Raw genomic sequence first — 72,089 nt, 5'->3', positions numbered from 1 at the left:
TAACCTGATATAAAACAAATAAATAAGAAAAACCTTTCTGAACCCCTCCACAGTAGGCTTTTGCATGTAACTCCATAAGAGAAGTCTTCAAAGGGGGCTGTTAACAGTATTTTTGTATTTCTCTAGCAAACAGGTTACCCGGTTTCCTAGCACATAACACATTTATGACAACAGTATGACGAAGCAACCGATAGCTCAGACTTTGGAGTCAGATGTACCTTTCATGTGGTTCAGTCACAGGTTTCTTCCCTCTCTGTGCTTCAGTTTTCTCACTGTAGTGGGCAGCCCCTGAGTTGGTCTCCAATGATTCCTGCTTCATTGGCATTCATGCCCTGTGGAGTCCCCATCCCTTGAATGTGGACTAGGTATAGATACTCACTTTTTTTTGTTTTGTTTTGTTTTTCCTCCCTCCTCCACCTCCTCTGATACTCACTTTTAACAAACACGATACATCAGAAGCAGCGAGATGCCATCTCTGAGATTAGGTTATAATCTCCACTTTGTAGGCTCTCTATCACCTTTTTTCTATATCAGAATCCTTATTCAGGGGCAGGTGAGCTGCACACATTGTAAGCAGCCTCATGGAAAAGCCAATATGGCAAGGAACCAATGTCTCCAGCCAGTAGACAGCAAGGATGTGAGGCCTGTCAACAACCAAGTGAGGGAGTTTGGAAGTGAATCTTCTGAGTCCTACCAAGAACTGTGTGAGTGAGCTCAAAAGTGGATCCTCCCCAATGGAGCCTTGAGATGACTGCATTCTGGCCAGCTCCTTCATTGCAGTCTTGTGAGAGAAGCTAAGCCAGAGTCTCACAACAAAGGTGCTCCTGGATTCCTGATGATCAGAAACTGTGAGATAAATGTGTGTTGTTTTTGAACCACTAAGTCATGGGATAATTTGTTACATGGTAATAGATAACACAGATGTTAGCAATGAAAGTGTGGTGTCGTTTTAACAGATACCTAAAATGTGGAAGTGGCTTTGGAACCAGACAGTGAGTGGGCTTTGAGTAAAGTGTTAGTTAACACTTAATGTGCCTTGAGCACACTGCAGAATTTTGGACTTGGAGGACGCAGTGGGTGTGGGCTTGTAGGAAAGTAAGAAAAATCTAAATGAGTTAATGCATGAAAACATTTAGCATAGTGCCTAGTACATAGTAATCCACTGAACAAATAATATAAAAAACAAATTCATTGATGGAAGCCAGCAAAAAAAGCAATAACTGAGAATATTGAATGGTTGCACTAAAATTATAAAACTAGATAAGAAAGCAAAAAAACAGGCACATTTGGTTAGAAGAAAACATCTCAGCCACCCATAGATGAAGACATTCGTCTCTTGGTATCCGCAGGGGATTGGTTCCAGGAATCCCACAGATACCAAAATTCGTGAATGCTCAAGTCTTGCAGTCAGCCATGCAGAATTTATGGATGTGAAAAGTTGACTCTCTGTATCCACAGGTTTTGCACCCTACAAATAATGTATTTTCAATCTGCAGTTCGTTGAATTTGTGGACGTAGACTCCAGGGATACGGAGGACCAACTGTAATTGTATTTCTGCCCTGTACTTTTTGCAAATAGTCTTGTCATCTAACATACATAAAACAGAATTCATCAACATTTTCTCAAAATCAGTAACTTATAATTTTTCTGTTTCTGTTGACATACCCCAACTTCTCTAGTTATGCCATCTGGAATCTACAGTCTTCTCACTTCCTTGCTTTCCAACCCCTCATTAAAAATATGATCACATATTTTTCCCTTGTTGCTCTAATGCATGACTTTTATAGACTTCTTAATGTACAACCACCTTTGCATTTGTTGAATAAATCCTAATTTTTCATGCTATTTTTAAAAACAAATACTTATTCTTTCACTGATACATTCAATAAATATTTGAATGACTACAAAAATAAGCAAACAGGACACTTCTATAATGCCTTGTTAACTCATTGTCTGTTTCCTAAATGTTAGTGTTCTCATAAAGTTTATTTTTGACTTTGCTCTTTTTTTCACCCCAACTTGCTGTCCTGAGCAGAACTATATTACCAGATAAATGTGGGAAGTGAAGACGAGAAATCAAGTATGGTTCCCAAGTTCAGTCCTGGTACCTGGAGATACAGAGGCCAATGCTGGTAGTCACAGACAGAAAGGATTTTAGTCATATTAATTAATTAATTACCGAATCCTGTTGGTTCTTCTAAATGCCTTCTCTACCCATCACTTCCTTTATTTAATATTTTAAGTACCTCTGCCCAGGCCCTGTTCATACTACCCCTAGCCTTCTTGAATAGTTGCACAGCTTATGCCCTGCATATGACTAAAATTCTTTAAAGACACTACTATAGACTGTTGTAATGAAGTATTTAAGCTCCGGCATCAGACAGATCTGATTTGAATTCCAGCTCTGATTTGAATCCTAGTTATTTCACTGTGCATCCCTGAATTAGTTGCCTAACCTCCTCAGGTCTTAATTTCCTCATCAGTAGAATGGAGATCATATCAATAGTACCTATTTTATGGAGTTGTTGTGAGGATATAAAACATGTAAAATGCTACTCCTGTCATATAGTATACAGAATGTTAGCTTATGAGAACTTTCACGGAATAAAATAATAACCAAGACTTTGCAAGTAAGAGCTTTCATTCTAAAAAGGAGTGTTAGGCATGCAAAAATATTAATAGAACTATATATATAATAAGGTAGCATGAAATAAAAGTATATGCAAAATGCTTTAGGAGAACAGAGAAAGGTGCAATAAATTCTGTTATAGGTAAACTTATTTCTGTGATTATATGATTTTGGCAAGACATATTTTGTATTTTAGTTGTTTTGTTAAAACAATGGGTAGCTTTAGAAAACTTATTTTAGAAGCAGTGACAGTCATGGGACTACTTTTATTAAAAAAAAAAAAATCCCAGGAAGATGCCTGGTAGAAGAATTTTCAAAAAGAACAATCAAAAGCTGTTCCTTCCTCAATTCTTCTCCAGTGCTTTCTACCGTCAATAAAACTCATGCCTAATGGGTGCAGTGCACACTGTCTGGGGGATGGCTACGCTCATAGCTCTGACTCAAGAGTGTTAAGGCAATATAAGTATTGTATCCCCATAATATTCTGAAATTTAAAAAAAAAATAAAAAGAGGTGAGAATTACCATTGTCCCCAAACAAATGTACCAGCAGCTTTCTGGAAGAAGGCACCATGTGTCTCAGTGAAGTAAGGCTCAGGTGCCTATATGGAATTTTCAATTTTACTGGCCCTGCCTTCAAAGGAGGCTACCCTGCTTACATGTTCTGATTGGGTCTTGAAAATATGAAGATGCATGAAGGAGGATGAGATTCCATTATATAACCTCGAAGCGGTTTTAGGATTTCCATTATTGGTGTCCTAAGGTAAAAAGATGATAAATAAATGATGCTAAATAAAGTTATCTGCAATGCTCATATGTTCTACCTGCTATTAATAGTATAAAATGTGCCTGTTGCTTTGTCTTGATGTTATGGAACTGAAAAAGAATAGCTACTTAATTTTGAAGGGACAAAACATGTTTTTAAAAACACAAAACAAGTATTCTTACAATGAAAGAAAAAAATATGTATTCTTGCCTGGATAAGAACTGAATCAATATATGAATAGTCAAATCTACTATAAATGCTTTTGTTTAATTAAATGTAGTTTTTTTCTTTTTATTTTGAAATATATATTGATTTAAAATGTTTATCTTTGTTAGTAATTAAAGAAGTGTAAGGTTTTTAAAAAGCTTACAGCATTTTTTTTCCTTAGGTGAGAATAATGATGGATAATGCCCAATGTTCAGTGATGACGAGGTGAAGCTGAATTTGGAATTCTCATTTTCTGTTGGTGCCATGGTGTCACTCTCTCAGAAAAGAAAATAGCCAAAGATAGCAAGTGATATAAAGATCTTCATCTCCCTTGGCCCTGTAAACCCTCTCTGGGGAATTTATACTCAAGAAATGTTTCAATATAACCAAAATATTTCAAGAGAGATCATAGTAGAATATTTCTAATAGCAAAAAATAAGAAGGAAAAAATGTAAAAGTTCACAATAGGAAAATGATACTACAAATTTGGAACTATTGTGATATCACACAGGCATTAAAAAGATATTCAAACTATGTGAACACATGAAAAATCATTAAGTGAAAAACTAGACAATAAAATGATATGCATACATTAGTTGCAATTACATAAAATACACATATATAGAGTCAAGGGCTAATAAGTTAAATGCAAAAATGAAAATGAATTTTATGGTTATGAGATCATAGATATTTTTCTTTTTCAAATTTTGTTTTAGTTGTACATCATTTTTTTCAAAAGTAAGTAAAACAAGAAACAAATCTAAAATTTTTCCTTTAAATATCTTCTAACATATCCTCATGTGAACTTCATTCTAATCCATTTATCAATTTCTTATTTTTATTACATTTATTTTATTTTTCATTCTCCACATTTTAGATGTTGGGGAAAATGAATAGTTGTGCTTTCATATCTGTGAGTCTGGGTCCTTTGAGAAGCACACACCAAAATGGGATTAAATGTGTGAGAATTGTATTAAGGGAAATGCCTGTGTGAAAGGAAATAGGGAGGGAGTCGACAAAGGTATGGGAAGCTGTCAGACCATGAGGGAGGGAGAGTGCCAGAGATCTCTGGATGGAAGCTACTTAAACTGCTCCATAGTCTCAGAAAGGTCAACAAAATCCTGGGCAAGTACTTCAGGCAAAGTCCTGGGACAAAGAGGTTCCAGTGTCTTCCTGAAACCTAAGTGTAGCACTCAGTCTATGGCAGAGACAGACCTCTGGAGGTGTGGCCTTGGAGCAAACATGGTGCTGGAACTTAAAATTCAGCTCCCATAACCACTGGTCAATTACCCCCTCCTAGTAGAAGGTCTGGTAGGCATATTCTCCAAGATGCTGTGGTGCACAAGCATGATATAAAGTCATATGTACGATAGATAATACATATGACTTATCAGTCTGTCTGTCCTGAACATTTCATAATGGCTAAAAAGTAATAATGAGTGCTAAAGGAAAAATTTCAAAAGTATTTAAAGTCAAGAGATGAGAGTCGAAGTGAAATATTATTTGGAACCATTTAAATAGCCATGCTTCTGTTTCTTGACCTTAATCATACATAGCTAAGAAAAAAACTGGCAAGCAGGTGCTAAGTGGCCCGTCCTAGGTTATGTGTTCAATCAAATATCTGTCCCTGTGTTCTAACTAGTATGTTGTACAAGCTAGTGAGCTGCAATATTTAAACAATGAGTCACACATTCTCTTCATAAGATCTCCCCCAAGACCTTGGACACTGGTGCCAAGTAGTCTAAGACTCAACTTCCAGTTCTATAACTTACTTGCTGAATGGCTTTAGAGAAGAAATGAATTTTCTTTCAGCCTTAGCATTCATAAAAATAACTAGAAATAACTGGAAAAATTATACCCACTTCAAATAATTATACCTACTTCATCCTCATCATCATTAGAATATATTTAAAACACCTACTTAACCGTACTTACATGTTGGCAATCAGCAAATATTAATTCCCTTCCCCCCATGCATGCACACACGCTCGCACGAGCTTTGATCCGGGCAAGAGGCTCTTTTGTTCACTATGGTTCCAGAATAAATCCAGCCTCCTCAGAGTCTCCTCTACAGTCATATATCCTCAAACCCCATTTATCTCTCATTTTGGCCAGCCCAAGCTTCCTGTCCAGTCAAGCTGGTCCCCTCAGGGTCTTCCAAACATACCATATTTATTTTCAACATCAAATATTGCATCTGTTGTCCCCTTTTTTCCTTCCTTTCTACTTTTCTAAATTTTACGCACATCTTATCTTTTTATGGACCCATTCATCTCTCACTGTGCTGAGCTTCTACCATACTTATTGACATACTGTTCAATTTGGAAGTAAATATTAACAGTATATGCTTGCCTCACCACCATCCACCATCTTTTATACTCCTTGGAACCCAGGAAAATATATTAAACCCATGGTAGATTCTGAATTAATTTTAATTTAATAAATAGATGTTCCCTACATGACAGCTGACCCTATTTGCATTCCATAAAGCTTTGTGCTATGGTGTATTTGTAAATCTATACACATGCCAATAATTTAAATGCATAAAAAGATTTAATTTGTTGTTATAATCAGTTTACCTGGTTCAGAGGCATGTTTGTGAAAAAGAGCAATCAGAAGTAATCTCTGAAATAATACTCTACTGCAGCATTATTGCAGTATTACTGTAATGTTATTGTAAATTTAGAAGAAATTATTAATAATAGAACACTTGTAAGTGTGCAAATGAATTAATGTGTTCTCACATGTGCTCAATGGAATGTAAGAAATGCAGACCTTAAAACCCCTGATCTAGAGTTTTATCCTATAACCAAATAACAAAATCCATTCAATCTTTAGAAACTTTAAAAACAAACTAATATCTGAAAATCATCAAATATTATTTTAGTATACACTCACATCCAATTAAGACCCATCAAGATCTCACACAAAACAAATCTCTAGACCCAGCATGATATGCTTTTAAGTTTAAATGGCCACTATCTATAGGTCCCATACATTTCAAAGAACATAGTTCCTAAGAAAAACCATACTAACGTACAGAGAAGAAATAATATAGCAGGAGAAAAAGTCCACTGGCAAATTTCTATCAATAATATGGGATATGATGAGATATGATATGTCAGCATGCCATGACATAATGTTTTGTTTTTAGGTGTCCCTTGCAAGGGTCCCATGGTCCATGGAATATGCAGAACAAGAGGCAAACGCTAGAAAGAAGAGACTTTATTTTTTTAACTTAGGATTTACTCTATGTGCCTTACATAACTGGGTATAATAAAGACAAATTTGAAGCTATGAAGTCAGGAATGAAATACATTTACTTGCCTAAGACAAGTACCTTTGGGGGAAGGGAGGATAGCATATCTGAGGGAAGAGCTGGACAAGAGAGCCTGGAGCTACATTTTGGGAAATCTTCAAACTGCTGGTAAAAAGAATATTACATTTACCGATGGGGCTTTTATAAAGTGAAAAGTAGTGTTTGTATAATGCTTTAAATTCCTTAGGGGAAGGTGTAATGTAGATACAAATAGGCAAACTATGAAATCCAAATCCAACATTTCCGGAGGGGTTGACTTTGTCTAAGCAGCCATCCTTTCCCTGCCCTACCAGTTTTCCTTCAGAATCATTTTCACTTGCCCTAAAATTTCAAAAAGAGAACAGCCCACGATATTGAACACCCCTGCAGGTCAGCTGTCTTTTCTCCAACAGTTATATCTGGCAAAGCGAAGGAAAAGCCGAAAATACAGGAGCTGTTTTATAAGAATGGGTGCTTAGGAGGAGAGCAGGGAGGATCGGTGAAGAAAAGTCTTTCCTTTGGCTATTCTGTTTCACTTTCCACAGGGGGACTATTTTCTTCATCGTTTATACCAACTGACAAGTACAAGCACTTTGGGCCCTAACTGAATGTGAACATTGTCAAAAGGAATTGGGCTAACGGAAGGCATCTGCAGCTCCACTCCCTCTGCATTCTGGCGGGGGCCACTTCTGCCGGTGTGGCAGGGAGGCTGGTGGGCAGACGCCCCCCCAGATGGATCCTCACATACTGTGTGCATCATGACCAACCATAAAAACAGTCACGATGAATCAGCTGTGCTGCAGCGAGGCTCCTTGGATCCTTCACATTCGATTTCCATCCGGCTGACATCTGCAGGTTGTAGTCAGTGGCTCGATTAAGCAGACGTTCAGAACCAACCCACAAGTCACTGACTGCCCGTGACTCACTCCCCGGCTGAACGACTGATTTGAAAGGTTTTACAGGTTTGAGAGAGCTCATGGTAGACCAGACAGTGTTTGCAAACGGGTAAGGGTTTCATTTTTAAAGAATATCGGTGTATCAGTAAACGCTTCCTGACCTCTTGAACAAACTGTTGCTAGAAGGGGTCTGAGGGCTTCAAGAGGAGAAAAATCCAACCAGTCAGGAATTCCAATACAAATACCAATTTAGAAAATGAGCTAATCCACCTTGACAACATGTTGTCACTGCAGAGTTGCAAAAAGGAATTATGCATAAATACGACTTTAAATATTAGAGGCCCCGCAATTTAACAGCTTAAGTTTGCTTCAAAGGACTGCAGGGAAGAGCAGTAGGTTTCAGGTGACAGCTTGGAATTCACTGGTTCTCCACTCTGCTCGGGTACAGGTCTGACAGGAACACGAGCTTTCCAACTTGTTTCAAACTGAAGTATTATGAAAAGGTAAATTATGTTTTGTATTCATGACTGAAAGCATTTTACTTTAAAGCCAGTGCGGCTGACGCTGTCAAGGTAGAGATTCAAGTTTTATGTACAATGCCTCCAGCCCAGCCGATGTGAGTGAGGCAACATGACAGCTTGTAATAAGTAATTTTTATACAGTTACATTTATCACTCAAGTAGGCTTGGCAATATTAAACACAGACCTTAAAATACTACTGAAGAGGAGGACAGGGGCTGGAGGCCATGGAGGCGTTTCCCTGCTCTCAGTGCAAGTGCGGGTTTGTGCAGATTTTTTTTTTTTCTGCCGTGTATTCCTGTTAATAAGGCACTTTTTAAGATATGCATCCAAATGCTTTCCTACTGTTAATATATCACTAAGAGGTTAAGAATGGAATGACCCCATTTGGCCCAAAGGATGTTATTTCAGGCTTTAATGAATTAGAGATTGCTACCATTTTCAGGTGAAAATCAATTGCCTCAATTAACAAATTTCTACCAATCCAAATATTTACAAAATGGAAGGCCCCGAGTCTGCAATTTCTGCTGCATTATACCTTTGTTTCCCCTAAAGCTGTTCCCTTTGCGTTCTCATTAGCATCTCATTTTTGCTAAAGCCACAAGGCCGGCTATGTCTCTGTAATGGCATGAGGCTTTCCTGCCTTCAGAAGCTGATGATTTGGATATTCTTTCTCTAAGAGTTTCTATACAGTGCAGTTTTGCTTTTTATTATTTATTCAAATATGTTTAAAGTTGGGAAAGTATAGGAATTAATCTAATTTTATCTGAAATGAGTATACAAACAAATATATATATATATAACCTGATATGAAAAAAATGTACTAACACAATATACCCTTTAAGAGTTTTAAGAAACTTTATTCATTTTTACCTATTTAATCCTCCTACTATCTTTATGAAGTGGATACCATTTTTAAGCTTCTGTATCTATTACATAAGAAAATTCAAGTACAACAAGGTTAAGCAATTTTTGAAAGGTCACACATCTAATAAATAGTGCAGCACAGGATATGAACTCAGGCAGTCTGATTATAGAATCTGTACTCTTAACCACTATATTAAACTGCCTTTAAAAGCAAAATTTAGGGGGAAAGAGGCTCTAATAAAATAAAATGTTCATTCCTTTTAGCTGAATTAAATATAGGAAACTTGGTTCATCAGAAGAACGCTATGGTCACACCAATTTGCACTTATCCATTAGAAGACATCGGGTACTTCTGTGAGCGTTTAAATGGGCTTCCCACGTCTTTCTTTTGGGTTGCCTATAAATAAAGCAAATAAAAAAAGCAGACGAAGTACTTTTCCCCCAAACCCTAGCTGAAACAAGCTCAATTGAGTTACTTTGGATTCATTTGAACTATGAAGTCAAAATGCATTTAACCTATGTACCCAGAACTTAACCACAAATTTCCACCGTGGCTCCCAATCATTTATTCCACAGACATTTATTGAATGCCTATTATGTGCCAGGCACATGCTAGGTTCTATGGAAATGAAGATGAACAAAACTAAATATAGTTCTTTTTCATGGAATATATAGTCTAGTGATGTTGGCCCAGTATGTTTCAACAGCTGTACTAGATAATGAAGACACAGATAAAATAGACATGATTCCTGCCATTAAGAAACCGACATCTACAAGTGGGAGGTAGATATATAAATAAATGAGCAGCATTAGTGTTCAAATTGCTGTTTTAGATGTCTGTATGGTAGACTAAGTTATTAAAGAAATTTACAGATATGATATTGGGATCAATTGTTCCTTATTCCCCAACTATAAAAGAATCTATCATTCAAAATAGCAAACCCATGTTTAAGAGATATAAACAATTATATTTTTCTTTGAGCTCATTCAAACATGATGATGGAAACTGCTATAGTCTGAATGTTTGTGTCCCCCCCAAAATTTATAAGTTGAAATCCTAACCCCCCGGGTGATAGTATTAGGAGGTGGGGCTTTTGGGGGAAGTGATTAGATCATGAGAGTAGTAACCTCATGAATGGGATTAATGCCCTTATTTAGAAAAGAGGCTCCAGAGGAGCTTGCTTTCTTCTTCTACCATGTGAGAACACAGTGAGAAGGTGCATTCTGCGAACCAGGAAGTCAGCCCTCATCAGACACCAAACCTGCTGGTGCCTTGATCTTGGACTTCCCAGCCTCCAGAACTATAAGAAATAAATTTCTGTTGTTTATAAGTTACTCAATCTATGCTATTTCATTATAGCAATTCAAATGGACTAAGACAGAAGCTAAAGAATACATTAATTCTAGTTCTTACCAACACCAAATATAAATTTCACTGCCATCCCTGAAAATTACATCTACTGTTTTTAAGTCACCAACTTCATGTGTTGGAAAGAAAACCAGATCTGAACTCTGGAAACTTCTGAATGAAAGCAAGAACTACCATCGCTCTTCTACAAGCAGGAAAACTGGAACAGAGAAGTCAAGCTTCTGTTCTGATTCCACCCAACCAAGAGAGAAAATTTGGAAAAAAAAAGCTAATGTGTGAACCAGTCTTTTTTCTGGCATTTGGGTAGGGACAGGGAAAATATTTATCCAAATGATTGCATTTTAACATTGCCAGTGAACTCACCCCCATTTGGATACTTAATATAATTCTAATTTCTCTACATCAATGGTTCTCAAACAGGGGTGATTTTGTCCCCCAGAGGACCTTCAGTAATGTCTGGAGACATGTGTGCTTGTCAAAACACTACTGGCATCTAGTGGGTAGAGGGCAAGGCAACTGCTGAACATCCTACACCACACAGGACAGCTCCCACAACAAAGAATTTTCTGATCCAAAATATCAATAGTGCCAAGGTTGAGAAATCGTGCTCTACAGACAGCACAAATCTGGAAATAATTTGGATTCTTACTATCTCCAAACACAGCACATAGACAAGTCCTACTGACTACTAAGAGCTTCAGCTCAAATGCAATCACGTGGCACCTCTCAGACCTCTGGGGAGTGCTGCTAGAGAGTGGTCAGAGAGCAGGAAATGGCTTCTAATTAGTAGTGTCCTCACAGGATACAACTGCAGAAGACAATTTCCTGTCCCCTTATTTGATGGGAAGATTAATCTGTTACTAAATTCCAGATGAGGAAGATTTTCAAAAGTTTCAAATAGCAAGAGTATAGCCGTAGAGAAGGCAATTATGTGCAATTTGTACAGTGTTCGACAATCAAAATGTAAATATGATGAGTTTATTGCAGTAAATGCATACGGCATGTTTACCTTAAAGAACATCAGGCCGCAGAAATTCTAATGGGGTCTGACAGTTGAGAAGAATTATCTTTTCATATTGCAATTTTTATCTGTGAGATGAAAAGGAAAAATAAGACAAGATATTCACTCCTAGGGAACTATTATCTGTGGGGTTTTTTTTTTCCTGATAAGGAGCAATATAGGTATGGGGCTTTAAAGAGATAGAGATTTGATAACTTCAGTGTTCTAGGAAGATTTATCTGCACAGAGACAATTAATTTTGTTGCATCCACAGTGTTCTATACAACATCTAAAACACGATCAGCTCCTCAATAAACGTTGTCTCCCTGTCATATAATAATGTATATACCTAGTGTAGCATTCAATTTTCGTCTTCATTTCCTGGGTCTGAAAGGCTACTCAGAACTTTGATAGCAAAAAGAGTTTGCTAATTTCTGCTGGGAAGTAAAAACCTAGCTTCCATCTTTGCTTACATGTAAAACAGCCAGCTCAGTTTGGCAGAAAGTAGGCATTCAACAAATAGTATTTTCCTTCCATCTTGTTCCTTGTCTCCTGTGCCACGGAAGGTTTTCCTTCTCTAGTGCTAAAACTTACAGAGCCAGAATAAAAAGGCTGGGATCGTTACATAATGGGATAACCCACAATAAATATATTTTGATTCAAATGCCACCTCCTGGGAGTACATTAGGGGGGTGTGGTTTTGCAATAAGATGGCAAAATAGAAAACTCAGAATACAATAAATACTGGCCTTGTTGCTGCCTTCTCGCTAAAACCAAAATGCATACCTACCCAGGCTTCAAACCAGAACACACAAGATGCAGCCTACTCCTAATATGATCAACCCTCCTCCTGCATTTGTCAACTGCATGCCTTTTAACATTCTGATTGGAGAGCCCCCACAGTGCATGTGAGACAGACGGGCTCTTCATGGCTGGCTGACAGTGCCTGCCCATCAAAACAGTATGCCGGGAGCACCTGACATGGATCACGTCACTGTCACGTAGCTATTTACCTGATGAAGTAGTTCACCAGCTAACCATGCCATAAAGCTTCCAGTTCACACTGCAGCTGCAGTGAAATGTGATGCTTGTAAGCTGTTCAAACCACCCGGAAGCCAAATTCTACTCTAGGTAGCACCTAAGTTTCACTTCATTTCAGTAAAGTGACAAAAAGTAGTTATGATTCTTAGGAAACTTGTTCTGAGTGAAGCAGCTGTTGAGAGATTGTGCTTTGCATTTGGATATTGGAAAAGATCACAGAAATGGGGTAATGTTAAACATGAAGTACACGGTGTTGCCAATTGTAGGAAATATAAAATCTTATTATTTTACAAAACTTTTGGAGGAGGAAGCCTTATAAATTATGACATCTCATTTTCCTAATTATGGATTAGGAAAATGAGAGCCAGAGTGGTACAGTAACTTAGCACAATTCCCTACTTTGAAATCCTTTGAGCTTGCCAACATTCCACCTCCTCTCATAAAAATTGGTCAGCATTCATAAATAGAAAACCAAGGTTTAACCATAGAATTTATTATATTGATACAATTGCTGTGGAGGACAATTTGGCAATATCTATCAAAATTACAAATATAAATACCCTTTATTGCAGCAACCTCATTTTTAGTCATGTATCTTACAGCAACACTTGCTCATGTACAAAATTAAATTTGTACAAGGTTATTTGTTTGCAAAGTTGGAAACAACCCAGGTGCCCAACAATAGGGAACTGATAGACTATAGTATGCCACACAATGTAATGAAATACTATGCAGCTGTATAAAAGAAAAAGAAAGCTCTCCGTGTTGATATGGAAAGAGCTCCAGAAATATATATTTTATGTTACCTTTGTGTAAAAAGGGAGTTCATAAGAATGTATATTTGTATTTGCTTTTATATATTAGAAGTATATACAAGAATCTAACAGGTGATTATCTAGAAGAAGCAGTAGAGATAACAACAGTTCCTTGAGTAAACCTTCTCTAGGTACACTTGATTATAACACTCTTTCTTCTTAGATCATACGAGTATACTACTCAGTTAAAAATAAATGTAATATTTTGAAGAATAAAAAATATATAGATAAATTCCATGAAGAAAATAGATTTGCCATTAGCTTTTGAAAAGCTTTTTGCTACTCTTATAAAAATCATTCACACTAATGTTCAGGGATTGCTTAACTGCATACTATTCCCTGTTTGTATTCACAATTTAAAAGGAAACTTCTGCCTTATTCTTCTCCTCTGCTTCCCAGTTCCCCAGCCCTGCATATACACACATACTTACTATTACCCCTAATAATACAATTTCAGCCATGCTGGTAAATTGGTTCTGGGTTTATCAGATGGCTAATCCACTCTATCTCACCACAAGCTTAGCTCTCATACACAGCCTTGAAAAATAATGGAGAAATCCCTTGGAAAACATTGAACAGAGAGTCAGCTTATCTACAAATCTTGGATCTGGGTCTGTAATCCCTAAATTCACTTTTCATACTCCTCTGTTGTATCCTCTTTCTTCGCTTTACTTTGACATACATGGAAGCTATTAAGCAAAAAATATAACTAGGTTTGAAATCCATTGTGTAACTTTGATGTTGGATATGAACCTGATTCTAACTATGGTTTCAGAACAGTTTACTAATCTATAAAAGGGGACTAGTAACTTCAAATGACAGTTATAAGGACTAAATGTGATAATGCAGGTAAATGTTAGTGCAGTACCTAGCACATAATAAGCACTAGATCAATGTTAAATTGACCTGCTGTCTGTTCCTTTTCATTTCTTCTCTTGTGAATGCTTAACTAGTAATAAGATATTCAGAATTAGGACCTATTAAAATATACTGCTGTTTCTTCTATTTCTAAGCAAACAATCATTGCATATGAAGTCCCACATAGCCAGTGCTATACTTGGTGCACTTCAAATCAGATCACATTTGTTTTCAATGCTTTCACTGCCCAGAACTTTTAGGTATAGCTGTGCATCTCACCTCCCTTGAAGCTCTGGACTTTGAGGACAGCCCCAGGAAATCCACTTGGGATTAAACTCAAAAGAAAGCTTGGGGTTGCCTAAGGGAGGTCTGCTTTAATGAAAAAAAAATTACAGGTGATGTGTCTGTTATATGCTTCCATAGAGCTAGGGACAAAGTCTGAGATGGTCCTAGTTAAGTCCAGAGGCTCTAAAACTCTACCGTCATCGCTCATAATCATCTATAGAAAGGAAGACTAAAGGTGAGTTGCACCATGTTTACATGGAGGAGGCATAATTATGCCATCTTTCAGGTTTTCTATGTCACCTCAAGCCAATTTTGAACCCTCTAAGCCAAAAGATTTTCAGGACTACCTCACTCTCCCACATTCCTATCACCTACCCCAGCTCTTCTGAATGTTCTGGGATCTTTCAAAGTCACTCTGGCCAAGAAGTAAGCAAGGTTATGTAATTACAAAATGGTCGCTAAGTGCTCTAGTCAGTAAAAAATAATAATAATTTGAGGACATTTTCTGTTGTCAGACCAAGCAGTCACCAGGCAACCAAGTTTCTCCTCGACTATGACAATTCAGTCAGAACACAAAGTAACTGCATCTCCCATGTTAAACCAGTTAACTTCAATCAAACAATCAAATTAGCTCAACTGTGGTTAAATCTAATTGATGTTATGACAATTAAGCCTTAAACACCCTTCCCATTCGGTCATAGAAACCGGGACCCGGTATTCCCCTCAGCGGTTAAACTTTTAAAACCCAATTTTTTTGCTTTAAATCACACCAGAAGAAGAGACCAGTGATACATTGTATCTTATTTCTGGTTCAGCACCAACTACATGCCTAACCAGGTAAATTGCTTGGCACCAATCTTCCTAACTTAAAAAAAAAATGTTGTTAAAACATTAAGGACAGAGTAATTATGATAATTGAGATAATAACAAAGAACCTGATTCCCCTTCTGCTTTGAGGAACAACTATACCTCAACCTTGCTTTCCCACCCCTGGAGGCAATGGCTAACTTGTTAACTTGGGCACACCAGTTTCAGTTATCAGTCCTCAATTTCTGCTTTAAGAATAGACAAAAATCAGGTCGAATAATAAGTACAAGTGTTATGGAAGAAATCAATGTTTGCTAATGCTTTCAGATCTTGATTGAAAACTGCCTGGGGGAGAACATTTTTTAATAATTATGTTTGCATTCTGTTCACATAAATTCACTCAATTTTCAATGTGGTTGAGGCACAGCTCACCCTCGAATTTTTCCCATTAAGTTCTACCTTGAGAAAAATCTTGTGGAAGCATGTATAGAGTGTTGTTTTGTTATTATTACTTTTTTTTTTTTGAAAAGTAGGTTTTGAGAAATTTATTTTCTTAGAAGATAAAAACGTGTAATTGAACAGTAGTTGAAAACATCCTGTTGAAAATACATTCCTTGTCTCTAGATAAGGTAGATTTAGGCAAATGTAGTTGACATCCCTGAAAACAGAGGTAGAATACATAATGAAAGCACAGATAGATATGGGCAGGGACTGTTATAATAAGCTTAGCTAACTTTCCAATTAATAATTTTTTAAAGAACCAAGTCTTACTAAACACCCATAAAGCTTTCATTTCAAATCATTTGTTTAATTTCCTGTGCAAGTGAAGGAAACACACCAATTTCCAAACTATTGAAATATTTTGGAGCCATGTTGTTTGAAGTGACTATAGTTCACAAACATCTCTTTTCAATTAGCTCTGAAACCTCTTTCAACAGCCTTTCATAAATAGGCCAACATCAATGGCATGCTCAGATCCAGTGTGGATCTCTAATGGAAATGCACAATGGGCCCCGCGCCATGCCTGCAGGGGCAAACATCTTCCATTTCAGACAGATCCAATGAGAAGTTTTGCCAGCTATTCTGGGTCTCTCACTTTTTGGTCTCAGGTTTAGCTCATCGCTAATCAATGCTTGTGTTTTTTTAATTACATCGTACAGTCAGTAATGATTTGTCACTCGTTGAACCTGGGCAGTCTTCTGAGCTATCATTGATGTAAACAACTACAAAGGCAAGTTAACCTTAACTGCCAGGTCTCTGCAATGAAAAAGAGACAAATTTTCCTTATAAGAGGAAATGCCAAGTTTGGAAGACAGGAAAGAAAGATAGTATTCTTATATTTAAGTTGTACCAAATATTAGAGGCCTGTCCTTTCACCAGCCAGAATTCTGGACTGGAAACTCCTGTCCACCAAAGGATTTATATAACTCATGTCTCCTATAGTACATATCAACAACCTGAGTGACATAGGACACTCAGTAGATACTGATTGATATATTGACTAATAACAAGTTTTAGCTTTTATATATATATGAAAGAGAAAGAGGAAGATCTCCCCCTGGTAGATATTAACAGAAGAGAAATTCTGTATTGACTTCATGTTCCAATAACTAGGAATGTGATGCTGCATGGCGCTTGAGAATGACAATCTTGTTTTTCAATAAAGGAATAACTATATTATAATAGTTGAAATATTTATGGTGCTATAAATACATTTATTACCAGGATACTACAGGCAACAATCAATAAGAACAAATGTTTAACCCATCAGAATGTACACGGACTATCTGTGCCATTATATTAACCTAACCAGAAAGCAGGTCATTGATGCTACACAAAACCAAATAAACATACAAACAAAACAAGAAAATTTTTTGAGAATACAAAGAAATAAAAAGCCAAGTTCTAAAACCGCTGACTGCTATTCTCATTTTCTTCTCTTTAAAGTCTTTCTGAATCAAAGGTCAGTGAACTTCTTCTGTAATAGGCCAAACAGTAAATATGTTAGGCTTTGAGGGCACATGGTCGATGTTGCAACTGTGCTGCTCTGTCGCTGTAGCACAAAAGCAGTGAAAGACAACATGTAAATAATGGATGTGGCAATAGTCCGCTAAAACTTTACCTACAAAATAAGGAAGTGGACCACAGTTTGCTCAAAATCTGAATTATCTGAAGATGGCCAAATAGAAACTTCCAGCGCTTGTCCCTTCACAGGAACACCTAATTCAACAACTATGCACCCAAGCAAATACCTTCAAAACCAAAGATCAGATGAGTTATCCTATCATACTACCTGGTTTTAACATTATTATCAAGGAAGGAGGCACTAAAGCGGACAGAAAAGACAATCTTGCATTGCCTACACCACCCATCCCCCGCCTCCTGGCAGTGCTGCACCAGTGCCCCAAATGGAAAGAGAATCTGTGTGCCCGCGGGGAGGGAGAGTGAAGTGATTATGGGGCTTTGCATTGAAACTCAGGGCTGCCCTGCCACGGGGGAACACAGCACAGGGCCGAATTCTGCCCGTGCCCATGGAGGGAGCATTTTGACTAGCCTGGCCAGAGGGAAATCCCCTGCCCCCAAACCCAAGTTTCAGCTAGCCCTACCACCAGCTGACAAAAAGCAGCCTGGGGCCTGGACTAAATTTGTTTAAGGCAGTCAGGCCACAAAGGCTGCAGTCCATGGGCACGTCTTGCAGCTGTGCTGGCTCAAAGCCAGTGGACCTGGGTGCGTTTGACCCAGTGAGACATCAGCAGCAGTGGCCAAGCTGGTGCCTGTGACACCCTTCCCCCAACTAGAGGCAGCACAGCACTGGGACAGTCTTCTTCCACTTGAGCAAAGGAAAGGGAAGAGCTCAGAGGACTCTATTTTGCGACTTGGGTACCATCCCAGCCACAATAAAATAAAGCACCAAGGAGACTCCTGAAGTCCCTGAGTCCAGACCTTAGTTCCTGGATGACATTTCTGGACCCACCCTGGGCCAGAAGGAAACATGCTTCCTTGAAGGGAAAGACCTGGTCCTGGCAGGATTCACTACCTGCTGACTAAAAAGCCCTTGGGCTTTGAATAAACATCGTAGGTAGCCAGGCAACAGTCACCACTGGCTTTGGTGAGACTAGGTTGGCTTCAGGTGTGACTAGGCAATGGTAGCCATGAGGATGTGCCCACGTCACTCCTCCCCCAACTCTAGCAGCCCAGCACAGAGAGTGAGGAAAGAGAGTGAGAGACTTGGCCTGATAATCCAGGGAATTCTCTTGCATCTTACCCAAGTTGACCAACGCAGTACTACCAGAAATCTGCAACAGTCACAGAATTACTGGGCCTGGGGCAGCCCCAGGGCTGATACAGCTGCAGCGACCAGAGACTTAGATCACAACGCTCAATTCCCTTTGAATATCTGGAAAATCTTCTCAAGAAGGATGGGTTCAAACAAGCCCAGACTGTGCAGATTAAAATAAATACCTGATTCTTCAATGCCCAACCATTGACAAACATCCACAAATCTCAAGCATATGCAGGGAGACATGACCTCACCAAACAAACTAAATAAGGTACCAGTGACCAATCCTGGAGTGATGGAGATAGGTGACTTTTCAGACAAAGAATTCAAAGTAGCTGTCCTGAAGAAGATCAATGTACTTCAAAACAACATAGAGAGGGAATTCAGAAACCTATCAGAGAAATTATAACAAAATGATTGAAATAATAATAAAATCAAGCAGAAATTCTAGAGCTTAAGAATTCAGTTGACAAACTAAGAAAGGTGCCAGAGTCTCTCAAGAGCAGAAGAAAAAATTAGTAAGCTTGAAGACAGGTTATTTGAAAATATACAGTCAAAAGAGAAAAAAGAAAAAATAATGACAATGCATGCCTACAAGATCTAGAAAATAACCTCAAAAGAGCAAATCTAAGAATTATTGGCATTAAAGAGGAGGGAGGGAGAGGGAGAGAGAGATTGGGATAGAGAGTTTATTAAAAGAAATAATAAAAGGGAACTTTCCAAACCTAGAGAAGATATCAATATTCAGGTATAAGAAGGTCATAGAACACCAGGCAGACTTAACCCAAACAAGACTACCTCAAGGGATTCAATAATCAAGCTCCTAAAGGTTGTAGATAAAGAAAAGGTCCTAAGGGAAGCAAGAAGAAAGAAAAAAATAACGTCTTAAGGAACTCCAATATGTCTAGCAGCAGAATTTTCAGGGAAAGTGTGGCATGACATATTTAAAGTTCTGAATGGAAAAAAACCTTAACCCTAGAATATTTATATTCTACAAAACTACCCTTCATTTCCCTGATAATTAGAGATGTTGAACATTTTTTCATATGTTTGTTAGCCATTTTTATATCTTCTTTTGAAAAATTTCTATTCATGTCCTTTGCCCACTTTTTGATAGGGTTGTTCGATATTTTCTTACTGATTTTCCTGAGTTCTACATAGATTCTTGTTATCAGTCCTTTATCTGATGTGTAGTACGCAAAAATTTTTTCCCATTCTGTAGGTTGTCTGTTTACTCTTGTGACTATTTCTTTGGCTGTGCAGAAGCTTATCACTTAACTCCAGTGAGAATGGCCTTTATCAAAAAGTCCCAAAACAATACATGTTGGCGTGGATGCGGAGAGACAGGAACACTCATACACTGCTGGTGGGACTGTAAACTAGTGCAACCCCTGTGGAAAGCAATGTGGAGATACCTTAAACAGATTCAAGTAGACCTACCATTCGATTCAGCAATCCCATTATTGGGCATCTACCCAGAAGAACAAAAGTCATTTTATAAAAAAGACACCTGCACCCGAATGTTTATAGCAGCACAATTCACAATTGCAAAGATGTGGAAACGACCCAAATGCCCATCAATTCATAAATGGATTAGCAAAATGTGGTATATATATACCATGGAATATTATTCAGCTATTAGAAATAATGGCGATATGGCATCTCTTTGGTTCTCCTGGAGAGAGCTGGAACCCATTCTATTAAGTGAAGTATCCCAAGAATGGAAAAATAAGCTCCACATGTACTCACCAGCAAACTGGTTTCCCTGAGTGCACATTTGGGAATAACACCAATTGGGTATCGGACAGAGGTGGGGGCTGGGGGGAAGGGATGGATGTATACCTACTTGATGAGTGCGATGCACACTGCCTGGGGAATGGACACGCTTGAAGTTCTGACTGGAGGGGATGGGGGTGGGGGGAGCGGATGGGTGCATACCTACATGATGAGTGCGATGTGCACTGTCTAGGGAATGAACACACTTGAAGCTCAGACTTGGGGGGATGGGGAGGCATGGGCAATATATATAACCTGAACTTTTGTAGCCCCATAATGAGCTTAAATTAAAAAATAAATAAAATAAATAAAATAAAATAAAGAAACGACAACAACAACAACAACAAACTACCCTTCAAACATGAAGGAGAAATAAAGACTTTCCCAGACAAACAAAAGCTGAGGGATTGAATCAACACCAGATCTGTCCTACAAGAAATGCTAAAAGGAGTTCTATTTGAAAGAAAAGGATGTTAATGAACAATAGAAATCATCTCAAGGTACACAACTCACTGGTAACAGTAAAGACACAAATACAGAATACTCTATTGCTATAATTGCAGTGTATAAACCACTGACATCTTGAGTAAAAAGACTAAAAGACAAACCTATCAAAAAATAACAACACAACTTTTTGAGAGATAGATAGTATAAAAAGATATGGATGGAAACAATAAAAAGTTAAAAAGCAGTAGGGGAATGCAGCTAAAGGACAGAATCTCTGTTAGATTGCTCTTTGCTTGTTTGTTTGTTTGTTTTTTTGTCTGTAAGCACACTTGTCATATGTTTAAAATAATTGGTTATAAAATGTTTTCTGCAAGCCTCATGGTAACCTCAAATCAAAAAACCTACAACAGATAAACAAAAATATAAAAAGCAAGAAATTAAAACACACTACCAGAGAATATCACTTTTAAAAAGGAACACAGGAAGGCAGAAGAAAGAAAGAGAGGACCACAAAACAACCAGAAATCAAATAACAACATGGCAGTAGTAAATACTTACCTATCAACAATAACATTGAATGTGAATGGACTAAACTCTCCAATCAGAAGACATAGAGGGGCGGAATGGATAAAAACACAAGGACCAACTATAAGTTGTCTGCAAGAAATGCACTTTACCTAAAAACACACAAATATACTGAAAATAAAAAAGATGAAAAAATATATCCCATGCAAATGGAAACAAAAAAAAAATAGAGGAAGCTATAGTTCTATCAGATAAAATAGATTTCAAAATAAAAATTTTAAAAAGAAACAAAGAAAAAAGGGGTCAATTCAGCAAGAGGATATGATAATTCTAAATATATATGCACTCAACACTAGAGTACCCAGATATATAAAACAAATATTGTTGGATCTAAAGAGAGTGAGAGAGAGAGAGAGAGAGAGAGAGATCCCCATACAATAATCAGTGGAGACCTCAACACTCCACTTTCAGCATTGGAAAGATCATCCAGACAGAAAATCAAAAATGAAACATTGGACTTAATCTGCACTATGGATCAAAAGGATCTAATAGATATTTACAAAATGTTTCATCCAACAGATGCAGAATTCACATTCTTCTCCTCAGCCTGTAGATTATTCTCAAGAACAGACCATATATTAGGCCACAAAACCAGTCTCAAAAAATTCAAAAATATTAAAATCACACCAAGTATTTTCTCTGATCACAGTGGAATAAAACTAGAAATCAATAACATGAGCAATATTGGAAAATATACAAATGCATGAAAATGAAACAGTATGCTCCTGAATGATCAGTGGGTCAATGAAGAGATTAAGAATGAAATTAAAAAATTTCTTGAAACAAATGAAAATGAAAAAACATGTCAAAACCTATGGGATACAGCAAAAGCAGTAAAAAGAGGAAAGTTTACAGCACTAAGTGCCTATATCAAAAATGTAGAAAACCTTCAAACAAACAAGCTAACAATGCATCTCAAAGAACTAGAAAAACAAGAGAAAACCAAACCCAAAATTAGTAGAAGAAAAGAAATAATAAACATCAGGGCAGAAATAAATAAAATTGAAACAAAAAAAGTAAAAGATCAATGAAATGAAAAGTTGCTTTTTTGAAAAGGTAAACAAAATAAACACACCTTTAGCCAGACTAAGAAAGAGAGGGAAGACACAAATAAATAAGATCAGAGACAAAAAAGGAGACATTACAAATGATACTGCAGACATTCAAAGGATCATTAGAGACTAGTATGAACAACTATATGCCAATAAATAGGAAAACCTAGAAGAAATGGATAAATTCCCAGACATATATAACCCACAAAGATTAAAACAGGAAGAAATCCAAAACCTGAATAAATTAATATCAAGTAATGAGATAGAAGCTATAATAAAAAGTCTCCCATTAAAGAAAAGCCCAGAGGACTTAATGATTTCACTGCTGAATTCTACCGAGCATTCAAAGAAGGATGAATACCAATCCTACTTAAACTATTCCAAAAAATCAAGGAAGAGAGGATACTCTCATTCTATAAGGTCTGTATCACCTTGATACCAAAAACAAAGACACAACAACAACAAAAAAGAAAACTATAGACCAATATCTCTTATGAACATGGATGCAAAAATTCTCAACAAAATACTAGCAAACCAAATTCATCAGCACATTAAAAAAATATTCATCATAATCAAGTAGGATTTATCTTAGGGATGCAAGGATGTACAATATATGCAAATCAATGAATGTGATACATTATATCAATAGAACAAATGACAAAAATCATATGATCATTTCAATTGATGCTGGAAAAGCATTCAACAAAACTCAACATCCCTTCATGATAAAAACTCTCAAAAAAAAAACTGGGTATAGAAGGAACTTACCTCAACACAATAAAAGCCACACATGGCAGACCCACAGCTAGTATCATACATACTGAATGGGGAAAACTGAAGCCTTTCCTCTGAGATCTGGAACAAGACAAGGATGCCCACATTCACCACTGTTATCCAACATTATACTGGAACTTCTAGCTAGAGCAATCAGACAAGAGAAAGAAATAAAGGACATCCAAATTGGAAAGAAAGAAGTCATATTATTCTTGTGTGCTGATGATATGATCTTATATCTAGAGAAACCTAAAGACTCCACCCAAAAACTATTAGAAATGATAAACAAATTCAGGAAAGTTGCAGGATACAAAATCAAAAATCAGTAGCATTTCTATATGCCAACAGTAAACAATATGAAAAAGAAACCAAGAAAGTAATCCCATTTACTATAGCTACAAATAAAATAAAGTACCCAGGAGTAAACTTAACCAAAGAAGTGAAAGATCTATATAATAAAAACTCTAAAACAGTGATGAAAGAATTTAAAGAGGACACACACACAAAAAAAAAAAAATGGATTGGAAGAATCAATATTATTCCAATGTCCATACTACCCAAAGCAATCTACAGATTCAATGTAATCCCCCTCAAAATACCAATGACACAGAAATAGAAAAATTAATCCTAAAATTTATAAGGGACCAGAAAAGACCCAGAATGGCCAAAGCCATCCTGAGAAAAAAGAACAAAACTGGAGGAATCACATTACCTGACCTCAAATTATACTACAGAGCAAGAGTAAACAAAACAGCATGGTACTGGCACAAAAACATACACACAGACCAATGGAACAGAAAGAGAGCCCAAATATAAATCCACACATCTATAGTGAACTTATCTTCAGCAAAGGTACCAAGAACATACAGTGGGGAAAGAATAGTCTCTTCAATAAATTGTTCTGGGAAAACTGGATATCCATACGCTGAAGAATGAAACTAGACACTTATCTCTCATCAAATATCAAAATCAAATCAAATGGATTAAATACTTAAATCTAAGACATGAAACTATGAAACTACTAAAGAAAACATTGGGAAAATGCTTCAGAATATTGGTCTGGGCAAGGATTTCTTGAGTACTACCCTCAAAACACAGGCAACCAAAATAAAATTGGACAAATGGGATCACATCAAGCTAAAAAGTTTCTGCACAGCAAAGAAAACAATCAACAAAGTGAAGAGACAACCCACAGAATGGGAGAAAATATTTGCAAACCATCTGACAAGGGATTAATAACTAGAATATATAAGGAGCTCTAACAACTCAGTGGGAAAAAAATCAAATAATCCAATTAAAAATGGGCAAAGGATCTGAATAGACATTTCTCAAAAGAGGACATACAAATGACCAATATGTGAAAAAATGCTCAACATCATTAGTCATCAGAGAAATGCAAATCAAAACTACAATGTGATACCATCTCACCCCAGTTAAAATGGCTTTTATCAAAAAGGCAATAATGAATGCTGGCAAGTATGTGGAGAAAGGGGAACCCTCCTGCACTTCTGGTGGGAATGTAAATTAGTACAACCACTAGGGAAAATGGCATGAGGGGTCCCTCAGAAAACTAAAAATAGAACTACCATATGACCCAGCAATCCGACTGCTAGGTATATATCCAAAGGAGAGGAATTCAGTATATTGAAAATATATCTGCACCTCCATGCTTATTGCAGCACAATTCACAATAGCCAAGATATGGGATCAACATAACTGTCCATCAAGAGATGAATAGGTAAAGAAATTGTGGTACATATGCACAATGGAATATTATATAGCCACAAAAAAGAATGGAATCCTGCCTTTTGAAACAACATGGATGGAACTGGAGAATGTTATGTTAAGTGAAATAAGCCAAGCAAATTTCACATGTTCTCACTCATATGTGGGAGCTAAATATTAAAAACAATTGATCTGATGGAGACAAGTAGAATGATGGGTACCAGAGTCTAGGAACAGGGAGGAGGGGATAAAGCGGTTGTAGTTAATGGGTGCAAAATTATATTTAGATAATTAGATAGAATGAACAGTATTTGATAGCACAAGTGACTATAAACTTTATAGTATACTTTCTAATAGATAAAAGAGTGGAATTAGAATGTTCTTAACACAAAGAAATGTTAATACCTGAGGTGATAGATACCCCAATTACCCTGATTTGATTAATTCACATTATATGCCTTTATCAAAACATCGCATGTACCCTATAAATGACTATTATCCACCCATAATTAAAAATAAAAATAGATATATCAAAAAATCTGAATTATATGTTGATACTTATGCTTAAAAATATTTAAAAACTTTACATTTCAACACATGCATAGCCAAAATGTTTTGTTTTGTTTTGTTTTGGGCGGGGGGTGGGGGTGTCAGTGTAGGTAGCCAAACAGACTTTAGTCAAAATGTACTACAACATGGATGCTGGATCACAGCTACAAAAGTTAAGGAACTGGGAAATTAAAGTGCTGTGTTTATTTGGGTGTTGTACTTCAAATAGATTAATCCTAGTGTACCCGTTATTAGCAATAAGAGGATATTCTAGCTGCATATTAATAGAATGGGGAAAAGGCAAGGAAGATATTATGTTTTTCCTAAAGTAAACTTAGTAAGTATCGGTATGATTTGTTGTACAAGAGATAAATTAATAGATCATTATTCCATTTGCAAAAGGAATTGAGTGTTGTCTTAGAATACTCTTGAATAGCAAAAAGGCAATCTGTATTGCCTTTAAATATGTTGTTTCAGCGAAACATTACAGGGATTTTCATTAAACTTAGGAAGAAGGACCAAAAAAAAAGTCCTTTAGCTCCTCTCATCTGAAAGCCCCAGACAACACAATAAGAGAAGAAGAGGTACAAAATTCAGAAAGGAAAAATCAATCTATCATTATTTTAATATGATATGATTGTCTATGAACGGTCAGCTTACATATCTAATAAAAGGTCATACTAAGTATTTTAACATAAATATTAATTGCTTTCCTACATATAAAAAATTAACTTTTTGAAAAAAGTAATTGCAGACTCACAATGTATATTGAAAATTCGCAATGTTGAAAAATATAAAATATCTAGAAATAAACTTAATAATGTATATGCAAATGCCAAATGAAGAAAACTGGACAATAAGAGAAGTTCAAATTAATAAAAAGATGTATCATGCTTCCATAAAGAAAGACAGAATATTATAAAGATAACAATCCTTCCTTAATTTAGCTTACAAACTTGATTCTGTTCAAAATCGCAATGTGGCTTTTATAACAAAATTTTTTTTAATTTATTCAAAGAAAAACCTGGAGAAAATTATTAAGAATTTTTATGAAGAAGAATAATTAAATAGGGCTCTCGCTGAATGCTATATAATAAAGCTATAATATTTCTAAAACAGTGGTAGTGGCATAAAAATAAAATAACAGAAAAATTGAGCCTCAGAAAGCTAAGAAACATACTATCACACACATATGAATTTAGTTATATAAAAGTATTTCAAATCAATGGAGAAAAATTCTCCCAATAAATGATACTAAAAAAATTAGTTAATTATTTGTAGGCAAAGCTAGATCACTATCTCAAACCATATACCAAAATAAATTTCAAATTGACTTAAGAGTTAAATGTAAAAACTGAAATCATGAAAGAATTAGGTAAAATAAAGGATGAATCCCAAGGAACAATTAATAAATCCTCATGACGTCGATGTATCTTAATGCATATAGCTAAGCAAAAGAAACCAGTCTGAGAAGCCTATATATTGCATTAGTCCACTTATATGGCATTCTGGAAAAGGTGAAACTATAGAGATGGCAAAGTCTATGGTTGTCAGTGATTTGGAGACAAGGGAAGGTTAAAAAGAGGAAGCACAGGGGACTTTTTTAGGGTTGTAAAATTATTCCATATAACGCTGTAGTGGTGGATATATGACACTGCATTTGTTACAATCCATATAGCATCTTAAAGTATGCCAATTAAAAATATCAACTAGGAGGGTGGGGGATACCAGAATGGAACAGAGGTGTGACAAAAGAATCTGGCTGTACTATCGATGTTTGATACAACTTCAGTGTGGGGCAGGAAAAAGAGGTACTGATCTAAGTAACTTTGGAAATGACTAGAACCATAAAACCAAAGACAAATGGAACTACACATAGCACTGTACTCTGTTTGGAAAGTTGTTGTCCACAGGGTGCAGGGTACCAACTCTGAACCCACTATACAGATATGCAGGGATTGGAAAAGTAAGTAAATGGATGGTAGCTGTAGGGGCCGGGTTTCTCACAACAGCGGTGGGAATTTAGAGATAAGCAAGGGGCTAAGGCTAGAAGGGACCATGTGGTAGTAGATTAGAGTTAGAGACATCAGTTTGACCTCATGTTTAGTTTAATAAAAGTATTAATGGATATATATGAATAATTATATATATACATATACACACACACACACACACACACACAGGTTACACATATATTTTCTTGCTCTTTCAGCTAAGAGAATCTAAAAAAAAAATAAAATAAAATGATTCCCCAGTAGCAACAAGCATACCCAGCACTCAAATCTTAGTTTCTATACCACCCTGCAATAAAAATAACCAGGGCTCCTTGGAGAAGTAACTAATTGTAGGGTTGTGAAGGGAATATACAAAGTGAGCCTGAAGCTTCTTGTAGTGTCAGAAAGTAAGGAAGTGCTCAAAAGCCAAAATGATTGGGAAATGTCAAAGGGACACAACTGAAAAAGCTCCCATTGGCTGAAACTGGAACAATTTGAGCAACAAAATAAACAACATTGTATTAAATTATAACCCAAAGCATAAAATAAATATTCATGAACCCATATAGATATAAATAAATCATTACATAAGTAAATAAATGGGGGAGAAGAGACAAAGATGTAAAGAATTCCAATTAATTAATGTAGATAATCCCCCCTCAAGGAGGTGAAGCATAACTTCCTGCAATTTAAGTGTGAGCTGTGCATAGTGACTGCCTTCCAGAGATGACAGTACAGAACTGTGGGGGATGGGGAGGGAGAGTGACTTTGTAGTGAGAAGCCTGATAAACACTACCATTCCCAGATGATCAAGGTCAATATTAAAAGTGATAAGCCACATTGATAGTGTATATTATTGATATGATATAAAGAAATAGCAGCATTTTACCTCTATGTTCTTTCTTCCAAAAACTTACAACCATAGTCCAATAATGAGAAATATATTAGACAAATCCTACCTGAGAGACATTCTACAAAATACCTGGCCAGTAAACCTCAAAATGTCAATGTTATCAAGACCAACGAAAGTCTAAGAAACTGTCCCACCCAGAGGAGCCTACAGAGAAGTGACTACCAAATGTGATGCAGGATCCTGGATGGGATCCTGGAACAGAAAAAAAGAACATTAGGTAAAAACTAAAGGAATTTGAAAAAAGTATGGCCTTTAGTTAATAATAATGTATCACTATTGGTTTATTAGTTGTGACAAATGTACTGTACTAATGTGAGATGTTATTAATAGGTGAAACCGAGTACAGGGTACACAGGAAATCTCTGTACTATCTTTGCAACTTTTCTGTAAAACTATTCTAAAATAAAAAGTTTATTTTTAGAAAATGAACAAATATTTTTCTGATCTCTGAGTAGAGAGCCTTTCTAAACATAATGCCAAAGGGTGGAACCTCTACAACTGAAAGATTAGCAGATTTGACCTCATAAAAATTAGCAACTCATAACACAATAAAAAGGCAAATTAACAAGAAGTTTTTTGCAACATATTATTTAGAAAAAAAAAGTTAATATTTTTAAGTTGTCAAGAATGCTTTTAAACCAACAATATCCATTTTTTTTTTTTTTTTAGAGAGATACCGGATCTCACTACCTTGCCAGGCTAGACTTGAACTCCTGGGTTCAAGTGATCCTCTCACCTCAACCTACTGAATAGCTGGGACTACAGTGATTAAATTTTAATGACAACCTCATGAACTTTCAATTCTCAAAAGAAATTCAGAAGTCCAATAAGTATAGAAAAGATATTCAACCTTACCAAATAAAGATGTAAATAAAATCAAAACGTACTGGTTTTAAATTACGATACCCCATGTAGGGCAAAAGGAAACAGGTACATGAGGAGGTACAATTCTAGGTAAGAGTGAAATTTAGTATGTTTCTAGGAACAAAATTTGTCCAAACACACACATATACATACACGCACATGCACACACATAGAGGCTTTAACATAGAAATTCCATTTATAAGAATTCATCATAAGGAGGTAATATGGATACCAAAATGTTCCAATAAAGATCGCCAACAGTAGGGATTTAGTAAAAATCAATTATTATAATAAATGAAACACAAAATTGGGCAACTCATGAAAATCACTTATAGATGATTCTTTAAAGTAATATGGCAATATTTACAATGTAGAACAAATAAAAGCAGTTAAGTTTTATTTTTAAAAATATACATACATAGGCAAAAGACTGAAAACAGACACACAAAACTGGTTTTCCTGTGGGAAATAGCATTGGACATGGAGAGGATAGAAATATATTTATTTTTCTAAGTTAAAACATATATTCTGTTTCTACAGCATCTATGTGTTACTTTATTTTTTAATTTTTTATTTTTAATTATTATGTGTACATAATAGTTGTACATATTTGTGAGGTATGTGTGATATTTTGATACAAGCATATAAAAAATAAGCTTGTAAAAATAGTTATTTGTAAAAAGAAAAAGACCAGAAAATAAAAGGTAGTTTAAAACCCTTTTTAAAAATCCAAAAACAATATATACATATACAGTTATTTTAATATAAGATTTAGAGTACTAAAATTATCCCTAGAAAATTGAATCTTATTTCATTTTGTTTCATTCATTTATTTAGGTATTTATTGTGTAACCTCTAAATGAAAGATACTTTCAAAAAACAGAAAAGACATCTGAGACTAAAGAGTAATATATAATTAAAGTCTAGAAACCTAGGAAAAGCCCAGAGTAAACAAACTTTTTTACAAAGTGCATAGAATACATTTTTTGACTTAAAAAGCTTTAAACTTAGGCCACATCTATATAAGTGTAACATAACTGATTAGCATAATGAAACTAACATTTCTAAATTGTTCTGTTCTTCACAGAACAAACAGATAAGCCAGAGTGAATTGAACTGACTAAATTTAAAGTGATGAAAATAAAACCTTTAGAGAATCCCTGATTCGGTGGACAGATATCAGAGTCTCCCGTAGACCTTTTTTAAAACAAATATCCCAGTCCATCCCAGTGCTGATGAACCTGGGCCTCAGTGTTGGGGCCCAAGCACCTGCATTTTTTAAAAGCTTCATAGGTCAGTGTGATATTCACCCTGCCATTGTGTATCGGGCTCTAAATAATAGATTTGATGTGCTTGATCCTGAATTATTCATTGAGAGAACTACAGAAAAGTGGGTTTGTAAGTAGTTATTCACCTAGTTCCTGATGTCTTTCTTTTAGTCACTAATATTAATTTTTGAGTGGTTATTTACTTCTATACACTAAGCAATTTATCCAAAAGTCACCATATTCCAGAGAGAACTGCATGATATAAAAAATTTGTCTTTCTTAAAAAAGAAATGAGCTACATTAAATTGTCAAAATATTGTATACCTGGATTTGAATTGCTACAATTTTAAAACTTATAGAAGTTCCAAGGAAATTAAATAAGATATTTGGCCAAAATTCCCACTGGACTAAAATGGTTGGGAGAGGGGAGTATAGGTAGAGAGACATTTAATGATACAGAAGCCCCTGGAAGTTACAACCCTCTAATGTCTTGATATAATAGTATAAGATGTTTTAAGTGTAACCAAATTTATAATGTAAAGGGATTCCTGAGGACAGTGGCTTCTACCAAATCAGAAAATACAGGAATATATAAGAATCCTTATCTAAGTTAAAAGTGTCTAATGTGATTGTTTTCAAAGGCAAATGCATGGGTTTATAAAACAGGTACTGGTGGAAGTGATTTGGAATTAACTGCTTTAACAATATTTAACTTGAAGAAATTTTCTAATTCAATGTCACCTATTCCTTTAATCAAATCAAAATTTAGGTCCTGTGAGTCAGCTGAGATCAAAACATAAGCTGTGTCTAATCAGCATATCAATGTTAGCTACAATGATGGCTCTGAATAATGATAGCTAATAGGTGCACAGGGCAGTTTCCTCCCAAAGGATATTAAAAAACACATCCTGCCATTGTTGCCTTGTATTGAGCGTCTTGCTCTCTGCATATTTCAAGGAAAGTTATAAAATGAGCTGATTTCCACACACAATTTGGTCTCCTTATCATCACATTCTCCCATTAGGGCCTTTGAGGCATTGCTTCAGGAGCTATGGACTTTAGTCGTCTCTCTGGAATGAATTAGTTACATGAGCTTGGGCACACCTGGATAGCAATTTCCTTATCTGCAAAATGAAAGCTGCAAACTGAATGATCTCTAATAGTCCATCCAGTTTTCTAATTTTATGTCTCTTTAGTCACAAAATGAGTTAGTGCTCAGTATATTTAACTGACGGAAATCAGTTTTTCAAATAACCTCATTAAACGAGACACATAACTTTCTACAGATGGAACGTTACTGCCTTAGAAAAGTGTACTAGTCAACTATCGCTTTCAAATGCTGCATAACGAGCCAACCCAAAAATCAGTGGCTAAAACAATTATTTATTCTCTCTCTCACCGGTCCATAGTTGCCTGGGATGGCTCTATTGTAGCCTGCAGAAGGTGGGGTAGCTAGGGCAACTCTGCTCACTGTGTCTTATCTGGTGGTCCAAGTTGGAAGGGTAGCAGATACCTAGAGAATGTTTTATTAATGACGAAGTTCAGAAGCTCCCAAAGGGGCAAGTGGAGAAACCAATGCCTCTTAAGACTTCAGTTCAAAACTGGCAGACTGTCACTCTGCATCCATGCCAGCATCTATTGTTTTTGAAATTTTTAATAAAAGCCATTCTGACAGGGATAAGGTGATGTCTCATTGTGGTTTTAATTTGCATTTCCCTAATGATTAGTGACGTTCAGCATTTTTTCATATGGTTATTGGCCATTTGTCTTTCTTCTTTTGAGAAGCTTCTGTTCATGTCTTTTGCCCACTTTTTAATAGTTGTTTTCTTCTTGCTGACTTGAGTTCTTTATAAATTCTGGTTATTAGGCCTTTATTAGATATGTAGCTTGTGAATATTTTATCCCATTCTGTAGATTGTCTTATTTGCTCTGTTGATTGTTTTCTTAGCTGTGCAGAAGCTTTTTAGTTTAATCAAATCCCATTTATTTATTTTTATTGTTGCCATGATTGCCATTGGGGTCTTATTCATAAATTCTTTGCCTAGGCCAATACCTAGGAAAGTTATTCCTACATTTTCCTCTAGAATTCTTATGGTTTCATGCCTTAGATCTAAGTCTTTTATCCATCTTGACTTAATTTTTGTGAATGGTGAGAGGTAGGGGTCCTGCTTCATTCTTCTGTTTTTTTCTAACACAATAATTTTGGCTCATTCTCCAACCCTCTCTTTTACCATTTTTATAACTTTAAAATTTTTATATTTTACTTTTTCAAGGGCTATTTCTCATTTTTTAAATTTAAATTAATTTTTAATAAATTATTCTTTCTATAACCTCAAACTCAAAGAACAAAAAGATAAATAAATTAGAGGCAATTGTGTATTATAATAATGATGATGATGGCTAATATTTATTGAGTGCTTATTATGGGCCAGAAATTCTTTAAAGAGTTTTACAGCACTTCACTAACGAATTTAATAGTTGCAACTCTATGAGGCAATTACTATTAATACCCCATTTTACAGATGAGTGAACTAACACAGAAAAGTAAAGTACCTTGCCCTTAGGCCAAACCTCTTTACTTTAAATAAAATCATATCTATACTGGAGGAATTTCATCATAAAAAGTCAGTGCACTAGTACTCACTTCCAATACCTTGATAGCTACCAGTGGCCCCTATCAACATAAATGGTCATCATTCCCTGTTGGTGACATAGAATGGTAAGCCAGGTTCTTGAACTTACAAAAATAATATTAGCTTCCTGAAATCCAGGAAAAGTAACCATGAAAATAAGTAAAGATCAAACCCTTTATTAAAGTCCAAACCACTAGAGAAGAATTTAATGATACTACATCTAGTCTATATTTTTCTGATAGAAAACTATGTTGCTATTACAAGTGATGCTATTGCTGCCGTTACGTGCCTTAGAGTAGAAACTGGTGCATCTTCCATGGACAGAAACTTGACAATATGTATAAAAATCATACTACTCATACTCACTGATCCAGCAATGCTAAATCTGGGGTTCGTTCATAAAGATGTATTCTTACATGAGTGTTAAAATATTTAGCTATGGATGTACATTGCAGCACTGCTTTGAATAGAAAATGTTGGAAATAAGCTGATAATAGAGGATTGGTTAAACTAATCCTAACACATTTAAACCATTTAACACTATGCAGTAACCATCCACGGTTTCACTTTCAGCAATTTTAGTTATCTTCAGTCAACCACTGTCTGAAAATATTACATCCATAAGATATTTTGAGAGAGAGAATGAGAGAGACCACATTCACATAACTTTTATTACAGTATATTATGATGATTGTCTCATTAGTTATTGTTATTAATCTCTTACTATGCCTGATTTATAAGAGAAATCACACATAGGGGTGTGTGTATAGGAAAAAATGTAGTATCTGTAGGTTTTGATACTACCTGCAGTTTCAGGCATCCACTGGAGTCTTGGAACATATCTCTCATGGATATGGGGCTGCAGGGGGCGGGGTACTATCCAGAAGAAGAAATATATGAAAGGCTCATATATGAATGAAGAACTCTGCAAGGATACATAAAGTAATAGGCATTGCTGTTAAGGAAGAGTATTGAGTGGCTAAGAGGCAGGAGTGGGAGGGAGACTTATATTATATATTTGTATCTATTTGGATCCTCCAGGACGAAGTTGCCAAAATAAAATTAGAAGTACAAGAGATTTATTTTGGAAAACATTTGTAAGGTAAAAGGAAGAGGGATTAAGAGTAAGCAAGGAGAGCCTTTAGAGTGTACTGAGGGTTTGACACCTGACAAAGGAAAGAAAGGAAGGATAGGGTAGGAGGAGGCTCAGAGTGCAGTGCAGCCCTGAGAAAGTTCCAGACAGGTCAGTAGGGAACCTAAGGACAATGAGTACCCTGAGAGGAGTCCCTCATCAGGCAAGAGTGTCCTGGCTCCAAAACCTTCTTCGTGTTCAGTGCCAACACAGTGTGGCCTCAGCATAAATAGTGTGGCAGATCCTGGAGTGTGGCAGCTGGAGGCTGTCAGCTAACTACACATTGCTACATACTGAATACTTCCATAGGAATGCTGCTGAATAATGTTTCACGACTTAATGAATAATATTTAATGATTAATTATGCATGCAGTATTGTTAAGTTGAAGAAAGATGTAAAAAATAATTTATATAATATCATCCATGATACATGATGTATGTCAATGCATATTCCCAAAAAGACTGGGAGTATAATGTGAAAAAATATTAACAATGATTATAGCTGAATATTGAGAATAAAAGTTAATTTTATCATTTTCATTGTGCTTTTCAATTTTTTTTAAATTTACACTAAAGTTATAGCACGTTTTTTTCAAAGAAACTCTACCAAAGAGAATGAAAATCATCTAATCAACTCAAAAGTGTTTTTCCTCCTCTCATTGTTTCAGAGACTCAGGGAACTCTGGAAATATGAACCAATTATATCCTAATGACAGGCCCTGCATTCACTCCCTTGATAGTTCACAATGAATTAGACATGTGAGTCAATTAAACAGCACTGTGGTGTCCAGAGCTACAGACCCTACTCAAGTTGTTCTGTGCCTATAGGAGAATCTCTTATAACTGATGAGCTTCATAATGCAAGATTGACATGCATGTGTTTCCACAGGAAGACCAGAGAAGCACAGGAATGCAAAGCAAGATTACACACCTGCCTTCCCAGCACCAAACGAGAAGAGCCCCCCAACACCCTCATTCACGTCTACAGACATAGTGTTTATGTAATATTGGCTCCAATGGCAATTATATTCTGTCATAAAAGAATTGTTTGCATGCATCTCTTATCCTGCTGGTTAGTGTGTATGGTGTTTTAAGGCTGAGGAACTAGTTTCATGTGTTCAATCTCTGCAGTGCACAGTACATTCTAATAGTGTAAATGTCTACAATTACCAGGAACTGTACTGTGTTAGGATCTTACATATAATCATTTAATCTTAACAACCCAGGATATATGAACTACATTTGTCCCATTTACAGGTAAGACACCAGAGGCTCAGAGAGGCTAATTAACTTGTCTAAGATCACAGGGGTGGGAAGTGGTGAAAATGAGATTCCAGCCCACATTCTAAGGTATGTTAGTTAAGTACCCAAGTATATATTAGAGATCAAGGGTTGGCAGACTATGGCCCATGGGCCAAGTATTAATACAACCCACTGCCTATACTTGTGTGGCCCATAAGTTAAGAACTGTTTTTACATGTTTCAATGATTGGGGGGGAGAAAGAAAAATGATATTTTGTGATACATGAGAATTATATAAAATTAGAATTTCAGTATATTTTATGAGAGCTGAGCCTTGCTCATTCATTTACACATTGTCTACGACTGTTTTCACACTGTAATGGCAGAGTACTTGTGGCAGGGACAGTACGGTCTAGAAGGCCTAACATATTTACTAGCTGCCTCTGTATAGAAAAACCTTGCAGACTGCTGTTACAGATGAAAACTTTATCCCAGTAGTTCCTTAGAATCTTCCTGAGAGCTTTTCTACAAACTAGGCTCACAGGGCTCCAGATCTACTGTTAGACTTCCCAAAAGTGAAGTCTAAGAGTCTGTGTTTTTAAAAATTCCCCCAGGTAATTCAGAGGATCAGTCAAGTTTGGGAGCCAACACCAGGAAGTACTTTGGCCTTGGGCAGCAGTTCCTCAGGGCCCTTTTACTCCTGCTGAGTAAACAAGGGGTAGGTAGATGGGGCAGCTAAGACCCCTGCATGCTCCAGAACAAACCACCCACCAATCCCTGACATGACAGAAACCCGGCAAGATGAAAGCGCTCAGGAATCAAGAGGATTAAGGAGAGACAGGCCCTTTTTCTCTGTTTGCATATAATTCACTAGAAACAACACTTTTGAAGAGCAGGAAATGACTCTGTGAACTTGTCAAGTTCATGGGTAACATTAGCAACCGGCCTGTCTCTTTCTGCAGAAGACCTGCTTCCGCATAGGACAGGGCAGCTGACAGACGGCCTTGGCACTCAATCCTCTCCCACTGTTAACAACACAATGCCAAGAAGGCACATGAACCTGCTTCCAGACAAGCATAGTGAATGGACATTTCAGTCCGAGGTGCCAGTGCCCATTCCTCAGACCTTGCTAGCCGGCTTTCACTTTCACCTCCACACTGAAATTGAGCACGTAAAGCTCAGCCATTGGGACCTGATGCCTTCATCTTACTTCCTAAGCAGGGGATTATTTCAACACAGGACTCTGAAGATAGAATGAATAAGCCACCTTAAACTTGCTGTCGTGGGAGTTGGGACCTTTCCCAGAAAGGAAAAGAAGCAGCCAAAAATGATAAACTGCGCTCACTTTGCAATTTTCCTTAGGGCTTTTAAGGCGGAAACCATCTGTGTGCCCCTGAGGATGGGGCTGGTCCGGGGAGCGAGGAGTGAGGAGACTGGAACCCAGTCTCACAGGTGACCCAGTATGGCTCCAAGCCTGCGTCTTGTGCTAAGGATGCTGCTTCTGTTTGCTTCCCTCCCATATCTGTCATCCATGCAAGATTTGCTCTGACTTGTTTTTACAACAGAGATGATAAATTTTGCTACTTGGTTACCCACTTTCTCTTGCCTAGGCCTCCTTCAGCCAAACAACACAAGAGAGAACTTTGTTTCAGGTACTGCACCCTTGTATATATGCATTTTCTAGCCTGGTTAATGCTATCTATGGCTTTCTAGTAAAATGAAACCTACATGCAGCTTCAGGAACTCTTCCCAAACAGAAGCTAATCAAACTCAACCACCTTGGAAAATTGCCCTGGGTATCACTCCCACCCACCCTCCTTCCTTCCCCACCCCTAGGTTTATTCTTCTGCTGCTGTGGCCCCACAAATAAATAACTTGAGACTTATACTTAAGCACCTGTGGTGACTGGTTGAACTGTTAATTATGAAATTTGGATATACCATCTGGGTTAACATTTGGCTGAGGACAGCTGAAGCTCTCAGTGCTTCTGCGAACAACTAGAAATATTTTTTCTATTAATTATTATACTATTTCCCCCAGCTGGCATTTCCATTTTTCTCTTCTCTGCCTATTCCAATCCTAGCACTCCTCCATGGTTCCGCCAAGTCCCTCCTTCCCAGCATGTTTGCTCTGACTTCCCAGCCCACATTATGCATCCCAGTAGCACTTATAGTCAGTATCCAAAAGAGTATTCTTTAATTGTCTTCTAATTTTTTCATGTGTATTAATTCAGACTCTTGGATGTAGGAGCCATGTAGTACCTTATACTCCTTTGCATCTCTCATGATGCGCAGCACACATGTATTTCAGGACATTAACAACATTGAATTATCAGTCTCTTAAGGAAAGCAGCCAGTACATGTTACTCTTTGCAATTGTCCCACTACCGACCGAATTGTCTGACCCTCTAGTAGGCACTGAACCATTTGAAGAATGAGAAAATCATACACAAATAGTCCAAAGACCTGGAATATGTTGTTTAGCTGAACTATGCAATGTTACAACTAGGAGGATCTTTGAAATAACCTAATTGAAGCCATTCTTCTTACAGAACAGAAAACTGAGGTCTTAAGCAAGTTAGGTGATTTTCCAAGAACAAGCAGCCTGTGAATGACAAAAACAAGATCTTGCTTTTCTCTGCTCTGCACTTTGTTCAATGCAGCACCCAAACCCTAGTTCTACTGCTATTCTTGGACATGTCTTTATTGGCTTTCTGATACTCCAGTGCTCTCCCTTGACTGGCTAATCACAATTATGCACACAGGCCTAACCACAGGTCATCAGATCCTTTTGAGCGCCCTCTCATGATTATGATTTTCCTCTGGAATCTATAGCCAAAACGTCTCCCCAAGACCCAAGGGCATCCTTTCGAAAATTACCCAAGACGGGCTTGGTTGAATATTTGTTTCTACCAAACTGTAATTGTTCCTTTGGTCTTTGATTTTCTCAGACATCATTATGCAGTTACCATTACACTTCTAGCCCGAAGAGCTGGCCACACAACTCTCCTCAGAACAGCTGCCAACTTTGCCAGAGGTGCTATTTCCTAGGCTGAGGCAAGTAGGGTAGCATTTCTCTCTTTTAGGAACTAGAATTTCTCTCTCTTTTTTTTTTAAAGCTTGAGGTAAAAGGCTTTCTTCTTATTTAAATGAGTACTACAACCAGACTCCTCCTGCCCAAATGCCACCACATTTGTGAGAGCTGCCGTTTCCCTGGGAGCTCCATTTATCAGAATGAGGGAGGTTGAACGGAAGCTAACTAGGCGGATGCCCATGGAGGTCACTCTGTCATGCCAAACACTGGACGGGATCACAGTTTAACCTCTTGCTTTTTGATTCTCCACTTTCAGGTGCCAGGGCTACAAACTGTGCCCAAACTCGAAGAGTATTATTTGTCTGGCTTTGAGTCCTTCATCACCTCTCAGTGAAACACAGATAGCAATGACAGGAGGAGTTTGCAAGAAAGAGGCAACAATGGTAAAAGCCTTCGCAAACATTGTGATGATCAACACCTTTGACAAGATGAATACTGGACAAAATCGCAATGTTCATCTCCCTGGGATAGGCACCCCCCCACTTTCGGGGCTCCCCCCACCCAGGCACCCAGGCCAGTGACCCCATGGATGCCTATGGTTTCTCAAGTGCTATTTACCTTAATGATTTCCACTAAGACGCACCCTGAACATGAAACTTGTCTGCCCCTTCCTCATTCCCTAAATCAAATTTCATCTGCATCAGCCCCTGGGGGCCCTGATTTCTGATAAAACTAACCACACAAATTATGTAAATTTGAGGAGTTCTTTAGTCTATCAAGTTTCATCATTTTTAAAAAGAAAAGGGTGGGCTAAATGTTCCCCAAAACTCTTTGTGCTGTAATATTGAGCCTATCAGTAAACTAAGGTAAGGACTTGTGGGGGGGGGGGGCGGGGGGGGGAGGCGGTGGGAATTAACATGACATCTACATTGTACTTGCTCTGGGTTGCACAGTTACATTTTACTAGGTAACTTCCAGAAATGTATTTCAGTGACTTCAGTGAGGACAATTTTGGGCCCTGTGACAAGTCAGTGACAGAAATATTTCTGACCAGGAAGACTCTTCAGCATCATTTTCAGAGACACCATGGGATGACAGAAAGAGGTCTGATTTGATGCCACAAAAATCTGGTTTGGAATGCAACTCAACCACTTACCAGCCCAGAGACTTTGGGCAAATTACTTCAGTTCATTGCAAGTCAATTTCCTCAACTGTAAAGTACCTTAGTAATACTTTTCTCAATGTGGTCTTGCTGTTTATGTAATGAAGAATAAAATAGGAAAAAATATTAAAGCGCCTAAACAATATCTGTCACATAAAACACATTCTGTAAACGTTAATCCCTTTTTCAATCTTACTATCCAAATTTACCCTGCATGTGCAAAAACTCCAAATTATTTCTTTTTACTAATCCAAAATGTGAATCTCTTCATTTTCTAGGTGAGAGATATAAATTATTAATGTAGTAAAAATAATATCACCCCACAGATGAGAGAAAAAAACTGAAAGTGACTTAAAAGAGATATATAACTCAATCTTTTCACAGCTATTTGTTGTATATTATTACAGTGGTCTGAACAGTCTCACTGCTGTAGGAGGCCAAATTAGCTAGCATGACCCAGGAATGTGCTCAATTTTCAACTATCTAAATACATGAGACTCAAAAACATCCTCTTCTTTAATTCTAATAGGAAAAAAAAAAAAGCAAGTTTTCTTAAACAAGGATACAGAGTCTGGCTCTCCCAGCTAGCATCAAACCAAAGCCTAGAAGATAAATACTGCCTCATATTTTCAGAAAAAGTCCAAAAACCACCTCTATACTTCTTCCCCTATAGGCATTTCCTCTTCTCATTATCTTTCTTACAGGGAAATTGGAATGCACAGTCCAGTGAGTCATCACTTGATCAAATATGGCTCCAGCTGTGGAGAGAATTCTCAGCATGGACATGGTTGGACTGCATTGGCTTCAGAGGCTGAAATATCTTGGGAATTAGGGTTCCAGGTCCTCAAACCAGATGGGTAAACTCTGGGGTAAATGAGTACTTTGCTCTTTTATCACAACAGAGTTAGAGGCATCCAGAAACCAGTTATAGAGATAGATTACTCTGCAGTTCTCAGAGGTCAAGTTGCTTGCACACTGGGACATGGCCTTGGGAGGAGGCCATGTTGTCTTGGGCACCCTCTCCCTGAGTTTCACGTACCTCCTGCCTGTCCCTGCCTGCCCCAGAGCCTTGGTTCTCATTGACCTCTCCCTCTAGCCATCTCCAAACCTCATTTCTCTAGCACCCCAAGGTAAATGGAAGGAAAAAACTTGGACAATTAAGCCAATTTAAATATGAATAACTAATCCTATTAACCCAACTAGAGGTATTTAATACAGTGGGATGAAGTGAAGATTTAATGATGGGTGAGATATGGAGAGAAAACAATCTCTTGGTCTCTTTCCTTAGTGGACTTGGGTCACATATATCAACAGCCGGGTTCACCTATATATTCTCAGACCCAAAATTCCCTGAGATGCTTTTGGGGTGAAAGATGAGGGTTAGATGACTGGTAGTTAGAGGAACTCTGGTCTCAAATGATATTAATAGCATGGTCAGCCTGAACAGCTAGCTAGCTACATGATAAAATCAACTCTATAAAGTGTTACTTTTCTCAGAACACTATGGAATCTGTTTATAAAAAAAACAAATCTAAGTGGCCACAATTTTGTCAGAAAATAAGTTTGATCATTCTAAGAGTTAAAGAATTAAGAAAGACTGGTTGCCTCAAAGGTCACATGGGCATGTGCCCTAAATTTTTCCATGAGTGGCAACCTCTAAGACTTACATTAGCCAAATACCCAGAAATTCTATTGTGAAATTTAGGAAATAGGAAGTATGTGTGAAATAAAACCAGTTGAGGCTCAAATTTTAATATATATGTATATACATGTGTTAAAATATATGTGTGTGTATATATAAGTATACGTGTAATATGAATGCTGTGTATATATGTGTGTGTGTATATGGCATATATATCTATGTATATCTATACCTATATACATATATATGACACTACTGACAAATAAAAGCTAATAGCAACTTGTAGACAGGATTTCCAGCACTGAAGTAATTCTCCCTGAGCTACGATTATACATTAGTGACCACCACTGTCAGTTTACAGTTCCAAAGAAACTGTTATCCACTTTCTAGTTAGCATAAAGAAATATTCCTAAAGCCTTGTTTATATGTCCTTGTATAGCTCTAATTCACTATTCTCTCAATCTCATCAGAATAATTTGATTATTGGAATGTACATGATAAGGTTAGCTACCTCTTTCACCCTTACCGCAGAGGTATTTGTACTTTTAACAAGTGAAGGCCAAGTTTTTTTATTGATAAATAACAGTTAGACATATTTATGGAGTACACGTGATACTTTGATACATGCATACAATATGTAATGATCAAAGCATGGTAATTGGTTTATCCATCACATCAAACAATTATCATTTCTTTGTGTTGGGAACATACCAAACTTTCTCTTCTATTTTGAAATATACAATAAATTTTATTAACTATGGTCACCCTACTGTGCTATTGAATACTAAAACTTATTTCCTCTATCTAACTGTATTTTTTTACTCATGAACCAACCCCTCTTATCCCCCACCCCAACCTTTCCAGCCTCTGGTAACTACCATTCTACTCTCTCCCACCATGAGAATAATTTTTTTAGTTCCTACATATGACTGAGAACATGTGATATTTGCCTCTCTGTGCCTGGCTTATTTTGATTTCATTCTTTTTTATGGTTAAATATACCACTGAGTATACACACACACACACACACACACACACATTCCTTATCCATTCATCCACTGATAGACACTTAGGTTGATTCCATATCTTGGCTATGGTGAATAGTGTTGCAAGAAACATGGAAGTACAGATATCTCTTTGACCTACTGACGTCCTTTCTTGTGGATATATACCCCATAGTGGGATTGTGAGATCATATGGTAGTCCTAGTTCTCCATAGTGGCTGTACTAGTTTACATTCCCACCAGCAGTGTGTGAGTGTTCCCCTTTCTCCACATCCTCACCAGTATGTGCTTTTTCTGTCTTTTTGATAATAGCCATTTCAATGGAGGTGACATGATATCTCATTGTGGCTCCATGACTAACTTTTCAAGCAGGAGAAAGAAATTGAGCCCATTCAATAGATGGGATGAGCCAGAAGCTGTAAGATCATAATAATATGGTACAAAGGCTACATTTCTTCTCCTAGTAATTAGAAACCTCAGGAAAACAAAAGCTCTTCAAAAAAATCATAGTTTAAATATGAAACAAACTATATTTTGACATGATCAGAATATTTGAAAGACTACAAATAAATTCCATTTATCTACTACTGGGACCCTGACTGGTCAAGGTGTATAAGGGAGGATGGGGTATAACATTTCTTTAATGGATGGTGAACAATATTTATATAAGCATAATGTAAATGCTTTTTGACAGGACTTTAACTTTGAGAATGTACGCACAAAGTAAAGGTCTCTGGAAAAATCTCCCTTTGTGTACACGGAGGCTTCAAAGCAACTGTCACTCAGTAAAAAGATATTTTCTCCCTCATCACCATACTTTCCCTTCATTAGTTGACACCTTCAGACCTTAAGTAATAAACAAGAAGAAACTTCTTTATAGTATAGTAGTTTCAATTTAGGTATTAGTTGTGATTTAGGCATAAACGAGTGCTGGCTTTTTAGTGTTACTACTTGAAAAAATATGAAAGTTATTCGTGAACAGGCACCTTAACCAGTGAAAGACTGGTCACTCCTGTAAGACTCCCAAATGGCCCCACAGAACATGGTCCCCTTTATCTCCCTTTAGGATGACATGATATTGCAGGCTAGGCTTTCATATCTGTGCCATTATGGACACACCTCCTGGATCCTGCCAGCAAAACTGCAGTTGCATTTTTTGTGGTCCAATTGGCTACTAGAACTACACTCAAGCAACCCTTCTCTAGAAGTTGTCATGCTCTGCCAGGAGTAACAATGAATGAAACTTCTTCCTTCTCTCTGGCTCCAAGGATAACAACAGTGATATATTGCATGAATCTGATATATTTCTGACATACCAGTCCATTTATTTAAAAAAGAAGAGCCTAATTCCACCTCTGGTATTTAAAGTTATCTTTCAACTGCCCAACAAAGCTCTGAAGAATTAAGTAAAATTACTCAACAGAATGTAACTGTTAATCACTCTCACCAGTGTGTATTTAAACAATAATTAACAGAGATTTAGAGAGGTGGGGTGTGAGTGAGCCAGCAGTCAGGGGGTCAGGTGGATGATAGAGTAGAACCACTAACACCTTGTGGTCAGCACAGAATCCAGAGATGTGCTAATTTCCTGTCCTACAAGTGGAGGCTGTTTGCCAACACACACTTAGAAGATGGCACCTATTAATACAAATATGAACATGGTGGTGTTCCAGGGCTGGGGGGAGGTCAGGAGGAAGGTCACCCTGGTGTGGTGGACACAGTAGATGTGTTACCACCAGAGATGACTCAGTTCACAATTTGCTGGATGAGAAATTTGGGCAGTTACTTAGGCTTTCTGAGACTCATTTTCCTCTTTAATAAAATAGGCATAATCATATCCACACCTGAAGGGATAATACAAAGTTCCTGGCATTTTAAAGGCCTCTTATATATGGTAGTTGCTTTCCTTCTCTACAAGTGCTTCATGCATTACACTTTTTTGCTCAAAACCCACCGTGAAGAAATGAGTTCTTCATAAATCCTCTTACTAGTTCTACTGAGGGGATACCAGGACAGTTACTTTCTCTTTCCTTTCATCATATTTTCCTCCTAATTAAAAAAAATCATTTCTTGCCTTTACCAGAATCTTATGTAAATGCTTAAGATAATTGGGTACATTGTGCTGAGCACTATGTGGACAAGCAACACATCCATTTTTTTAAAAAGGTAAAAATCCAGCCAGGTGCCCTTGGCCTGAGTCAGCTTCACCTTTCCATGATTTTGCTCACTGCCACCCTCCTCTGGAGTTGGGTATAGCGGGGTTACATCTTGTTGATTTCTATCAAGAGGGGCGAAGCCACAGGGCCTTTCAGATACTGACTTCTCTATAGACTTAGAAATTCCACCTTTAACATTTCTTATAAAGGTTTCCCATAATATGTATTTTGTTATGATTAGGCTGAAAGGAAAAGAATTTTCTGCCAGTTAGTTTCTTCCTCCGTGTGTATACTTTTTGATAAAAAATTCCGAATTTTTTTCCCTTTTCTGAAGTTCTCTTAGAAATCATCATTTTATTATTTTTTCCTTTTTCTTTAAATGTCATGGTGAAGAATTATTTCCTGGTGGTTTATCGAAGATAGCTCAGATCCTCAGTCCATTTCATGTCACTTCATTTTACTATTTGTGTCAGTTAACAAGGTTCAGTAAAAGCATACTATGGCAGCGGCTACCAGGCCAGCTGGCTGCATGGTCTTTCACAGCCAGATAGCAAAGATTTAACAAAGCAGCGGTGCTCTTCCCATTAATAGGGATGGGTTTTTTAATCTAACCTCCAAAAAGAGCAAACAGGTCTCAACCATAAAGCTGAAGCCTGAAAATAAACGAATCATGTTTTTCTAGACACATAATCCAAAAGACTCCACAGTCCTACCACCTGGGGTATAAAAATAGGCAACATTAACACACCAAGTTTCCCTGAATTTTCACAGACATTGTTTCATCACCCTTTATTATCTTTTCCTTACCCTAGTATCTCAGGAAGCTCCCAAGATTATCCCACAGTACTACCATAGTACTAAGTTCCCTCAGTCCAGCACTCTAATTCAGGCCATTGAGCTTTTTGAGGTCACTGTCCACAGCTGATCATCACTTGGAACTAGTCCACTGCATGCCTTATCATAGCTGCTCCATGTCAGACCACTGCTGCTCTCCTGGGATGCTGCTCTCCCTACTACCCCAGCTCTTGGCAGAGGAACCAAGTGCAACCAGGAAGGTTGTACAGGCATACTGTAGTCTGATGTAAAATATAACCCCTAAAATTATGCAGTGTACAACTTGCACAACCATACATCACTCTGGTGCTGATCTAAACTCTCAGTAATCACCTCTAACTCTTTGGAAAGAAATAGCTTTCCACTTACCAACTTCCACTTCAAAACTGCATTCAAGCATTCTTTGTAGACTCTCAGTTATGGAAACTATTTTAGTTTTTATACAAATAGCTTTAAACAAAAGGAAAAATCATGCTATCAGAGTAGCTGGACCAAGGCACATTAAGATAACAGTCATACACTACACTCAGATCGGCTTCTTTCATCTCACTGTCCTTCAAACCCTGTACTAAGTCTAGCTTGGCATGCTGTGTTTTGCCTTTCATTGCATCCTCTCAAGGCTTTCTGAGATGTCCATATATTTCTGGACTGCAATCATCGGTCCTGTCCATGATTTTTTCTCAGGATGTTTCTCAACCCCATTGGTGTGACAGAACAAAAGAAGCCTGGTTAAGATAAGGTCACCAAACTTCCAGAGCCTATCTTCCATTTAGACTCATCTAAAATACACTTTTACATTCATATAAAGACTCTCATCAGACTTATATAAATTTTCTTTTATGTCATGGGCTGGACACATGACCAAAGTAAGCCAATTAGATACCTCGGTCCCCAAACAGGACTTTGATTTTAAGCAACATAAAGCAAGAACATAGAAAAATGGTCCACATTCATCTCTCTTGCTTCAGTTCCCAGACAAGACTTCCCAGGGCTTCTTGCCACAACTGTCCTGAATTTTGTCTTTTATCCAAGTTTAACTCTTTAACCTTTTAGCAACTTTTTTAGCTATGAATGTCCTTTGAATTATTAATAAAATTCCTTTTTTGTTTAAATTAGCTAGATTCAATTTCTGTTGCTAACAACTGATAAATCCTAATTAATAAAATATGTGTGAATACAAAAAAAAAAACATTGCTGGAAAATACTCATGCACAAAACAAAACAAAGAAAACCTTAAAGTAATGGAAAGCCATACTTTGTCTCTTGGGTCAATAGAATCAGTAATATAAAAATGCCATTTCTCCTTAATTTTTAAATTCAATGTGATCCACATTAGAAATCCAAAAGAAGATTATTTTTGAGCCTTGACAAAATAACTCAAAATTTCATCTGGAAAGATGAACATGTAATAACAGCCAAGAAAATTTTGCAAAAGAAAAGTAATGAAGAAGTGTTTGTCTTGGCAGATATTAAATTATAAAAGCTATTATAATTAAAACAGTGTGCTAATGGTGCCTGAATAGAGGAAAGATATCAGAATAAATGGAAATTCAGAAATAAATACAAGCATATGTAACGATTTAATACATTAAAAAGATTAGCATTTCAAATTTATGAGTGAGCGAGAACTAGGGATTATTCAATAAACTATATTTGGAAAATTAATTAGCATTTAGCATTTATATTTAATAATATAAACTTAGAGCCCCAGATCACTTCTCATTCTGAAATCAACTCCTAGTGGTTCATATAAAATATGGGTGAATATTTTGTAATGAGCCATCAAATTATTGAATATTATTTAAATACTAAAAGCTTAACATACAAAGGCTAAGAAATAAAATTAAAAAAGTACTAGAATAAGGCATAGGTGAATACAAAATATAAAAAAGAAAGAAAACTCAAAGTAGTATTAGAGTAAAATATAAATACTTTTATAATCTTGGAATAGGAAAGGTCTATCTAGAAAAGACATCCCTGTAACAGGAATGTCTACGAAATATCTAAGTTAAAAATATTACAGTATCTCCATTCAATGGTATATCATGTAGCCCTTAAAACTGATGACATAGATCTACATGGTGTCTATGTTCAAGGTCTATTTCAAGCTTGGCTTTTCCCAGTCATTCACTACCAGGCAGGAATAGCTCTGGAAGGGTCAAGCACTAGAGTCCTCAGGAACACTTGCACGTAGAGAGAAGGGGGTAAAATAACCGGATCTCAGTTAGGACAAATGATCATTTTCACTCCCTTTTCCATGACTCCATTCATAGTATAAGGACAAGAAGCAGAGGGCCAGGACAGGGGTGGGCTTAGGACAGAGGGCTAAGGAGAAGGGCCCTCCAGTGACTGGGAATCTAGGCCTCAGGCTAGAAGGATAAAAGGAGTTAGTCTTCAAGGCCAACCTTCCTTACAGGTAGGAGAACAGACAGGTAATGGGGCCAAAGCCCTGACCAGTAATAAAGTATTAACCAGCATGTGCTCTGGGTGGCATTCCCCTCTAGAATCAAGCCTGATGGTCAACAGGATGAGATAACTCAGATTCCAAATCCTAGCCTTGTTTCATTTCCTAGAGGCCTGACAAAAATGGCAGAGGGCCTATGAGGGCCTCTCCTATGAGCTGTGCTTAAGGGTAGCCGGCAAAGGTACAATCACCCACAACAATATCTTTAAATTCTACCAGATTACTAGCAGTCTTGAGGCAAAGCTTCATCATACATCTATCTAGAAAACTCATATCTACTGAGAATCTCAAACATCTAAACTGCCCCTCAAGTTTTGTGAAACCAAATTCTAATCATTCCAATGAAAGGTGACCTCTCTCTTGTCTCTGTCCTCCCACCAACTCTGCCTTCTCTTTCTCCTTTATCCACTAGGCTGCTTTGCTCATAAATTTCTTAAGGCACTTGACTTGTATTTTATCTGGAACTATAAGTAAAATTGGTTTAAGTCTCCTAATACAACTCTTTGATACAAATAATTATTTTTATCCATCAATTACTGATTTAGTAGAAAGAGCACATCTCTCAAATCTGTGCTCAAATGCAATTGCTCAGTGAGGTTTTCCTGACCCCTCAGTTCAAAATCACAACTCCTCACCATACATGCAGTCATGCCCTGCTTTACTGTTTTCATAGCACCATAACCTTAAATAATATAGTATTTAAATTATTTGTATGTTTACTGTTTCTCTCTCTCTCTCCCCGCCCCCCCCCCTACACACACACGCAAGCATGACAAGAACAAGAAGTTTTGTCTGCTTTATTCATTACTATTTCCCTAGAACAATATAATTGTTGGAATACATGATGTCCCCTTGCAAACTGAATCTGAGATATGATGAAAAATATCTGACCCATACCAGTCATCCTACTTATCTGCAGAAATGTCATCTGGCAGCTATTACAGGATCTTTCCCTCATGCATAATTCAAGTTGCTTCTTGCTTATCTCTCTGGTTCTCTAGCAGGATCACAAAAACTGTAGAAGATGGGCCATGGGCAGCCCTACCATGGTCAGAAGGTATGAATGTGGTAAGAGGGTACTTTTCAGTAGAATCCTCACTACCACATGCTAGCAAGGGGAGAAAGACATGCTTCTGAATACAGGAGCAACAGAACCACCTCACCAGAGGCAAACGTCAGTGGGGATGGACCTTCCATCCTTTGGGGAAACCACAGTGTGAGCAAGAAGGGACTGTCTCTGTATGCATTGTTTGGTGTGGCATTTATCTTTAAATATACAGGAAGATCATTGGCTTGTCAGCTCTGCAAAGACTTATATAAGTGAAATTTAAATAACCTTTTCATTTGTGATAACACTTTAAAGTTTATTTAAAAAAAAAAAGTTTTCACATTCATTCCCAGCTTAGACCCTGAGATATAATTTAAGAAAATAAATCGCCACCAATTAGTGCCCAACAAAAGTTTTAATAACATCAGTAGCTCCCCTGGAAATATATAATTTATCTATTTTTTAAAAAGTCTTCAAGATTTAAAAGCATAAAAGGAAGCCAGATTTGTCGATCAGTTGCCAATTTCAATGTGATATGTTATTGAAGAAACACATCAGAGTACCATCAAAAGGCAAAAAAAGCCCCACCTGTGTAGAAAATGCATTCTAAAGAGTAAGGATGAGATGAGGCATCAGAATCACTGTGATACTGCTTTTCTACAATACAAATATTTGATCTAGGCTGGTTCTCAAAAAGCTCACTTTCTAGATTTTCCCTGGAAATTTTTAGGTCCCTGCAAATCCTTGCAAAAGTCACAAGAGGGAAAATGTCCTAATTCTCTCTCTCTCATTTAGCATGCACCACCTAGGTGAGACAAGAAGCTCTGTAAATTACTCACTGTTTTTACTTTACCCCTGCTGGGCTCCTTGTGAGCCTTCCTGGGTTTGTTATACTCTGAAATATGGAGCATTAATGACCTTTTAGAAAGTGCCAACACATGTCGGGAGGTGGCTACTTGCTCTGCTTGCCATAAAAGAAGGGTGTTAATAGGCTCCAAAGGGGGGCCTCAGTTAGGAAAATAGTACTTCAAGCCTTTATTAACTGACTGCTATCTGGTAGGGAGATCCAAAGTGGTAAGCCCTCAATTTGGAGAAAGGCTACATTCAAGAACAAGGGAAAGAAGGCTCTAATGGGGTCCTTTTACAATTTGAATTAGATGTGTGACCTTGTAAAACCTGATTAACTATTGTGTTTTCATCTCCCCCTGTTGACAATTGGTTTGTTAAGTGGCTTCTCTTAATAGCAAAATGAGTGTCACAGAGAGGGTGCTGCTGGAAGCCAGCCTTTGCAATTTCCAGTATGTGGCAGATCCTTTCCAGCTGATTTTCATTCATAGATAAAATGATTTGAAAATAGAAACCAAAAAACAGAGGCACTTTTGGTTCTTAAAATAGCCCTGTCTCTCTTATGGCTATTATCCAAAAATTTTTAGAGCATCTTGATGACAAGGGTAATAAGATGTTGGATTTTTTCCTGTCTTTCTACCTCTCAGAATAGTATGCAGATAATGTCTGGCTTGATTAACAATTAACTCCAAATGACTGAGCTACCACATTAGTATAGCAACAATACAGCTGAGCTGGCCCTGCCTCTGCTCATAACTATTTGGGAAATGGCAGATCAGATATTCAACAGATCCATTCAGGACTCCAACATGTGCCCCCACTCACGGATAATTTGTATAAAAAAAAAAATGTCCAAACTCCTTCCACTCATTCACATCCCCCATCCCCCCAGCTTCACCTATCGATATACTTAATATTGAACTAAGCATTTTCACTAACATTCTGAATGTTTACTTGGAAGTTGTTTCACAGCTCGATTCCAGTTGGGACCAGAACCCAAAGCACTAAAATACCCTGGGAAAAGCTAGGCTCCTGCTATGTCTGGTTGAGACTGGAAGTAGTAGCATTAGCTATCTTGCCAGAGAGTGTGTTCTCATGACATTTTTAACCCAACTCTGCAATGTCAAGAGTCCAGAAGAGTTCTGGACCCAATTATACAAAGGAAACTTGATACTCCCCTAGTTGTCCCTTGGGTGAATTCTGACAAATTTAAGTTGCACAGTCATGTGGCCCTCCCCCAGACACACACCTTCACACACAGGTGAAGTGAGGATAAAATGGACATTAAGGCAGCCTTAAGGGGAAAAGGAATCACAACAGGCCTCATGAAGGTCGGAAGGGAGGGGCAACAGTGCTCCTTAAGTTGACCTGGTGATGAGAGCAGGGAAGGGGAACATTCAGTCAGGCTGTGCTAGGTTGACTGCACATACAATTACTTCACTTGGGTGCTGATTTAGGGAAGGAGGAGTGGGGAAAAGCAGGTAGAGCAGTCTGGGTGACCTACAGCAGATTATTCAGCATCTCTGAACCTTAGTTTCCTGAAAAGTAAAAGTTCACATGAGGCAAAAATTAAATAAAGTATATGAAGTATCTAGCACAATGTCTGACACATAGGACAGCTTCAATAAGTAGCTATTGTTTTCAGCAACAGTAATATTGATATAGGAAGGAGAATAATGGTTTCTTCAAAAGATAACCATGCTTTAATTCCTGGAATCTGTGAATGTCACCTTTTGTGGCAAAAAAAAAAAAAAAAGAAAGAAAAGAAAAAGGATTTTGCAGAGGTGGTAAAGTTAAGAGTCTTAATATGGAGAGATTATCCTTGATTATCTACTTGGACCTAAAAGGCTTTATGAGAAGGACACAGAGGGAAATTTGACACAGATAGAAGAGATAAAGGCAATGTAATGACAGAAACTGGAATGATGTGACCCCAAGTCAAGGAAAGCCAGCAGCTACCAGATGCTAGAAGAGGCAAGGATCAAATTCTCCCCTAGAGCCTCCCAAGAAAGGGCAGCACTGCTGACACCTTGATTTTGGCCCAGTGATACTGATTTCAGACTCCTGGCTTCCAAAACTGTGAATAAATAAATCGCTGTTGTGTTAAGCCACAAAGTGTGTGGTAATTTGTTACAGTCACCACAGAAAACAAAAACAATTGCCCTGTACTATTGTCAATGTTCTCACCAATGAGACCACCCAAGTGACAGATGGTGAGTGGATATGTGGATATGTGAAATGGTTGCCTCAACCAGGTAACTAAGTGTAGGGGGCATGAAGGTTATCTCCAAAGAGTAATTAGATGAATTTCTGTTCAATGGCCCCAGTCCACAATTATCAACTGCAAGGCCTGACACACTTGACTGTTTTAACTTCCTGTAATTTTCACATTTCAAAAGTTACCTAATATTATAATTTGCAAATAACTCAGAGAAGAGCCTTAAGACTTGTCCAGTTAGCAGCTTAGGTGTATGTATTAAAATATTCATCCATCGAATATCTACTATTCATACTAAATACTGCAGATGAAAAGCAGAAATGACCAAGTGTCTGTATCAAGAAATACTCAACCCAGTTAGAAAACACTGCTCAAACACTAAAGAGCACAGTAGTGCTTAGCCATTGTGGCAGAAATTACTAGTTGTTCCTATTTTTATATGATATTAGAATTTTCAGCTAAACTCACAACCATCCACATAAAAACTATATTCCTTACTACCTTGCCATTCAATGACCATCTATCAAATTATGACCAGTAATCTGTGAGCATAAGCAACGTGTGCAACCTCTACTTCATGCCCAAGGAAGGAAGAAGAATGTGATTCCCTTCTTTTTCCTCTGCCCCTCTGACTTTAATATGAACATATTGGTGAGTGACCTTAGAAAGCAGACAAGGGTAACAACCACATGTAGATGGAAAAATCAAGCTCTCTGACACTCAGGAGCCAACATAGCACCCCTGGATTATTTATGTTCAGATTTACATGAAAGAGGGAGAAATACCAACAATTTTGATCTTATTTAAAACACTATTATTTTGATCTTTTTAAAATCTAGGCCAAATCTAGATCCAAATGAATGGAGCTATCAATTCTCAATGATTCAAATTGATGTCCATACATATGGGTGTGTAACAAAAGAGAAATGGGCCTTCCTATGAATTAATAACACCAACTGGAAACAACTTCATTTTAATTACAATTACAGTGCTGCATTATACACTTGCTTGGACCAGACTGGTTGGAAGATGGGGAGAAGCAGCGGTGAGAAAGTGCTAGACAGTCCTCAGAAGAATAAAAACCCAATGTGTGAGGTAAACAACAAGTAAATAGTTTGTGATTTACCTTGTGCTCCCAAAGGACATTCGGTAAAATAACCAGAATGGTACCCTGAATGTATATAGGATTTGCGGTCAGAAAACATGAATTAGTCCCCAGTTCCATCACACACCAGTGTTGTGACATTAAGTCAATTAAATTCTCCAAGCCTCAGTGACATTATCTACAAAAAGGGGCACAATTCTATTTACACCATCCAGCACATATGAAGAAGGAATGAAATACGAAAGTGATCCTATAGGGCAAATGGTAAAACAATGCGTAAGCTGTCACTAACAGCAGAGGTTTCAAACTGGACTTTGTGAGCTGGATTTTCCCCTTAGACGTGTTTTTCTTTGACCTGTCCAGTGTTTTAACATTTGTAGTGTGTTTCCAACATTCGAAACCAAGACAATCACATAAAAGTATGGACTCTCTTAACATTCTCTTAAATTTCTTGAGAAATTTGAGGGTTGGACAACATTGGGTCCTCACCCCTGCAAAATTTGGTACTTGCTTTAGAGGTTGGAATGGGCAGGTGAGCAAAATGAAGAGAAAAAGATATTGCTATTTGCACCAAAACGCTCTGGTCTCCACCAGATAACTCTCAGAATTAAACAAGACAAGTGGCTTTTCTACTTCTTCAGCCACTCATTCAATAAACATTCACCAAATGCTAAGTCTGTGCCAAAATGTACCAAGAAGTAAGATATAAAGATGCATAAATGCCTCAAGAAGCTAATAGGACTCTGACTATTTAGTCTTTCTCAAAATCTTGAGAAATACTACTATGAGACTTGCAGTATTTCAACCCAAGGAGACTTCCCCCATAATCACTGATATGCCACCAGGACTAAAAATCCAAGTCCTTTTATCCAGTAATGACAACACATAACTTTTTGTTTTTTCCTATGTCTTTTAAGTGTTTTATATGGATTAAATTATTTTATTCTTATAATAATCCAATGCAGTAAGCATTACTTTCATTTTCACCTACTGATGTCACCCAAAAATATATAGTGTTCAGTCCTGTGTTAGCTTTTTACATTCGTGAGATCTGGCATTTCTTTTCCATGACCTAGTTACTTGTTCTGAGTATATGTCAGTTTGTTGTCTATTTGCCTAAATTTCATATATTTTACAAGCAAAATTTGGTGAAAAGTCATTTTAATTTCCTCTCCAATTACTATTCTCTGCTTTGAGAGGTTTTATTACCAGGAGCACTAAAGCTAGTTGAGTGAAACAATAGCAAAATTGTAAGAATAGCTATTGTTTATTGCAGGTATATTACGCTAGGTACTTCATAGATTTTTATCTCATCGCTGCCTCTCTACTCAGACAAACAAGGAACTGAAGCTCAGAGAGATGTGTAATTTTCCCAGCTCACACAGCTGAGAAATGCCAGGGCTCAAATATAAACCAAGACTTCAAGCTCAGTGCTTTTTATATGTTCCACATGACATATCCTGAAGGGACTGTAAAGGCAAAATAGTGTAAAAAAATAATTGAAGCAAAGAACTCCAAACTTTTGGAGAGCTCAAAGATTTCCAGACAGAGGATAAGGCCTGGTCCCGGGGTGGGGGTGGGGGTCGGGGGGAGATTCTGGAAAGGAAATGGGCTTTCTGGGTAGTGCCACACTACTTGTCACAACCAGAGAAATTTCCAAACAGGGGAGTGGTAACATCTACCAGCTGGTGTCCTGCCCGATAATGACTTCAAGATCTACCAGTAGATATTGCCGCACTCAATCTAAAGATGAGAATTTTAAAATGCCTTTGGTTTTAAGGTTAGTTTATCTCATATGGTTATTTTCACCTAATTAAATCATATTCGGTTCAAAATTATATAGAAACAACTAAAAAGACCTTAGGGGAAACAGGTTCTTCTGGATGAAAAATCAAATTTAGCTACCAATAAATTCAATTCTATGAAAAATGGAAACCAGAAATCAGACTCCCTGGTTACATTGCATGTATGCTAATGTGCCGTGCATATCTGGTGCATTAGTACAAAACGTTCAGTATATTTCAAATGGGAAACCTCCTCTTAGAAACAAAGAAACAGAATCAAATAATAAATGGCAAATGGCCACTGTTAATCTTTGAATCTGATCTTTAAAGCATGGCACTGCTTGGAAGATTAAATAATGCATATAACATTAGGAAAACAACGTCGTTGACTTATAGATGTCCTTCATTTAGAGAGGTCCAGCTATTTCAGTATGTGCCTCTTTTGCCACATCTCCTAAAAAAGAGAAGACAAAAAGAAATAAAAAGAGAGAATGAGAAGGGGTCTGAAGAGAGAGACTAGGAACGGGAACAGTACGTGGGGCTGTTTTTGCTCCCAGCTATGGGCAAGTGCAGCACTTTCTCCTAATAACCTTGACCTGCTTTTCCTGGCTCTGCGGTAGCAGCTGTGTCACATCGGCTTAGCATCTGCTTATCAATCTAACTGTGCAAACCTGACTCCTGCTTCCCGTATCCTTAGCACTCAGGATATCGCTGTGACCGGGTTGACTGAGCAGCCTGCAGAACATAGGAAACAATCAGTTCTTAGGGAAAGGAGGGCAGGGTGAGGGTTGGAGGGATGACCAGGACACGGTCTCTTTATTGTCCAATGATCACAAGTAGAAAGAATATTTGCTGGGCAGCGCACGGGGCAGGGTGTTCTAAAGTTGCAGAATTAATGGATTGTTGAATCTTAAAAAGAAAAATGTTACTCCACTGCATACCTCAATAAATATGTAACGGTCTGTCAATCCTCTGAGGGATTGCTGCGCTGATGTTTTGCCACGATATTCTTATCTTCTCAGCCAAAAACTGGGACACAAAGAGTACCATGAGGCATGAAGAAGAGCTGGGGTGGTTGAAATTGTGGCTCTCATTAGGCTTCCGGGGTTCAAATTCTAGCTCCACCTCTGAACAGCCATGTGGCCTTGGGCAAGAAGCTACTTAAGCTCAATAATGCCCTTGGGTTCTTTTGAGAATTAAATGAGGTAATAAACAGAATGGTATAGAGTCTGGTTTCTGTTCTGCCACCAATAAATATGTAGTTAGAGAAATATGAATGTACTTGTGGAAACAAAATAATATTCACAGCTAAGATAAGCCAAGCTATTGAAATTGAGCCTACCCCAAAACAGTGTGAATTGTATGGTGTGCATTCAACCACAAGGAGAGGCTCAGTAACCGACGGCTCCTGGTCAGAGGATTTCTTCTGATCTGGGCCCTTCTAAATGGCATAGTCTGAAGTATCCTCCACTAGTCACCGTCAATGACTATTTGTTGAGTCTGGCTTAACCTGCCCTTAGTACTTAAAAAACTGTTCTAGACACTGGGGACTCAACAGAGAACAAGAGTAATAAAGACTCTCTCTCTCACAGAGATTACATTCTAGAAGGGAAAAAAAATAGATACGGTGATATACAAAGGAATGTATAAAGTCAGGGGGTGACCACAGCTGTGAACAGAAAGAAGGCAGGAAAGGGGATAGTGAGGGATAGGGCTGCAGTTTCCAGTTACTGTGGCCAAGTATCTCTCAGGAGGTGACACTTGAGCAAAGACCTGAAGGAAGCGAAGGAGGAAGTGATGCAAATATCGTGGGATATTTCCAGGCAGAGAGATCAGCAATAGCAAAGGCTGAAGCCAAGTGTGTTTGGCAACCCGAGGAAAAACAGGTTTGTGTGGCTGGAACACAGTGAGTGAGGGAGAGAAAAGGAGGTGATATAATCAGGGAATTGGCTGTGGCCCATCATGTAGGTCATAAGACACCATCCTAAGGAGTTTGGAATACCTGAAAATACGCTGAGAAGCCATCAGAAAATTGTGAGCAGAGGAATGGCACAATCTGACTATGTCTTACAAGGACCTCTGCGGCAGCTGCATGGAAAATAGATTATAGCAAGTAAGAGTGACACCAGGGAAACCGGTTAGGAGTCTTTTCTAACAGACTACATGAGAGAAGAGTGGCTTGTAATGGAATGGTAATGGTAAGAAGTGGTCAGATTTGGGACATATTTTGAAAATGAGACAGACATGATCAGCTGATGGCTCCAATAGTTGTATAAAAGAGTCAATATCGACTCAAGATTTTTAGCAAAAGCCAACTGTGTGAATGGTGGTGTCACAGTGAGAAAGTTTGGGAAGAGGTTGGTTTGGGGATGGAGGGGAATGAAGAGTTTGGACAAGCTGAGTTTGAGATGACTATTAAATGTCCTGACGGATGACAACTAAGTAAGAGAAATGAAACTGAAGTTCAGGGGAGAGGTCAGAGCAAGACATATCCATTTAGGAGTCATTAACATATAGATGGTATTTAAAATGGAGCTGAATAAGGTTACCAAGAAAGCGAATATAGCTGGAGAAAACATCCTAGCATTAAGGGCTGAATTAAGCAGGATCCATCAAAGACTGGAAAGATTGCTTAGTTAGGACAAAAAGTATAGTAAAAAGAGGCTGAAGCAAGGCATCCAGAGGCCCAAACCATAATCATAGCTGTATTACAGGCTGGCATGAAAGTCTCTTCTTTTCCACTTCATAACCTATAAAATAAGAGTGTCATCCATGCCTGCTGCACCCTTACCATTTTTGTGAAACACAGAGCCTTTCATCTGTGAGAAGTCAGCATGGAAATGTTCCAACACTGCTAGCAGGCAAGGAGGCAAAAGATCCGAGCCCACGAATACCATACACCACTGGGAAGAGGAAAGGACAGTAACAGGACTAGGCGTTATACTGTGTTAATTCCAAAATGTGCTGCAGTCCGTATCTCTATCCTGCAACCACCAACTCTTGCTTCTTCCCATCAGCTAAGTAATGTCAACTCTATGCTATTAATACAAATTAATACCCATAGAAGAGCATTAAAATGATGAATCAGAGCAGCATAAGAGAAGAGAGAAAAGAAAAAAGTACTGGGGAGATTTAGAGAGCAAAGGAAATAGCAAACATTCTCAACTTATCTCCTTACCAGCTAAGAATTGACGAAGAAAGAAAAAGAACATGGTCTTGATTACTTGCCATTTCCATAAAGGCAAGGAAGCATGCAGGGCCCTTTGAGGAAGATCAATAGTCAGGATCCTAGTAGGTAGAAGAGAAATCCCTGATTAGTAATTCAACTGAGATTGATTCAAAGGGTTCATTTGCAGGCATTCAACCCTAGGAAGGAAGAAGTCTGATGTATGCGCCAAATTGGCAGTGAAAGATTAATTTATATTGGAGTTTTTTTCTGAGCAAAGTGATGAGATGACTGAAAAAAAAAATGATGATACCACGCAGAGTTCTAGCTTCCCCTCACTTTTTTAAGTAATAAAATAATGAGCCAAAGAACAGGTATGTATGAACTAGTTTAAATATATAGCAATGTATTAATATAAACCATGCCAGTAAAAAACAACCACCAGCTAGCTAGTTATCTTCTTTTCCCTTAAATTTTTCATTTAAGAAAATATATAGTTTTAGGGTTTGGCAAAGATAAGATATAAATGTTGATCAAGAATTCACTTAATAAAATGCCATAAACACATTTAAATGGTATTTTGAAGATTTGGGAGATGAGGGGTATCTTAAAAATACATAAGAAGTACAATATAATATAATAAGCACAATTATTGTTAACATTTGACTTAATTGCTCCATTTTAAAAAAAGGCATTACATATCAGCCCCAAGTCCATTTTGTCCTAATGCCCAAGGCTAATCCTCTAGTAATAATCACTGTTGTTCCATGTGTTTTAAATTAATACAAATGTTGTCACATTGTATCTACTAACATGCAACTTGCTCTTTTCGTGAGACATTATTTTTTGAGATGCATACATGTTGATATACAAGTATTTCATTCATACTTTTAATTGTTTCTCAGTTATTCATGCATTCTTACACTATCTCCTGTGATCCTCCCAAGTGAGCTGGATAGGTTATAACAATCCTCACTTTACAGAACAGAATACTCAAGATTGGCCAGAAGATAGGCATAGTACCTTCTACTCCATGGCCAATGCTTCTTTGCTATACTAACTGCATTCAAACTTATATTATTAGCTGTAAAACTTTTTTTTTTCCAAATATAAACCTTATTCAGAATCCTGATATGTAAAAGGAATTCACATAGGAGCCTGGCAGAGATTTGGGGCCTGCCTTTGGCCTACCCTACATCCTTCAGTGACTCTAAAAGTAGCTTCATGGACCTCTAGGCTTCTGTGGCACCTGGTCTGGGAGCCAGTGTGCTAGAGCAGCTTCCTTTTTGCAAGCACCGTACAGTCCAGACAGGGGTTTTAAATACAGAGATCAAAATGCTTATAGCAATTTGGTCAATGGGAGAACTGAACACATTTTTGTGATGCCTCCTATGCAAAGTGGGATCGTGGCAAAAGAAGGCTGGCAAAGCTGGGCCGGGACCCAGGACCCAGGGTGAAAGACCCTTAAAAGTCTCCTGGACTTAGAGTTCAGACAATGTAGGTTTCAAGAACCTAGGAATCCCACATTGTGAGGAAAATAAAGATGCTGGACTAGGACAACAGGAGCAGTGGTCAAACATCAAGGAAAGGTGGCTCTTGCAGAGGAAAGAAGGGAGAGAACAAATCCTTCAAAAGAAGTAGTTCAGTTCTTCACAGGAAGAAAAAAGCACCCAGAGAAATTAATAGACAAAACAAAAGCAAAGACAGAAAAACAAAAACAAAAACCAGGTTCCCTATATATGGAGCAGAAGTCCTGGAAGGGGAAAAAAATGAGGAAGGTTCGTTCGTTCGTTCTTTTTTTTTTTTTGCTTCGTTTTGCTTTAGGTAGAATGAAAAGAATCTTAGCAGAAGTAAGGCCACAAGACTAAATAAATTCTCAAAAATATAGGGATAACACAAGGCAAAGGGTAGAAGAAGTAAAAGCATAAAGCTCAAGGCCTACAAGACAGTACATGGCACTGTAAATTGAAAAAAACGTGATTCAATTTGAGCTCGAAAATAAAATTATGGATCAAAAGTGATACACTGAATACAAATATATATGGCATAAGTCCTGCAGACATGAAGAATGATGTTGAAAGTTGGTGTCAACTAAATCTTAGGATTAGAAAGTTCAAGACCCAAAGAACAAGAAAACAATAAAAAACACTGTCTTATGTACATATGACAAAATAGAGAGCAAACATGCTTTTCAGACATAAGTGTAACATCTGGCCAACCCAATACGAAAAATGATAGTAAATGTTCACCTAGTTCCTGTTCTGCAGCTAATCCTAAAGCTGCTATCTTTTAAGGAAGAAACTATTTATTAAGGAGAACTGAACATACACTATACACACTACATACTACAATTAAATGTAACTACTCAACAGTACTTGTGAATAATATCCAAGTGGGCCAGGCGCGGTGGCTCACGCCTGTAATCCTAGCACTCTGGGAGGCCGAGGCGGGTGGATCGTTTGAGCTCAGGAGTTTGAGACCAGCCTGAGCAAGAGCAAGACTCCGTCTCTACTAAAAAAATAGAAAGAAATTATATGGACAGCTAAAAATATATAGAGAAAAAATTAGCCGGGCATGGTGGCGCGTGCCTGTAGTCCCAGCTACTCAGAAGTCTGAGGCAGAAGGATTGCCTGAGTCCAGGAGTTTGAGGTTGCTGTGAGCTAGGCTAATGCCATGGCACTCTAGCCTGGGCAACAGAGTGAGACTCTGTCTAAAAAAAAAAAAAAATATTCAAGTGTAAGTACAGATCCCTCCTCATGAAAATACTTGTAAAAAGTTGTTTGCCAGAATTGCCAAGTGTTGGTAAGATATGACTTCAATCTTATTCCTTCCTGTCCTATACAAGACTTGTTAATTCTAGATATCAATGTTAATATGCTAACTGTAATGAGCTTTATAATTTTTCAATTATGTAGGTTTTCTGCTTTAGCTACATGTTTATCTATTGTGTTTCTACTATTCTGTTTCTGCCTATAATTCTACTTGTTACCTTGAAAGTTGATGTTATACATAAAGTATATAAGGCATGACTCACTTCAAATTTCCTTTGTTAATTCCTTCTATACTAGATTGGCTTAGTTAGAGGGATATTACTCATGACTTAGGGTAGGAAAAATAATATCTTCAAAATTGAGCACAGACTACTCAAAAGCCTTTCCTCTATGGTTACTTCTTATTTTTCACTCTAAATGCCACCTTTATCAGACTTTGTTACCCCAAGTGTGAGCTCAGTCTAGCAAACTAAACTGAGATGCTAAGCAACTCTTTTATGACTTTTTGCATGCATTACACCAACAGTCTGAAAAAAAATAATATACTAAAAAGAAAAAACTGGAAATGGGACAGTTATAACTGATATTTATGTATATGAAAATTTGAATTTGTGTAATACAAAATGAAAGATAGAATCTTTGCTAGTCATGCTATAGTAATATTAATTTTTCAGAAGCCTTGAAATATCAAATAAATAAAAGAGGAATAAGCCTGTTAGAACAAGAAAAAAATCAAACTGTAATTAAAAAAGAATAATGAAAAATATACAAGCTTGTCTCTCAAGATGTCAGGGAGGTAGTAATATGTTAAAATATGACATAAAATGTTTATTGGAAAAAGATAAGGTGAAAGTTATACCAAACAAAACAGACTTTCTCAGCTACAGAGTGTTTAATAAAATAAAGTAGATGGGAAAGTGTAAGCAAACCAAAAAAAGCATAAGTAGAAAAACAGGAATTAAGAAAAATGTATGCAAAGTAAAGAAGATACTAAAGAGAAAGGTCAGTGTAAAACTTTCTTATACAAGAATAATAGCATAGACAGTAATAAATCAAAAATACTATTAAAAGTGGATCAAAAAGAAAAATGATAGAGATTATGGTATTCCTTATAAAACTACCTCAGGAGCAAGAAAAATATATATAGTTTAAGAGGTCATATGTCAATTAATGCAGAGAAACTTATCAGTGAAGAATATAAATGTTTAATAGTAAATCTTCTAGTTTATGGAGGACTTACAAAGCTGTTAACTATAAATATATAGTATATATACACTCGTGTATATATACGCTGTTGTATATGTACGCTAGTAAGTCAGTTGGCATCACTAACCTAGACTTGTTGCTCCACAAATGGTAAGGAGTGAACAGGAATAGGGAATTATGAGGTGATATAATAATGATAAATAAGAAACAGCAACAAAAATTTACTGATTTGGGGATCAGTAAACAGCAGTGTTTTTAGCAGAAATACCATTAGCTAGTCAAGATGGGACCAGAATGATGAGTTATGTTCACAATCTTATGTGTTAAGTGCCTTTAGAACATTCTGCTGGAAATATTCCCTTTCATACAGTCTCACCACCAAACGTGTCAACCCAGCTCTATCAGCACCCATTTATTGTGGCTTCCCTCCTGTTATCATGGATTATAATCACTACATGAGTTCTGTGCTTTTCTTTAATATCACCTCCTATATAGTATATTAGCTCTTACCCCTTCCCCTATAACTCCCCTATATAATCAGATTTTCTGTCTGTATTATATCATCCCCCTCAACAGACAAATATTCTGTGATATCTCTTGCCTTTTAAAAAGATACCCCTGTACTTTATCTTCATAATCTTTTATTAATCTCCTCTCCTTTTTTCTTTTTTAGAGATAGAATCTCACTCTGTAGCACAGGCTGGAGTGCAGTGGCATGATCATAGCTTACTGCAGCCTCAAACTCCTGGGCTCAAGCAATTCTCCTGCCTTAGCCTCCCAAGTAGCTGGGACTACAGGCATGCACCACCATGCCCAGCTAATTTTGTTTTTTTTTTTTTTTGTAGAGACAAGGTTTCAGCTATGTTGCCCAGGCTGGTCTTGGTCTTGAACTCCTGGCCTCAAGCAATCCTCTATCCTTGGCCGACCAAAGTGAAGTGCTAGTATCATAGATGTGAGCCACCACATCCAGCTCTTAATCTCCTCTTTATAGCAAAGATCCTTGACAATTTTCTTTATACGTTCTCTCCTTCCGTTCTCTCTCAAATACTCCATTAGGATTTCCTTTCCCACTGCTCTACTGAAATAGGCCTTGGCAAGACATCAATGGCATCTATGTTGCCAAATCCAATGGTCATTTCTCAGCACTTATCTAATTTAATTCATCAGTATCATTTGATGTGCTTAATCATCTCCTACATTTTAAAGCACTTTCTTTACTTGGCTTCTGGGACAATATTTTATCTTGGTTCTATTTCTACTTAGTTGATTATTTTTTCTCAGTTTCCTTACCTAGTCTTTTCTTATCTTCCAACCTCCAGACTAAATGTTTAGGGGCCCAAGAGCTCATCCCTCTGACCCTGTCTTTATGTATACCTAGAAGACTGATCCAATTGCATGGCCTTAAGGATCAATCATACATTAAATATACCCAAATTTGTATATCCATGCTTGACTTCTACTGTACTCAAGATTCATATATCAAACTTTCTATTCATTATGATCAATTGGACATCTCATAGGTACCTCAAAATTAACTTGTAAAAACCTGAACTCCTAGAAAGTAATAGGATAAAACCTAGGTGACCTTAGATAGGGCAATGACTTTTAGAAACAATACCAAAGGCATGATCCATGAAAGAAATAATTGAAAAGCTTCACTTCATTAAAATTAAGAACTCCACTCTGCAAAAGACAATGTCAAGAGAATGTAAAGACAAGCCACAGACTGGTAAAAAATATTTGCAAAAGACACATCTGATAAAGGACTATTATCCAAAATACACAAAGACCTCCTAAAACTCACCAGTAAGAAAACAAACAACATAGCTGTAAAATTACCTAACAACCTGAACAGACACCTCACCAAAGAAGATATACAGATGGCAAGTAAGCACATTAAAAGATATTCAACATCATATATCATCAGGGAATTGCAAATTAACAAGATACCACTATATACATATTAATTAGAAGGGCTAAAATCCAGAACACTGACAATACCAAATGCTAGAGAGGATGTGAGCAAGGGGAACTCCCATTCATTGCCGGTGGGCATGCAAAACGGTACAGCCACTTTGGAAGACAATTTCTTACAAAATTAAACAGACTCTTTCCACATGATTCAGAGATTGCACTCTTACTCTTTGATATTTACCCCCAAAAGTTGAAACTTTATATGTACACAAAAACCTGCATGTAGATGTTCATGGCAGTTTTAGTCATAATTGCCAAAACTTAGATGCAACTGAGATGTGTCCTTTGGTACCTTTTCAGTAAATGGATAAACCATGGTACATCCAGACAATGGAATATTATTCGTTGCTAAAAAGAAATGAGCTATCAAGCCATTAAAAGCCATGGAGGACACTTAAATGCATATTACTAAGTGAAAGAAGCCAATCTGAAAAGGCCACATACTGTATGATTCCAACTATATGACATTGTGGAAAAGGCAAAACTACGGAAGCAGTAAAAGAATCGATGGTTGCCAAAGGTTGGAAGGAGGGAGGCAGAGCACAGAGGAGTTTTTGAGTAATGAAATTGTTCTGTATGATATGACAATGATGGACACATGCCATTATACATTGTTAAAATCTATACAATACACAACAACAAGCAATGTAAGCAATGGACTTTGATAGTGATGTGTCAATATAGGTTTATCAATTATAACACGTGTCACTGTGGTGTGAAATGCTGATTGTGGGGGAGGTTGTTCCCATGTAGAGACAGGTGGCATATGTAAACCGTCTGTACTTTCTGTTCAATTTTGCTGTGAACCTAACACTTCTCTAAAAACTCAAGTTTATTAATTTTTAAAAATCTGAATTTTCCCGAACTCCAAATGTTACCAATTTTAATAACTTCTCTGTTATTAAACCTTTATAATATCCTTTGAAACCTCTCCTACAACAAACCCTGCTGGCTTCACCTTCAAAGTATTTCTTGAACCTGACCACTTCTCACCGCTATTGGAGCTAAATTCTAGTCCACGACATCATCATCTCTTACCTGAATTATCGCAATATCCTCCTAACGGGTTTCCCTGGTACTATGTTATTTCCAGTATTCTATAATTGACATAACATTGGTGATATTTTTTAAACAAGTCGGATTATCCTCTCATTTGCTCAAAGTGTTCCAATCTCACTCACTATAAAATTCAAAGTCTTCATCATTGTTCACAGTTCTCGAAAATCTTCCCCCCTGCATTCTCTCTGGCCTCTCCTCCTGCCTTTCTTCCCTTTGCTCGATTCTTTCTTGCCACATCACCTTCCCTGTTCTTTTTAGGACCTTCTCAGTTCTCTCCTGCCTTGGGGCTTTTGCACCTGCTCTTCCTTCTGCCTGAAATGTCATACCACCCGCAGCTACATGGCCTGCTTTCGTCCTCATATTCTTCAGGTCTCTGCTCTCTTGCCATCAGAGAAGGCTTCCTTCACTACCTCCTAAAAACAAAGCACCCCTGTTACTTCCTATCAACCTTACCCTACTTTACGTTCTCCACTGCACTTATCATTACCTCCCCTTTCTTTGTCTGTTTACTATCTCTTTCACCTAAAACTGTAAGCTTCACAAGAGCTGGAATAGCATCTGTTTTCTTCACTACTGTATCCACAGCTCCACTACAGTGCCTGACCCAGAGTTGGTACTCAGTACTAACATTTGTTGCATCAGCCTCATAAAAAGGGAGGAAATCTGGAGATATTGATTTGAAACTCAAATGTGTGGGCTTACCAAGGAAAAGGAAGTTTACAGAGAAAAAAGCTAGACAGAACATTAAAACCTTTGAGAGGCTGCAGAAAATAGAATAACTAGAACATAGCAAAGTTATCTTTAGGTTTGTCTTCTTTAATATACTTCTATTCCAAACAACATAGCAAAACCAATATTCTTGTAGGAAAGAAGATGCACCTATTAATTCATTAAGTAATTGTATGGGGAGGACGAGTCATGGAAAGATTCAGTCTATCCACACACCGTATCCAATTAGGCTTACCAAAGCTAGGAGAAGGAAAGAAGGGAGGTGGGGTAAGGCTAGTTACAAAGAAAGCATTTGTGTGAACTTGTTAAAAAGAAGGATCCAGGAAGGAAACAACATTCTTGATCTTGGAAATAAAAACTTTATTAATGCGGAAGTCTGTCAAAGACTAGAGGAGAGGTGGCCATAAGACAAAGCACATTTAGAAATGAAAGGAGGGAAAACAGATGTAGAAAGGAATCATGAAGACTTGAGCAGTCTGATTTTATAAGAAATTGTGTTGGCTTTGGTGGCAGAAGAGGAAGAGCAAATATTTATTCATGTTATGTAAATAAATCTTATTTTTTAAAAAAACAGATTGAATGGCCGGGCGCGGTGGCTCACGCCTGTAATCCTAGCACTCTGGGAGGCCGAGGCGGGTGGATCGCTCGAGGTCAGGAGTTCAAGACCAGCCTGAGCAAGAGTGAGACCCCGTCTCTACTAAAAATAGAAAGAAATTATATGGACAACTAAAATATATATATACAAAAAAAAAATTAGCCGGGCATCGTGGCGCATGCCTGTAGTCCCAGCTACTCGGGAGGCTGAGGCAGGAGGATCGCTTAAGCCCAGGAGTTTGAAGTTGCTGTGAACTAGGCTGACGCCACGGCACTCACTCTAGCCCGGGCAACAGAGTGAGACTCTGTCTCAAAAAAAAAAAAAAAAAAAAAAAAAAAAAAAAAAAAAAAAAAAACAGATTGAATGAGAAGTACTTCAAAAGAGTACAAATGTGTGATATGAAGTTTTCAGATTACTATTTTTTTACCCCCAATACTATTAGTATGATGCATTTTCCAATGCTATATGCTAAAAAGTCCAACACAGTAACATTCTTTTTTATATTATTTTTGATATTAATATATCATAGGTATACACATTGTGGAGGCAGTCACATTCTTAAACAAAATTTTTTTCCAACCTCCAAACTTCCTTTAAATGTATTTACTGGCCATGTAAATTTAGCATCTACCGTCTGCTGATAGTGAAAAGTTAGGAAGAAAGGCATCGCTTATTTAAAGCAACAGTTTCTGGGGATTTACAGTAAGAGGAATTTGGGGTAGGCACTAACACAATTTAGAAGCTAAATTGTTGACTGAAACAATGCCAAGCAATGAAGGTCAGTCATGAAATAAATCAGAAAAATATTTTTTAAGCAGCAAAAACCATGAAAACTGACAAAACTTTGTTTTTAAAGGACAGTGAACTGGGGGAAACAATCATTTCAACTGTGGCTTTAGGAGTGAATTAAAAATATTACTTTCAGAGCTTAGATCACCCCAATGTTACTGTGTATTCTCTCCCTAATGCAAATGGCGAGACGGGGAAAGCCTGAGCTCATTTTCCTGTCACCACAACCTGAGTGTGAAACTAGTCATTAAAGGGGAGTATCCTGCTTCAGGGACCCCCTCTCTACATGCTGGCTGGAAACAGTGAGCAAGCCTTATATACACACAAGACTTTCCATAAGACATCCACAGGCAAAGAACTAATTCTCTCTTGGGTATTTAGCTTTAAACTTTTTGCAAAATCCTAGCCATGTCTATGTATATACACAGCAGAACTAAATTAATCAAGTGTTTGGATCTTTCTTCTCTTAAGAATATCATTGCAGTTTTACATGCACCTAGAAATTTCAGATTTGCAGATGGCTCCTTGGGTGATCAAATATGTCAATATATCTCCATTTGGATCTTGGAATCATTTGTAAAGGCTATTACGTAAGTATAATACAATTTTTCCATATTTCCAAGTAGACAATGAAATTCCATCCTACCCCCTTAATCTTTCAAAGAAACACATTTTTTTTTAATGCATGGAATATCTGCTTAAGAAAGGTAGAAAGGGCAAGGAAAGGGGAAAGAAATTAGATCAGTTTATTGGATTTTCTACTCATGAGATTGGACTCCCATGAGTTTGAGGGAAAAAAATGATAAGAGTAGGAACAAGGTTTGGGTTTCAGTTGTCCACACTATTCCTATTCCTTGTTATGGATAATGTTTGTTGATTTATTGAATAAACTGAGGGATATCAGAAAAGCAGTTTATTCAACTTTATTTCTGAGAATGCTCACCCTTTTATGTAGTAACTTGTCCATTGGCTGAAATAAAACTTAGCAAATCCCTCCCAAATTGATTCAATATCAAAATGGGGACGAGACCTTGTTGCCAAGGTGGCTTCATGCCAAACATCGTATCTGTGTGCTGTTTCCAGAGAACTTCCTGAAAACAGGATGGATCAAATCCCCATGAGACAGACACTCCATAGCCAAAGGAAAACCCCTCATGACATGAATTTGGCACAACTGTCACACTGAAGTCCTCCAAAGAATTCAAAACCTCATAGAACATAGTTCAGAGAGCTAAGTGGCAAGCAAAATAGTATGGCGTTTCTATGACCAAAATAAACTTTTTCTGGATGAAGGCTTCATTTTCCATCCTCTGATCACACATTGGCAGGGTCTACGGTAGCTGTTTAGGACTGGCTTGACCATTACCTCAGAAAAGTTGTGCATTTCAAGAGATGTCCTGTGCTCAGATTCTACTGAATCCCATACAACAGAGTAATTAATACCTGATTCACTATAGTTTTGATCAGTTGTCAAATGGAGACTTTCCTTTTCTGTCCCATAACACATATGGAGAAAGGACAGTGGTGTAGTTTAATGCAGTGCCAATCTTCAGAGTCACGTGAGATGCTTGTTAAAAATATGGATTCCTTATACCCAGACTTAATCAGAATCTTTAAGGAATAGAAGAGCCTGGGAATACATGTATTTAACCCTTGCCCCTAGGTAAGGCTGATAATTACCCAAGTTTGGGGAAGCTCAGTCAAATGGAAAGCATGTGGAATGTCAATGGAGAAAGCCTTCATTTTTTTCTTTCCCTCTGAAGGTGTGGGCTTCTCTAGGTCTCTACTCTCTGGCCTGTGAAATGGTGATTAGGCTGACTGTCTTCTTTCTCCCTCATCTCACTGGGATGTTGTATAGGCCAAAAAAATACTGACCTTAATTTTCTGATCTGTGGATTGGAGAGGACAGAGGCATGCCCTGCTCATATTTACACAGTGCTGGGGGTACGCCTCATTTGCCTGCATACAGTGCTCAGCTCGTGGCTGCCACTCTGTTCCCATGTTTCTGGGGTGGCATAGCCTGGGGCGGAGAGAGAACAAGGATGAATGAATCCGGCCAGTCTGTGGACAAGCTGATGATACAGTCTTACTGGGCCTGAACACTCTTCTCACTCATCCTCTCCACTAAGTCATCCCTCCTGAGAAAATATTAATCTCTAAGTATTCAGGAATACACTGTTGTCAGCTGCCTGGAGTGGTCAGGGATAAGTGTAGCCTCTTCAGAAAATATTATAAAAGAAGAGACAGTGAAGAAAGTCTTTTTTTTCTGTCTGTATTTTGGAGATATGGTTTAGTATTCTAGAAAGCAAGACTTGGTCAAATGAAAATAAATGAGTTTTTCCTTCAGAAATCTTTGTGGAAGGTGAATATGTTATATTAAGATAAAAAAAAAAAAAACCCACAAAACTTCTACCTAGTTCAAGTCCAGTTAACCCGTTAGAAAGATCATATGAAAATATTTCAATATTCAATGACAATGAGTTGTATTTTAATGCTTACCTATTTTTATCATAGTGCCTACGCAGGAATGGGCACACACAAGTTGCCTAACTGATTCCTACATCTGTCCATAAAGGTGTTGGGATTTCTTCTAAGTAAGAAATAAGGCAATTAGACCTTGCTAATAATACCACTATACTCTGGAAATTGAAGAAGGCTTTTTAAATATAAAGAAAACAGATGCATTCAGACTCTTGAATTTTCTTGGTCTTTTAGGCAAGACCCAGAGGGCCATGCTATGGCCATGGATATATTCTCTAATGGAGTATTTATACTCAGAGACTCGAACCAGCTAGGAGAATATTTATGTGGCAGTAAAAAACTTTAACAGAAAGCTGTTTGGCTCTAATAGTTTCAGGTATTTCTACACATCTCTGCTCACCATGTATCATGTTGAATTATATTGTGTCCAGAATGTGACAGCAGCAGCTCATAATGGAACTTATATAACAGAATGGCCTGGGAGAGGAGGTGGATAGGGTGGCAAGAGAATGGGGAGGAGGGAGAAGAGAGGTAAGAAAGGGACGTTAAAGAGAAATTTTTCTTTTGCATTTGATTGTTTGGTTTCCAGATTCAGAAGAAAATGAAGACTGTGAAGAGAAATATATGTGGCCTCACCTGCCTTTTCCAGGAGAGATTATCTGAATCAGGTCCGCAACACTCAAAGGTAGCAGAGTATAGTGGATCAGAGCACAAATTCGTGAGTCATACTTTCTGAGTTCAAATCCCAGCTTTGTGATATACTAGCTCTGTGACTCCAAAATTAAACTGTCTATGCCTCAGTTTCCTTATCTGTAAAATGGGGATGACAACAGTACTACTTCATTGGAAGTTAATATGAAAATTAAATGAGTCAATATTTTAAGTACCTAGGACAGTGCCTGATACATAGTGAGTGTTTCATAAATGAGATGTATGTGTGTGTGTGTATAGAGTCATATATTTATACATTTGTATGTACATTATATATATTTAAAAGTATGTGTACAGTTTTTAAATCAAGCACCCATTGTATGCCCAAAATTGAATTCTGCAGCAGGAGGCACCAGTGTAGAATCTGATTTTGGTAGGTGTCATTCAAACCATAAAAGAATACTCTTCAGAGAAAACATTCTGTTTGAGCTTGGCCATGTAATTTTCCTGGTCATTTCCCTTGAGGGAAAATGGCAAGACTGTGCAACAATTACTAACAGATACTTAAGAATATGTAATGTTCTGGTCAGTATGTTGAATACTTTTCATTATTATCTAATTTCAGGCTCACAACTACTCTATAAGGTCCACAAATAAGGACCTGAAGACAAGGAATGTTAAGTAACTTGCCCAAAGTCACATAGCAAGTGAGTGATGAACCTGAGGTTTGAATCAGTCTATTTGATTTTAAACTCAGGAAACTTTCATCTCTCCTTATAAACCTTCAGATGTATGTATAAAAATTAATGTAGCCCTAGTCTAGCTCAAAGACTAATAATACTGTATAGTTTAGATCTTAACTCCTAGAGTGCCTGTATCATGCCAGGCACAAAGCTGTACTCAACAAACCAAATAAAAAAGCTCAGGAAAAAAGTTCCTCCCTTTTGATTGGCAAAGATTTCTCCTAAGAAGCCAAGCCTAGTATGAATGAAATGCTGAAATGACATAATGTATACCTGACATTTCTGAGCACTTTGTCTGCATCAAGATACTTTAGAACACTTGCTGTGCTGGACACGGTGAAAAGTACTTTGCACAAATTATCTAACTTCAGCCTCACACCAACTCTATGAGGTTGGGACTAGTATCCCCAGTCCAATAATAAGGGGAAACTGAGACACATAGCTATTTAGAAATGTGTCCAAATAATAGTAGAGCCAGTGTTCGAATCCAGAAGTACAGCCCCACATCCTACGCTCTGAACTATCTGCTAGTCTACAAGATTTGACCCAACACCAAAGCCAGCACTCTAGACAGAAAATACCACAGTAGCCATAGGTTTAAATAAGCACGGTACTGGGCAAAAAAATAGGGCAGAAAATTCCAGAAGAATCCTTTGGTAATTCATAAAGGGAATCATCAGTTCCTTGAACCCATATCTGTATTTCTGGCTTAGGTAGCAAAGAGAACAATAAAAAGCTTTCACAGAATAGAAGAGAGAAAAGTCTGAGTATGTCTTGCTGGAGTTCATAAACTTTGGACTTGTCATTCAATGTGAGTCTGAGAAGCAGCCAGAGAAGAATAAAAGCAATATTGCTAGCTGTTACCATGATAGTGCTTCCAGACTGATTAAGCACTTAACATTGCACATGATCTAAAGTGAAGACAGAGCTATGCAGAGGGAGCTTCCACTGTAAAAGCTTTCTGGGTGAATCTCCGGTTCATACTTTGGGCTCTGCAGCCTCCTCTGCTTCCTCCTTTCCTTGTCCCACTGAAAATTAT

The sequence above is a fragment of the Eulemur rufifrons genome, chromosome 15, assembly GCF_041146395.1.
Source record: "Eulemur rufifrons isolate Redbay chromosome 15, OSU_ERuf_1, whole genome shotgun sequence".
Classification (NCBI taxonomy): domain Eukaryota; kingdom Metazoa; phylum Chordata; class Mammalia; order Primates; family Lemuridae; genus Eulemur; species Eulemur rufifrons.
Note: the sequence above shows the minus strand (reverse complement) of the source record.